Genomic DNA, 72089 nt, shown 5'->3' on the forward strand with positions numbered 1-72089 from the left:
TCTTATGTGAGCCTTGCCTTGGGACCCATGAGCTCCCTCTGAACTTGGACATATAAGGGTTGGCCCTTCAACACTGCACGCATCTCTATCTGGTTAAGCAAACTTGGGTGTGAGCACTACCCGGGGTCCCCTTGAGACCCTTAGGGAACTTTGACTCACTCAAGTCTGAAAAAGGCTTTAAAACAATGGAATTTGAGGTGGTTTATTCCATAACTCAGAGAGGAAGTCAAGAATCAGGCTTCCTCTGGTTGTAACTTCTACTTCTACACTTTTTTTTTGATGTAATTCATTATTTGGTCTATAATAATTTGTAATAAACACTGGGGCCGCCTAGTGAAAAGGGCTGGGTAATTATGCATGCTTAAGGGTAGAAATCATGTCTATAAGATTGTTGCTTTAAATTCTGCATGTTTAACTCTTCATTTAGAAATCATGCCTATAAGATCTGTTGTTTTAAATTATGCATGTTTAACTCTGCATTTAGATATCATGTCTATAAGATCTGTTGTTTTAAATTATGCATGTTTAACTCTGCATTTAGATACCATGTCTATAAGATTTGTTTTCACTAAAATTTTGTATATTCTACATCTATAAAATATGCCTATAGGATTTAAATTCTGCATATTTAAATCTGCATCTAGAGAACCTATCTATAGTACTTTTTCTTAAATTCTGCATTACCACATTTGGACACCATGTTCTTAGGATCTAACTAGTTATAATCTGGCTTCATGACCAGTAGTTTAAAATTAGTATATTTTTTAGAAATCATGCCTATATTGTGAGTATATTCTGCCTGCTTCATTACACGTTCAACTAGGTATCATGTCTATAGGAATTAAATCATCAATAATAGATATCATGCCTATAGGATCTGAATTAATTTTAGCCTAACATCAGTCCAATTCATACTCATCTTAACTAGTTATTAAACAACTCTCTCGTTTCCTGCTAATACAGTTTAGAGAGCATGCCTGTAGGATCTCAAATTATTTGTTTTAAAATTGAACTGCTTTGCCATATTCTGAACCAACTAGATATCATGTCTATAGGACCTCACCCAAATACTTAGGCAAGCCTTAGGTGATAATAACAATAAAAATGGAAGTCGCCTTTGTTAAGTAGTAATTGTTACAACCAACAGGCAGGCCTGATTCGGACTTCTTCTCTGAGTTATGTAATAAACTGGTATGCCTCAATGATTAAAATTCTCCTTGCCTTAGTATTTTAAATTCAGAACTTAATTGTGTTTAAGTCATGCTATTTATGTGCTTTGTTTGCGAAGGTATACATGAGCCTTTAAGTTGTTAACATGTTTCCCCTAATATGCATTCCTATGTGTTTTTTTTGTATGTCGCCTTAGCTTTTTCACCTTTTGAAACCCAAATGTTAGCCTAATATACCTACCCTTTAGGAATAATAGCCATATGTTCCTCCGGGATTGATAGGAATGGGACGGGTAATAGCATGCAATAGTGGTCGAGACCAATCCACGCTTCAATACCTTAATAGGGTGGGGAGGTTAGATATGGAAATGATGACCGGTGCACTAATATCATGTATATCTCCTCTCTAAGGAGTGTCATACCGGGTACCGCATTGATGTGATCCATATTAAATATAAACCTAGGACTCCCTTGCCCTTTATTTGCAAACTTCTTTTCAAAACTCCTCTTTTAATTGTTCTCTTATGTGTTTAAATTTAAATCCCCTACTAATTGAGCCTATACTTATCTATTTGCTAAATTGCACAAATTCACAAAACTGTCTAACCAGGAACCACACCAGTGGATCCTGAGGGGTGCCTAACACCTTCCTCTTACGATAATTTCAAGCTCTTACGCTATCTCTGGTTATCAAATGAACTTAGAAGTGAACCATTATAGGTGTTCTAATGCACCTTAAATCATTAGGTGGCGACTCTTCAAATGCAAAACCCAATTCCCAAAAGGAATGAGTTGTCCTACACCCGAAATGTCATAAACCCGATCTCCCGATTGCATAAGAGAGAAAAAGGGGGGTGTGACATATAAGCATAATTAGTAGCTACGCACGGACTCTCGTCACCTCGTGCTATGTAGCCCCAAATATTAGTATCAAATAGTAATTTAAATGACCTATGGGGCAAATTCCCTCTTACAAAGTTAGGCAAGAGACTTACCTCGTCTCAAAGCTCACTTTTCAGCCCAATAATTCGTTCTAAAGTCTCAACTCAGTGCCGAAAAATCCAAAATTAGTCAAATTTTATTTAAATTAATCAATACATGTTCAAAAGTTCATAATTTAACTATTAGAGTAATTACCCAACTCAAATTGGAAGATTCCTAAAATTCACCCCCGGGCCCACTGTCACGACCCCGGTTCCCCCTCCGTGAACCATCGTGATGACACCTAGTCTCTATGACTAGGTAAGCCTAAAATGTAGAAGAATAAACATATTTATGGAAGAAAACAATTAAAAACATAAATAAAGTAATAAAACAACGTTTAAAAGTGTCGCTCGACATACACAATATTTAACTCTCAAAATCTAATACATATGACCAAAACCCGGAAACCCATGAATCACAAGGTATGGATACTACACGGTGCTCTAACTCCAGAATAGTCTAAAACAAAGTAAATACAGAAGTGCTGTAACTACAAGAGAGAATGGAGAGAGACTCCTCGGTCTGCGGATGCGGCAGATATACCTCGAAGTGTCCGAAGGGTCACCCCGCCTCAAGGATGGTAAGTCTGAGTCGAAGTACCTGGATTTGCACATGAAAAACATGCACAGAAACGGTATGAGTACACCACAGCGGGACTTAGTAAGTGCCAAACTAAGCCTCGGTAAGGTAGTAACGAGAAAGGTCAGGGCCCAACTAAGGTTAAATAAAATATAAAGCTCGATAGTGTAGAACAGAGCAGTATAAATAAGTACGACAATAAAAGTAACACAGGATGTAAAGGACAACAACCACTATATAGAGGCAAAGTAAGTACAGAAGGAAATACAGCTCAGCACCAAATCATAACAATCGGGGATCTCCCAGGATACCATCCTGTAGTCCCAATTATATATATCCAATAGGATCTCCAGGGATACTGTCCCGTAGTCCAACACATAGTGCGCAGGATCTACCAGAATCCCATTCTGTAGTCCCAAATGTAAATACCTAGTACTGGGGAATCTACCTGGTACAGTCCCATAGTTCCATATAATTGGGCAAGGGGATCTACCGGAATCCCACATCTGTAGTCCCAAATGTAAACAGACAAGGGGGAGCTACCGGAATCCCACATCCGTAGTCTCAATGTAAATACACAGTAGCAACAAGAAAATACTCAGAAATATCAAATTCCATATTAAGGCCAACAAGTAAGTCTAGCCTAGCATGCTGCACTGAATTTAGGTAAAGCAGTTTGAGCAAATAAGGCAATTAAATCACTTAGACATGCTTTCTTAAACTATCAACATGCTTAATAGTGCAAGTAATAAAAATAGGAAAGAAGACATACTAGTAATTACTAAATGAAAAATTGGATTTTCAATAATTAGCACAAGTACACACTCGTCACCTCACATACAAGGCATTTTAATAAACAATAATACCAAATCCTAAGGGGAGGATCCCCTACACAAGGTTAGGCATGTCACTTACCACGAACCAACTCAAATCAAATCTGAAACCACGCTCTTGCCACGAGTACTCGACTCCAAATGGCCCAAATCTATTCAATTCAATTTCATAATATAAATAACACTTCAAGTAACTGATTCTACAATTAAATTCTAAGCTAATACGCGAAATTAGGTAAAATGACCAAAATGCCCCTCGGGTCCACGTCTCAGAATTCGGTAAAGTTTACATTTCCAGAATCCTCAACTTCTCACGAGTTCATTCATACCAAAAGTACCAAAATCGGACCTCAATTGGTCCATCAAATAATCACTCCAAGGACTCTACTTAGTCAAGCCCTAACCCACAAATTACCACTGATTTTCTTTAATTTTTCATGCTTAAATTAATAAAGATCATTCCAATAACGAGTTTTGGGACCAAATACCTTACCCCAATGAACTCCTCTAAAAATCCCTCTTGAAAAGTGCTTCCCAAGCTCCTTCCCGTTTGAAATATGGTAAAAAATAGCTAAATTTCGCGAAGGCAAGTATTTATATGTTTCTGCCCAATGATTTCCGCATCTGCGGTCCTGCTTTTGCGGACCAATGGTCGCATCTGTGACAATCACTAACTCAGCCTGATTTCCGCATCTGCGACTCCCCATCCGTAGATGCGGTATCGCTCCTGCAGAAATTCCACCGCTTCTGCGACTCCTGTTGAACCTCCCCATTTCCATTTCTACGTTGCCAAATGTCGCTTCTGCGGCTCTACACCTGCGGTCCCACACTCGCAGGTGCGGTTATGACAGAAAACCAGCTGAAGCTGCAACTCCAAACTCCAAAATACTCCGTCAACCATCCGAAATCATCCCGAGGCCTCCGGGACCTCAACCAAAGGCACCAACAAGTCTAATACCATTGTCCAAACTTATACCAATCCTTAAAACACCTTAAACAACATCGAAACGATGAATCAACCACGGATACAAGCCTAAAAATCCCAAAACTCTAAAAATACACTTTCGATCAAAAAGTCTATCAAACCTCATCTGAATGACCTGAAATTTTGCACACACGTCACATTCAACTGGAATTCCATTCCGACCCTCGGATCAAAATCTCACTATCGAACCGGAAACTTCAAAATTCAACCTCTCGGCATTTCAAGCCTAAATTAGCTACGGACCTCCAAAACACAATACGAACATGCCCCTAAGCCCAAAATCACCCAACGGAGCTAACGGAACCATCTCATTTCCATTTCGAGGCCGTCTTCACACTGTTTTGACTACGGTTAACTTTCCAGCACTTAATCTCTCATTTAGGGATTAAGTGTCCCAAAACTCTCTGAAACTCAAAACCGAACATCTCGACATATCAAAATAGCAGGAATAAACAAGGGGAAAGCAGTTAATAGGGGATCGGGGCGTAAATTCTTAAGACGACCGGCCAGGTCGTCACATCCTCATACACTTAAACATTAGTTCATCCTCCAACGAGCATAAAGACATGCCTGAAGTAGTGAAAAGATGGGGCAATGGCTGCGCATATCCTGCTCGGTCTCCCGGGTCACCTTCTCGATCGGTTGACCCGCCACTGAACCTTTACTGATGCAATGTTCTTTGACCTCAGCTTTTTAACCTGCATGTCCAATATTGCCACTGGCTCCTCAACAAAGGATAGATCCTTGTCCAACTGGACTTAACTGAAACCTAACACGTGCGATGGATCGTTGTGATACCTTCGGAGCATCGAAACATAATAACGGATGAACTTTTGCCAAGCTGGGAGGTAAGGCAAGCTCATAAGCAACCTCCCCAACACACCGCAATATCACTAAAGGACCAATAAACCTCAGACTCAACTTCCCTTTCTTCCTAAATCTCATAACGCCCTTCATAGGAGATACCCGAAGCAGAACCTCTCTCAACCATATAGGAAACATCACGAACCTTCCGGTCCGCATAGCTCTTCTGTCTAGACTGGGATGTACGGAGTCTATCCTGAATCACCTTGACATTCTCCAAAGCATCCTGAACCAAATCTGTGCCCTATAATCTAGCCTCACCCGGCCTAAACCAACCCACCAAGGATCTACACTTCCTATTAAAAACATGCTTCATACGGAGTGGTCTATAGGCAAAAATCGCTCATACACGCTCACTTTATCTTTGCACGAAAACCCTTCGTGTTTCCGAACAAAGAGGGGCAGCTGTGAGCACGTGATTTTTGTTTCGCACGACAATCGCTCCAAAAAGAAATAAAAAATAATAATTGGCCCTGCTGTACAATTTTTGGATTTCTGTGCGGCACTTTGTTGATTTATTTGTGACTTTGGCCCATTTTATTTATTTACTTTATTAAAACAAAATTCAAAAAATGTGTACGTATCATGCATAATCTGAACCGTAACATGGTTTAAATAGAAAAGCATAAACATGCATCTTTGCCCGTGATTTTGTTTTGTTTAATTTTACTTGTCTTGAATTATTTTAACGTGTGTGTGAATAATTGTATTGGGTGTTTATTTTAATTTGATTTTATTTAGTTTTGTATTTTTTTTTAATAATAAAAGAAAAAGAAAAAAAAGAAAAAGAAGAAAAAGGGCCCTGCCTTTCCGGACTTGGGCCAATTTATTAAAATTGGCCCAAACAAAACAATGCCCAAAACCCAGGCCTGCCCAGTCTAGTCCAGTTTGATACCGAGGGTGTCTAAACGACACCGTTTTAACCCAGTGTGGTCTGGGCCGTTGATCTCAGATTGATCAACGGCCAAGATCACATTTCCATAACCCACCAATGGCCCCGACCCGTTTTCACCCGGACCAACCCAAACCCTCAACCCTCAAAACGACACCGTTCCATTTAAGCCTTCAGATCCAGACCGTAGATCTAGATTGATCTAACGGTCGAGGTTCACCCACCCACTAACTATATAAACCATTCACCATACCCTGCCCCCCCTAGCCAACACCCCCGCCTTCGTCTTCACCAAACCCATCCCCTTCAAACCCTAGCCGCCCCTGCACACCTTCACCAGAAACCCGGCGGCCTGAACGCCGGTGACCTCCACTTGAACACCATAGAACCCCCTCACCACCCTGAACATAGACCTGTTAACAGTTTGGTTCGAATCACCCCCCAGGTCCTCGAATCTTCATTTGAAGATTCGAGTCAAAACTCGATCTAACCCAACCAACCCCAGTTTCATACCAGACACTCCCCGGACCCTCCTCGTGACCAAACCATACTTGGTTTGGTCCGAATCTAACCAGGGAAACACGAATCCCAGATCTAAGTTTTTGAACTCTAGTTTTCCCTGTTCACTGGTTCATACCGGTTCAACCGAAGAGATTAAGGTCTAATGGACTTCAATCAAAGTGTTTCTCATCTGAGAAACACTTCGATTAAAGTCCATTCAGCCTTAAGAAAAGTTTGTCCAAATCCGAGTTCAAACTGTTAAACTTTTCAAGTTTTAAGGTAAGTCTGCTTTCTTTCCTTTATTGTTTTAGTCCGTGTGATTGTTTAAAAAGTCTGTTCATATTTGTTTTGATTTTATCAATTTTGTTTGTCCACTATGCTTAAACCTCTGTGTTTGTCTGAATCCCTCCCCTCCTATTCTGATAAGACGTGGGTATTGGTTGTATTCCAAATCTGTACTGACTAACTGATTCCTCAAAGTATATTCCTGCTTAATCAGTATAAGTCGAGTCATGTGTCCCATGCTTTGAATGTCTGATTTGGCTACGTTTGTGTATGTTAATACTAATATAGTCGAGTCGACATGTGTCGTCAATTAATTTCAACTGACTGAGCATAGTAAATCGATTTGCTTCTGTTGAACATTTGTTGAATCAATTCAAAACCAATTTTGTTTACTTATAGCTGTTGATTTGGATCAATAATGTAAAAGGGATGTTTGTTTTAAATGCTGAATTGGAGGGCATGTGCACTCTTGCACAGCATTTGCACTGGTGCACCTCATGTGCATTGGTGCACCTCATGTGCTTTGTGCACAGCCTGTGGCCTGCATAAAGGTCCTTGTTTAATTTTAAAATGGCCTGACAGCATATGCTGTCAACATATTCTACTGCCCCATACTTTGCTTTAGTTTAAGAAATGTTAAACCTCTTAAATTTTAAGCATGCCGAGGGAATGATGGGGTTAATACTTAATTAGCTAAAGTGAAACTGAAAATGGAAGGCACATGGGAGGGGTATGGTGATAGTTTAAAACAGGCTGTTAAAAGGGGTAAGCAGGATATATAAAAGGGGGACATCTGACTAAGAGAAGAGAGAAATATACAGAATTAGGAGCATAGAGATATACAGAATTAGAGGGGAGAAAGAAAATACAGAGACTGTGAGGAATTTCTGAAAGAGAGAGCTGAAATACAAATAGATACACAGAGGGGGATAGAGACTGAACCTTAAGAGTTGAAAAAAAAAAGAAAAACACAAACACAGATAGAGAGAGGTTAAGGGATAGAAGCTGTACAATCAACAATCAGAAACTATTTCCTCCTGTTATTGTTTGATTTTCAGCTGTTCAATTTGTTCAAAATCAATTCTGATTCTTTGAAATTCCAGTTGTGTCTGCTAGTCGAGTGTTTTTGGTTTACTACTGGTTTGGTCTATCTGGAGTCCTGAGTCTACTCCACTGGGTGTGGCTGTCATTTGGCTGCTACTTTCTATTGGCCATAGTAGCATTTCTGCACTCGAGCCTGTTCTTACTGTATTGCTTTGTCTGCTGCTATCCTACCCTGCTGCTGCTGCTATTTTGTTTCTTGCTGCTGCTGATTCCCCCATCCTTTTCTTCTTCTCCTTTGCATTTTCAGTGTTTCCAGGTACACATTTCAAATCCAACTTTGGTGTTAACTGTAACAATTCAAAAGCATGAAATGAAAGGAGTTTCTTGAAGAAGATTTAGATATCTGTTTTGTAATGCTTGTGATATACTGACTTCAGATTGTATAAATTGATTAGTGTGATTCAGTAATGAAAGATTAGTTAGATAATACTCAATCAAGTTTAGCCTCTAGCATCTTAGTTTATAGTTGTTTGCTAGTACAAAATGTAACGATACAATACATAGAGGGTATGGAGAATTAGTATAGATTTTGACTGGATTCCCTTTTAACTGAACGACATGCATAGAATAGAATATTTCCACCTTACACAAATGTGCCTTGTTCATTTTAGTTTTATTTTATCATAACTCATTAGGCAGTACATAATATTATATTCAAATCCCATTAGTGACAATGCCTAGTAGCTAATTCCTTTAATTCCGCCCCAATAAGTCTAGTTAAATTCAATTCAAGGAACGTTAAGACGCAAGTATAACATTGGGTCAATCTCGAACGTAATTTCTTTTGTCCAATTGAAGTATGTTTCACAAGTTATGACATCCCTCCACTTTGTAAATAATTAATCAGTAATTGATAAGAATCCGGATTAGGCAAAAGCATATAGTTTATATTAGCACGTCCCTTTTCTTTTAATTTTAGAGATGAACTTAATAGAAAACATAGTCACTTTAGGTTTATCCTTTAAAAATAATGAGACGAGCCTCGCCAAATAAAAATGCCAACTGCGGGGCCCTCAACAACTAATCATAATATTTAGAATTCAGGCTAGGCCGTTTAGTGAATCTCATGGCCTTCTCAAAAAATAATAACGCGTTAGATTCTTTAGGCGCGGTTTAATTAAATCACATTCTTAAATTCGGGTGCGCATTTATGTGACCCAAATTCAAATCTCAACGGAGTCGAAATGTGTTAACAACTACGGGTGCATTGATTGTGACGTGGTTCGAGATGCATTTTCACGACGTTGCAATTCTATAAAAATAAATGATAATAATAAAAGCGGTTTAAACTTAATAAAAGCACATAAGTCACAACATGTATTTAAATCAGATATTTAGCCATTATAACAATTTAAGCGACCGTGCTAGAACCACGGGATTCGAGGGTGCCTAACACCTTCCCTCGGGTCAACAAAATTCCTTACTTAGAATTTCTGGTTCGCAGACTTCATTTGGAAAAGTCTAAAATTTCCTCGATTCGGGATTCAAAATAAACCGGTGACTTGGGACACCAAAAGCCAAACCTTTCCCAAGTGGCGACTCTGAATTAAATAAATAATCCCATTTCGGATATTGTCACTTAAATTGGAAAAACTCCACCCGCGCATTTTAACCCTTCGGGGCGGGGCGCGCAAAAAGGAGGTGTGACAACGCACAGAGCATATAGTCAAGAATCTAAATAGTGCGATCAGACTATCCGTCCGTTTGAGGGTGAAATGCTATACTCAACTCTACCCTAGTACCCAACTCGTGCTGAATGGCTCTCCAAAACTGTGATGTGAACTAAGTACCTCTATCTGAAATGATGGAAACTGGTATACCATGCAGATGAAAAATCTCCCGGATATAGATCTCTGCCAACCGCTCCGAAAAATAAGTAGTACACACAGGAACAAAGCGAGCGGACTTGGTTAGCCGATTCACAATCACCCAAATAGCACCGAACTTTCTTAGAGTCCGTAGGAGCCCAACTACAAAGTCCATGTTGATCCGCTCCCACTTCCACTCCGGAATCTCTATTTGCTGAAGCAACCCACCCGGTCTCTAGTGCTCATACTTTACCTACTGACAGTTGAGGCACCAATCTACAAATCCAACTATATATTTCTTCATCCATCTCCACCAGTAGTGATGCCTCAAATCTTGATACATCTTCGCGGCACCCGGATGAATGGACCGCGAGCTATGGCCCTCCTTCAGAATTAACTCCCAAAACCTATCAACATTGGGTACATAAATCAGACCCTGCATCCTCAATACACCGTCATCGCCAATAGTCACATCTCTGGCATCACCATGCTGGACCTTGTCCTTGAAGACAAGAAAATGAGGGTCATCATATTGACGCTCCCTGATACGATCAAATAAGGAAGACCGAGAAACCACGCAAGCTAGAACCCAACTGGGCTCCGAAAGATGCAATCTCACAAACTGGCTGGCTAAGGCCTGAATATCCATCGCCATAGGCCTCTTCGATGCTGGTAAATAAGACAAACACCCTAAACTCTCTACCCGAAAACTCAAAGCATCGGCCACCACATTGTCCTTGCCCGAGTGATATAAAATAGTGATATCATAGTCCTTCAGAAACTCTAACCACCTCCTCTGTCGTAAATTTAGATCCTTTTGCTTGAACAAGTGTTGCAAGCTCTGATGGTCAGTATAAATCTCACAAGGCACACCGTATAAATAATGGTGCTAGATCTTCAAGGTGTGAACAATGGAAGCTAATTCAAGGTTGTGGACCGGACAATTCTTCTCATGTACTTTCAACTGTCTGATGCGTAGGCAATCACCCTACCATCCTACATCAACACCGCTCCGAGGCCAATCCTTGAGGCATCACAATAAACCGTATAAAACCCCGAACCTGTTGGCAGTATCAAAATTGGGGCTATAGTCAAAGCTGTCTTGAGCTTTTAAAAGCTCGCCTCACACTCCCCCATTCACTGGAACGGAGCACCCTTCTAAGTCAACCTGGTCATAGGGGCTGCAATCGATGAAAATCCCTCCACAAAATGACGGTAGTAACCCGCCAAGCCAAGGAAACTGTGGATCTCTATAGCTGAGGATGGTTTGGGCCCACTCTGCACGACCTCTATTTTATTCGGATCCACCTGAATACCCTCACTCGATACCACGTGGCCTAGGAATGCCACAGAATCCAACCAAAACTCACATTCGAGAATTTAGCATATAATTTCTTCTCTCTCAAAGTCTGAAGCACAGTCCTCAGGTGATGCTCATGATCTTCCCGACTCTGGGAATACACTAGAATATCATCAATAAAGACGATGATGAACGAGTCAAGATACGGTCGGAACACACTATGCATCAAATGCATAAAGGCTATTGGGGCATTGGTCATCCCAAATGACATAACAAGGAACTCGTAATGACCTTACCGAGTCCTGAAAGCAGTCTTCGAGATATCTGGCTTACAAATCTTCAAGTGATGGTAACCCGAGTGCAAGTCAATCTTAGAGAACACCCGTGCGCCATGGAGCTGGTCGAACAGATCATTGATACGAGGCAAAGGATAGCAGTTCTTCATTGTAACCTTGTTCAACTGGCAATAATCAATACACATATGCATAAAATCATCCTTTTTTTTCAGAAACAAGACAGGAGCACCCCAAGGTGATACATTAGGCCGAATAAAACCCTTATCAAGCAATTCTTGTAACTGATCCTTCAACTCCTTCAACTTAGGAGGAGCCATACGATACGGAGGAATAGAAATGGGCTGAGTGACCGGCAACAGATCAATGCCAAAATCAATATCTCTATCAGGAGGCATGCTTGGAAGATCAGCTGGAAACACATCGGGAAAATCCCGTACTAATGGAACTGAATCAACTGAAGGGGTATCAATACTGATATCTCTTACATACGGGTAAATATGCATCACACCCCTTTTCAACCATACGCTGAGCTTTAAGAAAAGAAATAACTCTACTGGGAGTGTGATCTAAAGTACCCCTCAACTCAACACGCGGCACACCTGGCATAACCAGCATCAGGGTTTTGGTGTGACAATTAAGAATAGCATAATGAGGCGACAACCAGTCCATGCCCAAGATAATATCAAAGTCTACCATGCTGAGCAACAATAAATCGGCTCTGGTCTCAAAACCACTAAGAGTAACCGAGCACGATCGATAAATGCGGTCCACAACAAGAGAAATTTCCACAGGAGTAGAAACATAAATAGGGAAACTCAAAGAATCCCAAGGTACACCCAAATGCAGAGCAAAAGAAGAAGACACATAAGAGTAAGTGGAGCCTGGATCGAATAGAACTGATGCATCTCTATAACAAACCAGTATAATACCAATGATGATAGAATCATAGGCAACAACATCAGTACGGGCAGGAAAGGCATAGTATCTGGCCTGGCCTACCCCTCTAGGGCGACCTCTACCTCCCTAACCTCCACCTCTAGCTGGTTGAGCAGATGGGGTAGCAACTGGAGCTGTAACCATAGCCTGAGAACTCTGCGGGGTACGCTGTGACTGAGAAGTCTGTGGAGGTGCACCCCTCCCAAGTCTGGGGCAATCCCTCACCACATGGCATGTGTCACCACACTCAAAACAATCTTTGGGAGGATGTGGTTGTTGTGACTGGCTCGGGCCAGGTCTGCTGGACTGACCTCTGAAAGCACCCCGCACAGGAGGCGTGCTAGAAACTAGAGGTGCATAATAAGTCTCCTAAGGCCTAGGAGGAGCTGGAATACCACTAGCTGCTAGAAGAGCTGAATGAGTAGGGCGACTCATTCAACCCCTACCATGACGTCCTATAACTGGGTCACGGGCATCGGAATAATGGCCCGCCTCTCGAGACCTCTTGGTCCCCCTCTCCTCTCTCTCCCTAGCATGCATACCCTCAATCCTCCTAGCAATGCTCACCACCTGCTGATAAGAAATATCCATCTCCAACTCACGAGCCATTCTAGACCTGATGTTGGGAATAAGGCCCTCAATAAACTGGCAAACCCTCTCGCGAATAGTAGAAACCAAAGCTGGTGCATGCCTAGCCAAACTAGTGTAACAGACTGCATACTCTGAGACAATTATAGTACCCTGGCGCAAATGCTCAAACTTTGTGCGCCACGCGTCCCTTAGGCTCTGAGGAACATACTCCGTTAGGAACAAATACTGAATCCAAGTCAATGAATCAGCCTCTTCCGGACTGTCTAACTCATAGGTACGCCACCACTCATAAGCGGTCCCTCAAAGCTGGAAAGTAGTGAAGGAAACCCCGCTCGATCCTGATATACCCATGGTACAGAAAATGCGGTAACACTCATCTAGAAATCCCAGAGCATCATTCGATGCTAGACCGCTGAATACATGAGGCTTGTATTTCTTGAACCTCTCAAGCCTCAGCTGCTCATCCTCGGAAGTCGCTGCCCTGTCCTCGGGCTGATCTCGGACTGCAGGCTGTATGGGAATAATCTCAGGGACCTGCTCAATATGCACTCGCTGCTTAGGAGTGCAGGCAGTGGGAGTCTATGATCCTCCCTCGACCTGAGACGTAGCTACAGCAAGGGGAAACAACCCTATATGAGCCAAAGTGATGTACATGATCATGAAATATGCCATAGTCTCCTAAAGAGCCGGAGTTATAGTAGTAGTAGGCGTATCAGGTGCCTGGACCCCGGCTGGAACTACTGGTGGTACCTCGGTAGTAGCTCGCATTGGTGCTCTAGCTGCACCACGTGCGCATCCTCGACCTCTATCCTGGACCTGGCCTCTAACGGCTGCAGTAGGGGCCGCGGCTGCCTGATCATCTCGGGTAGCGCGTGCCCTTACCATCTGTGAGAGAATAGAGACAGAAGTTAAAAATTGAGATGTCCAAACTCGCACGACAAGGAAATCAAATGAAGTGAAATTTTCCTAACAATTATATAGCCTGTCGTAGATAAATACAGACGTCTCCATACCGATCAGCGAGACTCTAATAAACCGGCTTGTGATCCATGACTCCTATGAACCTAGAGCTCTGATACCAACTTGTCATGACCCCGGTTCATCCTCCGTGAACCATCGTGACGACACCTAGTCTCTACGACTAGGTAAGCCTAAAATACGGAAGAATAAACAAATTCGCAGAAGAAAACAATTTAAAACAGAAATATAGTAATAAAACAACGTTTAAAAGTACCACTCGGCATACACAATATTTAACTCTCAAAAGCTAATAAATATGCCCAAAACTCGGAAACCCATAAATCACAAGCTAAGGATACTACATAGTGCTCTAACTCCAGAATAGTCTAAAACAAAGTAAATACAAAAGGGCTGTAACTACAAGAGAGAATGAAGTAAGACTCCTTGGTCTGCGGACGCGGCAAATATACATCGAAGTCTCCGAAGGGTCGCCTCGCCTCATGGATGGTAAGTCTGAGTCGAAGTACCTGGATCTATACATGAAAAACATGCGCAGAAAGGGCATGGGTACACCACAACAGTACTCAGTAAGTGCCAAGCCTAACCTCGGCCGGGTAGTGACGAGGAAGGCCAGGGCCCTACTGAGGTTAAATAAAATATAAAGTTTGATAGTGTAGAACAGAGCAGTATAAATAAGTACAACAGTAAAAGTAACACAGGATGTTTAGGACAACAACAACTATACAAAGGCAAAGTAAGCACAGAAGGAAATAGAGCTCAACACCAAATCATAACAATCTATGAACTCCTAGGGTACCATCCTGTAGTCCCAAATATACATATCAAATAGGATCTCCCGGGATACCGTCCCATAGTCAACCTCATAGTGCGCGGAGATCAACAGGAATCCCGTTCTATAGTCCCAAATGTAAATACCCAGTACCGGGGGTATCTACCGGGTGTAGTCCTGTAGTTCCATATAACTGTGTAGGGGGATCTACCGGAATCCCACATCCATAGTCCTAAATGTAAACATACAAGGGGGAGCTACCGGAATCCCACATCCGTAGTCTGAATGTAAATACACAGCAGCAACAGGAAAATACTTAGAAATATCAAATTCTATATTAAGGCCAACAAGTAAGTCTAGCCTAGCATGCTACACAGAATTCAGGTAAAGCAGTTTGAGCAAATAAGGCAATTAAATCACTTAGACATGCTTTCCTAAGCTATCAACAGGCTTAATAGTGCAAGTAATCAAAACAGGAAAGAAGACATACTAGTAATTACTAAATAAAAAACTAAATTTTCAACAATTAGCACAAGTACGCACTCGTCACCTCATGTACAAGGCATTTCAATTAACAATAATACCAAATCCTAAGGGGAGGGTCCCCTACACAAGGTTAAGCAAGTCACTTCTCTCGAACCAGCTCAAATCAAATTTGAAACCACGCTCTTGCCACGAGTACTCGACTCCAAATGACCCAAATTTATTCAATTCAATTTCATAATGTAAATAACACTTCAAGTAACTGATTCTACAACTAAATTCTAAGCTAATACACGAAATTAGGTAGAATGACCAAAACGCCCCTCAGGCCCACGTCTCGGAATCAGGTAAAATTTATTTTTCCAGAATCCTCACCCTCTCACGAGCTCAGTCATACCAAAAGTACCAAAATTGGACCTCAATTAGTCCCTCAAACCATCACTCAAAGGTCTCTACTTAGTCAAGCACTAACCCACAAATTACAACTGATTTTCCTTAATTTTTCATGCTTAAATTAATAAAAATCATTCCAATAACGAGTTTAGCGACCAAAGACCTTACCCCAATGAACTCCTCTTTAAATCCCTCTTCAAAAGTGCTTCCCAAGCTTATTCCCATTTGAAATATGGTGAAAAATAGCTAAATTTCGCGAAGGCAAGTATTTATATGTTTCTGCCCAGCGATTTCCGCATCTACGGCCCTGGGACCGCAGCTGCGGTCCTGCATTTGCGGACCAATGGTCACATCTATGACAATCACTAACTCAGCCTAATTTTTGCATCTGCGACTCTCCATCCGCAGATGTGGTACCGTTCATGCGGAAATTCCACCGCTTCTGTGGCTCCTACTGAACCTCCCCATTTTCCGCTTCTGCGATGCCAAATGCCGCTTTTGCGGCTCCGCACCTGCGGTCCCACACTCGTAGGTGCGGTTATGACAGAAAACCAGCTGAAGCTACAACTCCAAACTCCAAAATCCTTTTATCAACCATCCGAAATCATCCCGATGCCTCCGGAACCTCAACCAAAGGCACCAATAAGTCTAATATCATTGTCCAAACTTATATCAATCCTTAAAACACCTAAAACAACATCAAAACGACGAATTAACCATGGATTCAAGCCTAAAAATCCAAAAACTCTAAAAATACGCTTTCGATCAAAGAGTTTATCAAACCTCATCCGAATAACCTGAAATTTTGCACACACATCACATTCAACACTAAGCAGCTACTCCAACTTCCGGATTTCCATTCTGACCCTCGGATCAAAATCTAACTTTCGAACCGGAAACTTCAAAATTTGACCTCTCGGCATTTCAAGCCTAAAATAGCTACGGACCTCCAGAACACAATCCGAACACGCCCCTAAGACCGAAATAACCCAACGGAGCTAACAGAACCATCGAATTTCCATTCTGAGGCCGTCTTCACACTGTTCCGACTACGGTCAACTTTCCAACACTTAAGATTTTAGGGACTAAGTGTCCCAAACTCTCCAAAACTCAAAACCGAACATCCCGACAAATCAAAATAGCAGAAATAAACACAGGAAAACAAGTAATAGGGGATCGAGGCATAAATTCTTAAGATGACCGGCCGGGTCATCACACCCGCGTGCCCGGATTTCGGAAAGTTTTGAAGATAAATCTTACCCATAACCTTAAGAACTCAAATATATAATTTTCACCCAATTCCATAATTATTTTCGTGGTTAAATCCCATTTTTATCAAAACCTAGGTTTTTCAACTAAACCCATAATTTTCACAATTGTTCATTTTAAAATCTATGCATAATCTATGTATTTAACCTACATTATGTAGAAATTACTTGCCTTCAATAGTTAGGTCAAACCATTTCTCTAAGAAGCTCCAAAAATTGCCAAATAAGTGAATGAAATGAGCCAAAATAGCCTAAGTCCTGATATAAATGCACCCCTTCTGCCCAGCGGTCTCTGCACTTCGGAAGAATCTCCGCTTCTGCGGGACTGCTCCTGTGGTCGACAATCTGCATACGTGGAACACGCATGAGCCACGCCCAATCGCACCTGTGGCCAAATCACGCTTCTGCGGAAGTCCTTCGCTTCTGCGTACCTCGCTAACTCCCTCCCTTTCCACTTCTGTGAACGAGACACCGCACCTGCGATGCCTCTCCTGCGGCCATTCCCACCGCAGGTGCGAGCACACAAAATGCCAGCCATCTTCAGCTCTTTTCCATAGAGCAATCAAGTTCTATCGATCCGTCTGAATCCTATACGAGGGCCCCGAGCCCTCGACCAAACATACCAACAAGTTCATAAACATAAAACTGACTCACTAGCACCCCTGTAACGCAGAAAATAACATTAAAACTAAGGATCTCAACCCAAAACCATATAGAATCGACTTATGAATTTCAAGTTTTTCCAACTTACTTCGAACGCGCCGAATCGGAGTTAGACTACTCGGAATGACACCAAATTTTACGTGCAAGTCTTAAATCACCATACGGAATTATTCCCGGACTCTGGATAACAGAAAAACCTACTCCAAACCAAATTTAAAGAACTTTAAAACCTTCTATGTACCAACTTTTACCTTTATGCACTAAAACGCTCCCGGGTCATCCAAAACTCGATCCGAACATACGCCCAAGTCCAAAATCATCATACAAACCTATTGGCACCTCAAATCCCGATTTCGATGTTGTATACTAGAAATATTGACCCAAGTCAAACTTTATCTTTTAAAGCCAATATTAAGGAACTAAGTGTTTCTATTTCAACCCAAACACGAACTAACCTTCCCCGCGAGTCATACAACATAAAAGCACATACAGGGAGTCTTATTTAGGGAAGCGGAGTTCTAAGAGTAAAACGATCGGTCGGGTCATTACATAAGAAGAAAAAAACTGCCAATTCAAATTGAGGAGTAGTTTCTTCCTAATATGGTTGTCTATATCTGTAAAATACTACAAATATATTTTTTGATATAGAAAATAATATGATTTCAAATTTAAATATAAAAAATTATTTCAAATTTATAGATAGAAATATTTGAGTTGAGGTAGAATAAAATTACATTTGATTATGGCAAATAATGCAAAAATAACAATTATTACAAATATCGATATATTTATGAAAAAATAGTAAAATTACTTATCTATTATATTTTTAAAATATTCAAAATTATAATTTAAATATGATAGTATTTAGATTATATGTAAAATTCAACGTAAAAAAAATGTAATATTACAGTAGGAAAAATTTACAAAAACGCAAATACAGATAATATTAGGATATTTTAACTTTGAATTAATTTATAAAAATAAAATAAACTAAATAAATAATACACAAAGATATTATTGATAAATTTAGAAAATTTAATTATTGTGCACAATAAAATAAAATATAGCTCTTAAATTATTATAAAATAAAAAACAAAAATAAAAAACTAAAAAATATATATATCAATTCTAATTGAGGAGTAGTTTCTTTCAAATAAAAAATCAATACTGGATACTTAAAGTTTCATACTTAATAAAATATTACTAAAGTTTAAATTAGAAAAATTTATAGTTTTGTTATTTTTGAATGCAAGGTAAAAATTTGTTAAGATTAAACTAGATTTCAACTCTATTCAAATTAAAATTTGAATGTTTATCACTTATTTTATTTTTATTTATTTTTCTCTAATCAAGATTAATTGACAATAATAACAAATAATAATAATAATAATAATAATAATAATTCTAAAAGCTTAGAATTTGATCTAAAATTTATCTCACTACATATCATGAAAATAATAAACTTTATATAATTTAATTATTAAATTTTAAATATACTTAACTATTTTTTACGAAAAATAATAATTTTTATATATTGAATATGGCATAAAATATAAAATGATAATATGTATTAGAATTTCAAATTAGAATGCATTTTTGAGTTATAATGATAAAAAGCATACATATATAATACAAAAATATCAATTATTTAAAAAATTGGTAGATTTATAACTAATAAAGAAGAAACTAACTTATATTTTTGATGAATTCAAATGAAAATGTATAGTGCAAAAAACGTTTCAAGAAAAAATTTAAGAGTAAGAAAAAAAAGAATATATATATATATAATTAAAATTTAATTTAAGATATAATATGGTCAAACAAATCAAACCATGCAATATGATTTAAATTCTTCGCGCATCACTCGGGTGCTGTACTAGTTTCTATAATACAGAGAGCCAGTATGCTGAAAACATTCATAGTAGTAATTTTTAGCCAATACGGGATATAATGAATTACACATTGATTATTTTGATATTATATGGTTTGATTCACCTAATGTTTTCTTATTTCCCTATGGAAGCTTACATGATTTTTGTAACGACTCGACCGGTCGTTTTGAGCAGTTGCACTTCGTTCGGTAGTATACGGGCATGAGTATCTCTGTATGATGTATTATGACTTACCTAAATCGTCAGTTTTAGTTTTCAGGTTATTTGGAATTGATTTGGAAGAAAGAATTTCATTATTGAAGCTTTAATTGGAAAGGGTCACCCAAGTTTAACATTTTGTGAATTTGACCTTGAAATGAAGTTTTGATGTTGTAGTTTGGTCCGGATGGTGATTTTGGACTAAGGCGTATGTCCGGATTTGCATTTGGATATTTTTAGAAGGTTTCGACATAAATTGGCGAATTTTAAAAATTTGAAGGTTTGGAAAGTTCCAAGTTTGACCGAGAGTTGACTTTTTGATATCAGGGTTAGATTCTGATTCCGAAAGTTAGAACATGTCCGTAATGCCAAATGTCACTTGTGTGCAAAATTTACGGTCAATCGGACGTGATTTGATAGGTTTCGGCATACATTGTGGAAGTTTGAAGTTTCAAATTTCATTGATTTTGAATTGAGGTGTTATTCGTCATTTAGATGTCGTGATGTGCGATTTGAGGCCTTGAGTATTTCTGTGTTATGTTATGGGACTTGTTGGTATGTTTGGACGGGGCCCCAAGGGGCTCGGGCGTGTTTCCGATTGAGTTCAAATCATTTTTCCTTCATGTTTGATTGCTGGTGCAATCTCATTTTCTGATGCCTCGTTTGGTCTTCGCGATCGCGAAGTAGGTGATGTGATCGCATAGAGGGAGAATTGGAACTTGGAAGTTTCTTCATCGCGGTCGCGATTAGAGGGACGCATTCGCGTAGTGTTATGGGCTGAGTTGGTCAGGAGGCAGGTTTCCTCTTCGCATTTGTGATGTTGTTCCTGCGATCGCGTAGTTCTGTTAACTTATGTATCACGATCACGAGTCTACAACTGAGATCGCATAGGGTAATTCAGGGGCAGTGTATATTTCTTATTCGTGATCGCGAGGTTATTTCCACGATCGTGATTTGTTGATTTGCCCAGTGATTATAAAGTATTCAATTTCGAGGGTTTCAGCCATTTTATCATTTTTGGAGATATAAAGCCCGGATTGAGGCGATTCTTGAAGTAATTTTCCCCATATAAATTTGGGTAAGTGTTCTCTACTCGGTTTTAGTTATATTTCAAGAATCTATCTTCGATTTTAGCTTTGATTGATGAATTTTTAAAGAGGAAATTGGGAGTTTTGGCCTAAACTTTCATAATACGAATTTTTGAGAATTGAATACCGAATTGGAGCCGAATTTGAGTGAAACTAGTATGGTTGGACTCATAATTGAATGGGTTGATGGATTTTGTGAGTTTTTTCGGGTTTTGAGGTGTGTGCCAGAGTTGGGATTTTTGGCCGATTTTGGGCTTTTGATTAAAGATTTGACCTTTTTTGATTGGGATTGGTTCCTTTTAGCATTGTTTGATGTATTTGAGTTGTTTTTGGTTAGTTTCAAGCTGTTAGTAGGTCGGAACGCACGTGATGGTATTTTTTGAGCATCGCTTGGCTTGCTCGGTATTGGAATTGGGTTGTTCGATGTATGTAGCTCTTCTAAACTTAGTTCTGAGGGTATGAAACCCCGAATTATATGTTGTGTGATTGATATTGAGGTGACACATATGCTAGATTAGGGGCGTGTGGGAGGCACCTTGTGAATTGTGACTCCGTTGTTTCCCTGGCACTGTATAATGGTCCTATTTGGTTGATATCTGTGTTTTAACCATGTGATAAAGTAATTGAGCTGTTAATCATGCTAGATATCATGTTTAGGCTTTATGCCGATATTGTTGAGACCATAGTGGTCGTTTCTTACTGTCATCTCACCGATTTCATTGATATTTTGTACTTAGTCATATTCATGCATTCATATCATATCTTAGTCTTTGTTATTATTTAATGATACATCATATCATCATTTATGGGCTAGATTTATGATATTGTGAGATCGAGAGAGGTGGAGAGATTGATGACTGAGGGAGACCGAGGGCCTGGTTGTGAGGATATTGCTACTGAAACACTTGTTGTCCGTCCGGATTTTGATATTGATACTATAACACGTGAGTTGCCCATGCGAATTATGATATTGATATTATGGCACGTGAGTTGTCCGTGCAGATTTTAGCGCTTGGGCTTTAGAAGTCCCTCTGGAGTCTATACACACCCCTAGTGAGTGCAGTTGATTATATTGAGGGATGGATCTTCCCTGGACATATTTTGCTCGAAGCATTTATATACCTTGAGATGGATCTTCTCCATAGGGCCGGATCGGCCTTGCTCGGTACTGAGGGACTGATGGTCAGTTGAAGTATGTATTCCGGGATGGATCTTCCTTGAGCCGTATGGGCCATATATAGTACCGAGTGGTTAAGCATGATGAGTGGAAAGTGTGAGACAGGGAGATCGAGTACTCCAAGAGTGTGAGTACATGATTCATCTCTGAGATACATGGCATTGGCATGCACACATGACGTACAGACATAGAGATGCATTTTTCTCATGCTGTATGGTACCACGTCATTAGGATTATTTTTACACACATTGATATGTAGCATAGAGTGGTATTTCATACCTGCTATATGGAAAGAAAAAGAAACATCTATTTATTATGGAAAGGATTTTTGGAGAAATTATAGTTTTCAAACTATCTCATAATTTTCGACGATGGTAAAAGATTTGGGTTTTCACTGATATTCTTGAAAAGCGGAACTATTTTCGAAAACCTGTGAAAAATTGAGCATTTTATCTATAAGTTACTTCTTTATTTATATGCTCTACATTGTTATGAATTATTGTTGGCTACTGGTGTTGGACACGACCATGTTCCAACTCGCCACTACTTTCAACCTAAGGATAGGTTTGTTACTTATTGAGTACATGGGGTCGGTTGTACTCATACTGTACTTCTACACCTTGCGTGCAAATGTTGGCTGTTGTTGTTGCTGTGCTCGATGGGAGCTAGATTGAAGATGTACCTGTGTCCATGTTCTAGCTGCCTTTTGTTCATGGTAGCCTTTGATTATAAAAACTCTGTTTATGTACATTTCAAACAGAAGATGTATTTACTTCATATCAACTTTGTAAATTCTATTCTTAGAAGCTCATGATTTGTACTACCAGTCCTTGAAAAATGTATAAGATTCAGTTAAGTTCTCTATTTATTTTGTTTTATTAATAATATTATAGAATTGGATAGTTGTTAGTTGGCTTACCTAGCGGGTTGGGTTAGGCGTCATCATGACTAGTGGATTTTTGGTTGTGACAGATCGGTATCAGAGCTCTATGTTCAAGGTTATACAAGTCATGAGCAAGTGTCTAGTAGAGTCTTGCAGATCAGTATGATGACGTCCATACCTATCTTCGAGAGGCTACATGACATCTAGGATATACTTCCCATCTTTCTTTCCTAATCGTGCGGCATTGATTCAGCTTAAAGCATAGCTTTTTGAATTCCTTCTATGCATTTGTATGCGCGTGTGAGCGCTCGGTATAGGTCGTGTATCGACGACTTATGATTCCATGGATGAGGTGCGAGATGTGATTTCTGTGTGATGACGAAGGGCTAGTTTGGAGGACTAGAGTCTGGGTTTCGACTGTATCTTAAGCACGAAGATTTTGATTGTGTGAACACGTGCTTTTGGACTTATATGTTCGGTAATGTCCCTATTAGTGGAATTTGTGATTGGATGACTATGTGATGAGTATGATGCGAATACGAGACGTGTTGAGATTATTTGAATGTGACGAGAAAAGATTGGTTGAGATGTAAAAAAGACTATTGGGTGCTTGATTTATGTGTTGCAATTTGAGTTGGGACCACTTATGGAAGTTGTCTTGACTGTTACAAGGGTGAATGCAGGATTTGCAGATGATTTGAAATACTAGATGAGTTGTGTTACATGAACTAGTGAAGGATTTAGTTGAATATCACTATGGTATTATGGCTGTAATAGAGTATGGGCATTGTGTATTTTGATTTATGGCTTTGAGCCAAGTGGTGGAGTCTGCTATTGATAATTTTGTTGCATGGTTATGTGTTATATTGGTTTCGGTTTAAGGTATACTTGTGAATCAGTTATGACTTGCAGAGGTTGAGTTTGAGAACGACTCGAGTAAGGATATTTCTGGGTACGGGTTGTATTACGCTCAATGGGTATATGGTAATCATGGAATGAATCGAGTTTGTTATTAATGACAAATGTAGTGTACTAGGAGTAAGGGTCTACTCGGTTGCTAAGAGGTGTGAATTACTTGTTAGGGTGTTGGTGTGAAAATGGGGCACAGGTCGTTCGATCCATTTGGTCGGTTTAATTGAGATTTGAGTAGAGTGAATGAGTCTTGAGAATGGTTCTAATGAATTCAAGATTTATATGCGGCAATTGAGAATTTTCAGGATTGGTATATGGCTAGAAACTAAGATTTTCATTTGATGGTGTCGAGACTTGTGGCATTCTTATATCCTTATGGATTCTATATTTCAATATTAGGAAGGTAAAATAAACAGCTTTAAATTCACAGAAGGTCTCTTCGGAGTGGATATATCGACTGTGGTACTTTTGGGGTGCTTAAGAGAGCATTGAGCGGCTTATGGGCTTTGATGCATGTGGTTTTATGTTAGGACCTCCTATGGTGAGTTTTGGTTGAGGATCATATTATTCTAGCAAGGAGGAGTATCAATTAAAGGCAATTCGGGAAGAACTCGAAGAAGTAGGACAACTTGATAGCAGGTTGGACCAGCACGGTAATGAATATGATCAGTTCTCTAGGAGCTTATGCTGTGGTGGGTTCGTACAGGTGCTTCGTGGCAATGCTCTTAGGTTTTGCAAGCCTGCTGGCTTGGTTGAGTTAGAGAGATTTATTCCTGATGGCTTAATTATGTGCTAATGGTTTTCGAAGAGTTTTCAATGGTTGCTACCATGATTCGATGTGTATATTTCCTTTTGGTATGTGGAACATGTTGAGAATAGGGATTTTCTCCTGGATGAGATCAAATGGAAGGGTTCTAACTAGTTGAGTATGTAGTTTACTATGACTCAAAGTGGATTATGAGGTTTTCGTACTTTTCATATGATGGCATAGTATATGCAGCGGGTTGTGTGGAATTCAGATTCGTATGAGCAAGGTCACGGTGTATCCTTAGGCAGCATGGACGGTTTCAGAAGACTAAGTGAATGATATTACTATTTGGTATTGCTGATGAGGGTGTCATTTTAGAAGGTGCATTGTGTTTTGATATATGGATACTTCATTGGTATTGTGGTACTCGTCTAGTTGATCGACTTTCGATATTCAGATTTTGTGTGATATGGCACGGAAGAATTATAGAAGTATTCCTCATGGGGATGATCGTGTATGAGAGATGTGTTAAACATTCGGGCGGTGGAGTCGGGATCAGATATGGTGATTCGTGTGTTCTATGAATTTGAAGACCGGGAGTTCTCAGAAATAGATTGTTTCGTGGTTGTGGACTGTGAAAATGTTTCCAAAGCTAGCCAGATGATAGTTTATGTTATGGTTAGGTCATTGTGAACCTTCGGAGGGTTATTTATCTATTTTTGGATGATTAAAGTTTATTTGGGGCCCATTGGTAGGCCCATTTAGGATGTGTATTCTATACCGAGTCGGATTGGCTGGCTCCATACTGCTATTGTTGAGGGATGTGCCATTTAGTTTTTATTGAGCTTATTCATGTTCTGAAATGATTGGTGAGTTACTCTTCTATGCTTCGAGGGGTTGCGATTCGTTGGGTCTATGCACATACGGTGCAGTTCTATTTGGGCTTCATAACGGAATTTGAGCGAGATGAGTATTTGGGTATTGCATGATTGATGGCGTATTGGTTATGTTTCTTGAGTTTTGTATGGCATTGTGTCATTTGCTTCACCATGGTTATGGTAATGCACTTTGGGTACTTGATATAAAATTTTGCGAGGTTATTGATTTTGACTAGGGTGGCTCGAGGTATAATATGGACCATCATTTGTAAGGAGTTACGATTGTAGCGGAGTTGTATTGAGGTATGATCATTTGTGTTAGATTCGTGTGTGTTTTGGTTCAGCGGCGTGTGATAGGTTCTTAGCATTGTGTTTTGGTGATACCCGTCGAGCTTGCGGGACGGTTCTCTTGTTTGAGTCATTTTCCATGTTTGAGTACATTTGGAATATTGCTTATTAGTGCACGGATTGCACGGGTTGTGGCTTTAGATTGTATTAACGTGTCATATCATTGGAGTGGTCATGTTGGATGAGGTGAGGTCATTGGGCCTAGAATAAATATTGTCGGATTTGATTGTGGTATACTTGGAAGGATAATATCGGAAGTCGGCATAGATATTGGCTATTTTTCTTGTCGAAAGAGAGGGAGCTCCATCACTTGTTAATCTGATGAATGATTATGAGTTTTGTATGTTTTTACATCATTGGCAGTGTATGAAAGTTTTAGAATGGAGTTTTGTTTGATAGGAGGTTTATTATCGGTATTGGGTTATTTTGAGCAGCTACTACGATTAGAAAATATTGCTATGAGTATTTGAGTTATGCGGTATATCATGTGATTACATCTTGGGTTATGTATATGGCTTGATACAACATGTTCAGACTTATACAGTGTATAGATGCGAGATTCTGATATTATAGAAAATTCTGGATGTGGGAATTGGATTCTAAGGCTTATGGGCTAAGTTGAATTAAGAAAATTTCAGTTATGTTGTGTTATCAGACCTATATGGGATAGGGTGCCGTGGGATCACCCCCGGGTATATGCATGGTAAGGTTACACCATGGTTTATGGCTTTGAGAACAACCTTGGGCACGTTCGAGGATGAACATATGTTTAAATGGGGGAGGATGTAACGACCCGACCGATCGTTTTGAGCATTTGCATTTCGCTTGGTAATATACGGGCATAAGTTTCTCTGTACGATATATTATTACTTATCTAAATCGTTGGTTTTTATTTTCAGGTTATTCGGAATACATTTGAAAGAAAGAATTTCATTGTTTAAGCTTTTATTGGAAAATGTCAACAAAGTTTGACTTTTGTGAATTTTACCCCAGAACGGAGTTTTGATGGTTCCACTAGCTCCGGATGGTGATTTTAGACTCGGGCGTATGCCCGAATTTGCATTTGGATGTTTCTAGAAGGTTTCAGCATGAATTGCAAAAATTGAAAATTTGAAGGTTTGGAAAGTTTACAAGTTTGACCGAGAGTTGACTTTTTGATATCGGGGTCGGATTCCAATTCCGAAAGTTGTAAAAGTTTGAATTGCAACATGATTTGATAGGTTTCGGTGTCGGTTGTGAAAGTTTGAATTCAAAGTTCATTGATTATTGAATTGAGGTGTGATTCATCATTTTGATGTCATGAGATGCGATTTGAGGCCTCGCGTAGGTCCGTTTTATGTTATGGAACTTGTAGGTAAGTTTGGACGGGGTCCAGAGTGGCTCGGTCATCTTTCGAATTGAGTTTGAATCATTGTTCCTTCATGTTTGATTTCTGGTGCAATCTGGTTTTCTGATGCCTCGTTTGGTCTTTGTGATCGCGAAGTAGGTGATGCGATCACGTAGAGGGAAAACTGGAACTTGGAAGTTTCTTCATCCAAGTCGCGATTAGAGGGACGCATTCGCGTAGTGTTACGGGTTGAGCTGGTCAGGAGGCAGGTTTCCTTTTCGCGTTCGCGTACCGCGATCGCGTAGTTCTGTTAGCTTGTGTATCGCGTTCGCGAGTCTACCACTGTGATCGCATAGGGTAATTTAGGGGAATTTCATTTTTCTTCTTCGCTATCGCGAGTTTATTTTCACGATCGTGATTCATTGATTTGCCCAGTGATTACAAAGTGCTGAATTTCGAGGTTTTCAGCCAATTTATCATTTTTGGAGCTATGGAGCTCGGATTGAGGCGATTCTTGAAGCAATTTTCACCATATAAATTGGGATAAGTGTTCTCTACTTGGTTTTGGTTATATTTCATGAAACTATTTTGATTTTAGCTTTGATTGGTGAATTTTTAAAGAGGAAATTGGGAGTTTTGGCCTAAAGTTTTATAATATGAATTTTTGAGTTTTGAACACCGATTTAGAGTCGGATTTGAGTGAAACTAGTATTGTTGGACTCGTAACCGAATGAGTTGACGAATTTTGTGAGTTTTTTTGGGTTCCGAGGTGTGGGCTCGGATTGGGTTTTTTGGCCAATTTTGGGTTTTTGATTAAAGATTCGACCTTTTTCGATTGGGATTGGTTCCTTTAGCATTGTTTGATATATTTGAGTCATTTTTGGTTAGTTTCTAGCCGTTCGGAGGTCGGAATGTGCGTGATGGCATTTTTTTAACATAGATTGGCTTGGTCGGTATTGGAGTTGGCTTTTTCGAGGTAAGTAACTCTTCTAATCTTAGGGCTGAGGGCATGAAACCCCGAATTACATGTTGTGTGATTGGTATTGTGGTGACGTACATGCTAGGTGACGGGCGTGTAGACGGGCACCCTGTTAATTATGAGGATATTGATACTATAGCACATGAGTTGTCCATGCAGATTCTGATATTGATACTATAGAACGTGAGTTGTCCGTGTAGATTATAACGATTGGGCTGTAGGATCCCTTATGGAGTCTGTACACACCCTAGTGAGCGTGGTTGATTATATTGAGGGATGGATCTTCCCTGGACATGGATCATGTCCGAAGCATTTATATACCTGGAGATGGATCTTTTTCATGGGGCCGGATCGGCCTTCCTCGGTACTGAGAGACTGATGGTCAGTTGATGTATACATTCCGGGATGGATCTTCCCTGAGCCGTATGGGCTATATACAGTTCTGAGTGATTGCGCATTATAAGTAAAAAGTGTGAGGCAGGGAGTTCGAGTACTATGAGAGTGTGAGTATATGATTCATCACTGAGATACATGGCACTGGCATGCACACATGACATACAGGCATAGAGATGCATTTTCTCATGGTGTACGGTATCGCGTCATTTATGATTTTTTTACACACATTGATATGTGGCATAGAGTGGTATTTCATACTTGATATCTGTAAAGAAAAAGAAACATCTACTTATTGTGGAAATTTTTTTTGGAAAAATTATAGTTTTAAAACTATCTCATAATTTTCGACGATTTTGATAAAGGGTTTGGGTTTTCACTGATATTCTTGAAAAGCGAAACTATTTTCGGAAAACTATAAAAAAGTTGAGCGTTTTATCTCTAAGCCACTTATTTATTTATATACTCTATGTTGTTGTGAATTATTGTTGGCTACTGGTGTTGGATCCGACCATGTTCCAGCTCGTCACTACTTTCAACCTAAGGTCAGATTTGTTACTTATTTGAGTACATGAGTCCGGTTATACTCATACTACACTTCTACACCTTGCGTGCAGATTTTGGCTGATGTTGTTGCTGTGCTTAAGGGGAACTGGATTGAAGATGTAGTTGCGTCCCTGTTGTAGCTGCCTTTTGTTCATGGTAGCCTTAGATTATAAGAACTCTGTTTATGTACTTTTCAAATATAAGATGTATTTACTTCATATCAACTTTGTAAATTCTATCTTAGAAGCTCATGATTTGTACTACCAGTCCTTGGGAAATGTATAAGATTCAGTTAACTTCTCTATTTAATTATTTTATTAATAAAATTATTAGAATTGGTTAGTTGTTAGTTGGCTTACCTAGCGGGTTGGGTTAGGTGCCATCACGAATAGTAGATTTTGTATTGTGACAATTTTCCAATCATATTAGGAAAGATTAACTTCAGAAGATCGAAAAGTAACGAAAAATGAGCTAATCTGAGGGCGGGCTTATTGTTGCGCTTTTACCTATATATTCGCCATCTTACCTCCCGCTCAACCACGGTTGCACTTGGTGCCTAATAGGATAACAAAAGTAATTGTCATTACCAAATATATAGTCATTCTCAATTGTGTCTATCAATATCTATTTTTGATCCGAGAATGATAACCAATCAAGAGCAAATTTTAAAAAGGTTATAGTTAGACAATTTGTTAGTCGTGTAAAAATGATCACCTAAGCTTAACAGAAAATAGAGAAGAATCATCTGATCTATGTGTTAACTGATAATATATTGTACTATCTAAAATAGTTGAGTCTTAGATGTTAGAAATTTACCGTCTCTTCTAGAGACTTTTAGTGTAGTCCACATATAAGGTAATAAATTATTTACCTTATCTTCCAAAGGATATTATATATCAGATAATATTCTGTAGTTATACATATATGGTAGTTTCTTTGATGAAAGGAAATAAGTTGTTATTAGGAGTTCCTAAGGCAATTATAATTTTTGAAGAAGTCCCTAGGGCTAAAATAATTGCCTAAAAGTCACTTGCCCACCTATAATTACACATGTGACTCCATCAGTCTGGCATCTGTCACGACCCAAGTTTTCCCTCTGTGAACTATCATGACGGCACATGGTCTCCACGACTAGGTAAGCCTAACATTTGCGAAAAATGAAATAAAAACATAAAAGCAACAGATAAATTTTTAATAAGAACTTAAGATGTTGCTCGGCATATACGATAACCACTCTCGAAGGGTACATAGACTCTCCCAAACCCATAACACCATAAGTCACAAGCTACAGGAAGAAACAATACTTCTATACTCTAGAGTCTAACAAAAAAAAGAAAATACAAGGTGTTTGACATGGGGAGTAGTAGATAGGGACTCTGAGGTCTGCGGATGTGGCAGATATACCATGAAGTCTCTACAGTTGTCTCGCCTCACTGGTAATGCAGCTGATAAGCGGTACCTAGATTTGCACACAAAAACCTTGTGCAGGGAAGGGTATGAGTACACCACAATGGTAATCAATAAGCGCCAAGCCTAACCTCGGTCGAGTAGTGACGAAATCAGGTCAGGGCCCTACTAGTATAAATATAATGAAATAAGACAGAATGAAATATCGTAGTCAAAATAAATACGGAAATCTAACAGGAATAGAATTATAGAAAGACAACAATTCAGAGCACAGAGATAACAACAGGGGATCTCCCGAGATACCGTCTCGTAGTCCCAAACGAAAATGTGCAGGGGGATCTCCCGGAATCCCATTCTGTAGTTCCAAAGTAAATATGCAGAATAGGGAGATTTTTCGGAATACTGTTCCGTAGTCCCAAAGTAAATATGCAGTACAGGGGGATCTCCCGAAATATCGTTCCATAGTCCCAAAGTAAATATGCATCTCAACCAATAGAAATAACAGTTACAACAAGAAAACGTACAGCTTAGACTAGGTTCACGTCAAGGAAAGTAGGAAAATTTCACTAAACATGGTGCACATAGTTCAGATAGATAGTTAAAACACGTAGGCATGTTATTCTAAACTAAACAGGATAATTTCATTTGCTACTGTAGTTCAATAAGGAGAAACAATTTATGACTTAGTGAAAAACTAAGTTTTACAACAAATAGCTCGGGTACGTACTCGTCACCTCACGTACATTTCGCTCACATTTCAAAACAGTTCCAAATCCTAAAGGGAGTTCCCTCACACAAGGTTAGGCAAGCCACTTCACTTGAACCAAGCTCAAATTAATCCGTCACAATGCTCTTTCCATGAATATCTGGCTCAGAGTGGCCCAAATCTAGCCAAAATCATTTACATAACATAAATATAACTACAACAAACTAATCTAGCTAATGAAATCAAAGCTAATGTAAGAAATTGGAAAATCGTCGAAAACGTTCCCCGGACCCACGTCTCAGAACCGGGTAAAAGTCACTAATTTTGAACACTCATTCACTCATAAGTTCACTCGTACCAAAATTATCCAAATCCGATTTCTAAATCCCAATCAAAACTCAAAAATTCGGTTAAAGAACTTCTCCCCCATTTTCTCCACTTCTCACCCAAATTTCTTAATTTAATGAAGAAAATAACTATGGATAACATAACCAAAAATGAGTTAGGAATCGTCACCTCAAAGCTCTCGCTAAAAATCTCTTGAAAAATCGCTAATTTCCGAGCTCCTAAGTACAAAAATGAAGAATGAATTCAAACCCTCGAAATTTCCCCTTTTTCTACCAGAGATTTCGCTTCTGCGAGCCTTCAAACACATCTGCGGTCCCGCACCTGTGAAAAATCCATCTCAGGTGCGAAGGCAACTTAAATGGGCTGGGACCGCATCTGCGAGCGCTGGGCCGCATCTGCGAGCGCTGGGCCGCACCTGCGAGCCTCGCTCTTGCGGTCCTCCACCACTTCTGCGCATATGCTTCTGCGATCTATCACCGCACCTGCGGCCTCAACTGGACAGGGCCAAAACCGCATCTGCAGCTCCGTGGCTGCTTTTGCGGTCCAAAGTGTGCAGGTGTGATTACACCAGGTGCAGCAGCTTCAGCAATTGCATAAGTCCAATTCTCCATACGTTAAGCACCCGAAACTCACCCCAGGCCCCCGGGACTTCAACCAAACATACCAACCAATCCTAAAACACCATACAAACTTAGTCGAGCCCTCAAATCACATCAAACAATGCTAAAATCACAAAATCACCCTCCAATCCAAATTTAGTGAACTTGAAACTTCTAAATTCGACAACCGATGCCGAAACCAACCAAACCACGTTCGATCGACCCCAAATTTTGCACACAAGTCCTAATCAATTCTACGGACCTACTCAAACTTCCAGAATCGGAATCCGACCGTGATATCAAAAATTCCACTACCGGTCCAAATCTCCAAAAATTCAACCTTCCCGATTTCAAGCCTAAATGAGCTATGAACCTCCAAAATACAATCCGGACACGCTCCTAAGTCCAAAATCACCCAAAGGAGCTAACAATAATGTCGAAACTCCATTTCAGAGTCATCATCATACAGTTCTGACTACGGTCTAAATCCTAAGACTTAAGCCTCCGTTTAGGGACTAAGTGTCCCAGAACACTTCAAAAACCGAAACGAAACCTGCCGGCCAGTCACCATAGCAGAAATAGATATGGGGGAAGCAGTTAACATGGGATCAGGGCTATGACTCTCAAAATGACGGCCGAGTCGTTACATCATCCTACAATAGGCACATGCTAGAAGTCTCTCTAGTTTTTCTGCTAAAGGTTTCAAAGGCAATTTTCCACATCACTTGAAAAACCATGACTGAAGGTACATTTCTATTTATATTCTACTGTGTAGACTCTGTGTGTATGCTTAAAATCTACATCGTGGTATCAGAGCCGGCCTTTTAGCTGTATTATTCAATATTTTGAAAAGATTTTGATATTGTCTACGTAATATGCATCATACTTATCGCTAATATGTGTACTTCCTATACATATGGTGCCTATGTGTTTTGCCTCATCTTGCCTTATTTTAAGCGTTGAAACAGTTTTGGATGTTAGGAGTTTTGGTTGTCTTAGGTTTATGCTAACTAGATAGAATTCTAGTGGCGTAAATAGTTTCATGTTGATAATGGGGCTTTACTATCTGAGTGCTTGAATCGATACAGAAGATATATTGGCAAGTAATTAATTTGTCTTATTAGCTTTCATTATTTAAAATTGTAAATTAGGAGATCTGCGGTAAGAATATTTCCTTCAAGGTTTGCATAATATTGGTACATTTGTTTGAGATAATAAAAAAATTGAAGAGAAAGAGGTTGGTAAACCCACGTGATCTGACAAGGAAACAATTGTTGTTGTCTCTTTAGTTATCATAAAAGCTTTTGATTCTTGTGTGTTTGCATATTTGGTTATATGGAAATAATTTGACTTTTAAATTATGGAAGCATTATGTTTTTCCTTGTCATAAGTTCTTATTTGCATCTGCTTGTCATGTGTTTGGTGTTTAGCGAGATCGTGCACTCCATATTCTATTAGTGGTAAAGTTTAACGAGTTATAAATTAAAATAGTACATGTTTTTGCTTAAATATGTTTTTAAAGTTGCGCTGCTATTTTTTACTTGATTCTTATAAATTTTGAATTAATTATAAGAATCATATTCTAGCGATGGGATTCTGATAAGCAGTATGCTTATGTAATGTGTATACCTATAATCATTCTAATCAACATTCGATTTAGTTGACTATTTAGACAAATCATTGTGAGATGTCAATTTTGAGTTCTCTTTTATGTGATGTACTTAGGACTAGCCACATCTTGAGTACCTGATATAAAAGAAACTAAGTTATTTTATCACATAAAGCTTGGTGCTTAAAATTAAAATTATAATAACATCTATTTACTACAGTTATCTCATTAGAATGGTAACCCGACCCTATATGGAGGTAATCATTTTGGTATAATGACCCGATCGGTCGTTTTGAACTCTAGCGCGTCGTTCAGCAGTTTGAGGCCATGAGCAACTTCACTTCATGTATTATGACTTGCACGCATGGTTGGAATTGAATTTCGGGAAGTTCGGAGTTTATTTCGAAAGAGAATTCTCATTTCGGAAGCTTTAAGTTGAAAGAATTAACTAAGATTGAAATTTTGAGTAAACGACCTCTAAATCGTGATTCGAAGGTTCCAGTAGGTTCGTACGATATTTTTGTACTTGGGCATATGTTCGGATCGGGTTTTGGAAGACCCGGGAACGTTTCGTCACCTATTGTGGAAGTTAGCATTTTTGGAAGGATTTCATAAGTTTGGGTTAAAGTGCCTTTCAGTGTTATCAATGTCCATTTGGGATTCCGAGTCTGGGGATAGCTCCGTATGGAGATTCTGGTATTGGGAGCGCGATCGGAAGTGAATTCGGGGGTCCGCAGGTCATTTTGGAGTAATTTGGCTAAAGATAGAAATTTGAAGGTTTTTGAGAAGTTTGACCGAAAGTGGACATTTTAATATCGAGGTCGGATTCCGATTCCGAAAGTTGGAGTAGGTCTGCAACGTCAAATATGCCTTGTGTGCAAAATTTGAGGTCAATCGGATGTGATTGATAGGTTTCGGCATCGAATTTTGAAGTTTGAAATTCTAAAGTTCATTAAGCTTGGATTGGAGGTCGATTCATGATTTTAGCGTTGTTTGATGTGATTTGAGTCCTCGAGCAAGTTCGTAATGTATTTTGGGACTGGTTGGTATAATTGGTTTGGGTCCCGGGGGCCTCGGGTGGATTCCGGATGGTTAACAGATCAACTTTGGAATTTGAGAAAGGATTGAGGCAGTTGATATCTGGTGTAACCGCACCTGCGAGCTTTTTTGGCCGCAGGTGCGGAGCCGCAGAAGCGGCCAGGAGAGCCGCAGATGTGATTTTTGGGCCGGAAGTGTAAGGACCGCAGATGTGGTCATCTCGCCGTAGAAGTTGGACCACACCTGCGGGAGTTGAGGTGTAGAAGCGAAAATGGGAGCCTGGAGAGAAACCGCAAGAGCGGTAGAGGGGTCGTACTTGCGGAACCGCAGAAGCGGTCGTGTGACCGCATGTGCGGAAGTGTTGGAGGCAGTATGTTTTTTTAAAATCGGGGGTTGGTCATTTTTCCCCTATTTTTTTTTTGGTGTGGACGTTTTTGGAGAGCTTCAAGTGGGGTTTTTCTTCAGCAACGATAAGGTAAGCTAACCCAACCTATCTTGGGTTAAATACATAGATTATGTGCAGATTTTAGCATGAAATTTTGGTAAAAACTTGGGGTTTGAGGGGAAACCTAGAAAATTGATATTCTTGGATTTTGACCACGATTTTAGGTATAAAATTGAGAGAAAATCATATATATATTTTTTTGGCAATCGGATAGGCAAGCGCCTAGGGCTAGTTTTTATATATAAAAATCAGAAGAAAAAGAAAAATATTACAACTAATAAAAGTTTCTGGTGGTCTTAAGCGATGAAAGAAATAAAAGTTTAGTGGCACATAAATCCTATTACCGGTGTTGAGGTAAATACTCAACATTGGTAGTACAATTTCCATACTAAAAAAGCATGTAATGTGAGGATGTATATGCATTTGCATTATACATTTTTGGCTTAGTCCATACTTTAGTTTGTAGCGCAAATGACCATATTCCTTTTGTAGCACTTTGAAGATCTTCCATGTTGTTACGTTGCCTTGTATGAAGTCTGTGCAATAGTGGTTTCTTAACACATTGGCCTCTCTCCTATCATCGCAGTAGTACTTCAATGTTTTTGAAAATAACCTCCAGTACTATATCAAAGAAAGCATTTGTGGATAGCATTGTGGAGAGGAGTAGTTATCGACAAATGCGATACACCAGCTAGTGTCGTTACTATGGCCCATAAAACCGATCACAAAGCTGTGCAATAATTTGTTGCATATGTCCAATTTTATTCTGGATTTGCGCGAATTGCCACACCCATGTTTGGGTTCAAATGAAATATTGAAAAATTCCATAACCGAAAATCTTTGTATATGCAATCCTTCCTTTCAGTCTATTCTTTTTTCTATCTTTAACTTCCTCCCCTTGGAATGAGTGCATTGCACTAATACCACCAAAATGAAATCCATTAAATAATAGAGCCTAGATATAGAAACTGCACCTGCAAATGAAATAAATAGGTTAATGAAGATAAGGCATCCCATGTGCGCATGATTGGTTCTGCGTGCTTTGCTGCAGAAGTGTGGAAAGATCGAACAAGAATCGAAGCCCAGAATTGGTTGATGTCCCGGAGTAGTAACAGTGCATATCTCCAGCTATAAAAATTTTATTAACTGCATACCATTTTGCATCATCGAGTAAACAATATATTTAACAAGTGGCGTCGAGAATTGTCGACCAAGTCTGCCCCTAACAAAACATGTACATTCAGTGAATGAATGTCCATATTGTTGTGCCAATAGATTGAGAAAATTAATGTAACTTGGATTGGGTATTTGCTGTGATTCTCTGCAAGAAACCAATTTCAATGGAATTCTGAAGTAGCTGTGCACTTCCAGTGTGCTAGCGTAATGAGAACCTTGACCTTCCTGCTCGTAATCCTTCATGCTTAGGGTAGATTCTCCAATTAAATGAACAGTATATGGTAAAACCACCCTTTGAAGTCTGATCAACAAGTAAGGCATGTCAAAAGGAGTTGTTCCTGCAAAACAGAAAGGTGAGTTATTAGAAAAATGTAACCTTTCAGTTTTAGCCATCTCCTTCCTCGCTTGCATCCTTATTGTCTTACAACTTTCACCCTTAGATAAGGATATTGTAATTTGTCATTATTGACAATTCTCCTGGCTTTTGTATCCAGCTCTTGAAAACACTGTGCTTCGATGTTGCCCATGTCAAGTGCTTGATTCGCTAGATGGTCTGCAATTCCCTTCTCTCATGATATGTGATAGTTTCACATGAATTCTTGACATTGCCTTTGCGATTTCATCTACATATTCTGCAATGACCCACGAAACAGCCCAAATTCCTTCTATAGCATTGTTCAAGAGGAGCGAGTCAGTTTGCAAAATAACTTGCGCGAATCCTTTCGCTTCACAGTATTTTAGTTCTTCAACAATTGCCAAAGCCTCTGCCTCGTTGTTTGTTGTTTCATGTATCAACATTCCACAAGCATAATTTATGTTGCCTTCATCATCTCTAAGTGTGTAACCAATTGAGCTCCTGCCTGGATTTCCTCTCGATGCCCCATCGCAATTGACTTTGATCCATCCTTGTGGTGGCATTTCCCATAAAACTTTAGTAACCTTCAATGGAGGCGTGAATTGTTCCATCATGCACAGAATTTGTGGCAAGTTTTGAGGAACGTTAGCCAAGCCAAGTTTCCTTAGTTTAACAAGAGATTGAATGGTTGTGGACACCTGATATATCACCCTTCTAATCGTTACTGCTTCCCCGTGCTTGTAGCTGTTTCTTCTCTTCCACAACTCCCATAAAATGATAGCCGGAAGTGCTTGAAAAATTGGCTTCAATCTTGCTAACACTTTGAGCGTCCATCACGATTGCCTCGTGCATCGACATACTCTCCAGATTAATTCCAGCATTCATTAGGAAATATGACCAAACTTTGTTGGCAGCAAACGAGGTAAAGAACAGATGCACTAAGGTTTCTTCCCCTAGTTGCGCACAACACCAGCAGCACGAAGGCATGGAGTATCCCATTCTCTTCAAATGGTCGTCTAGAGGTAGTTTCACTCTCCACACTTTCCACGTAAAGAACGAGATCTTGAATGGTAAACCCTTTACCCACATCTTTTTGTATGCTTCCCCTGTATCATTTCTCTGCCTCAAATACTCCCACGCTGATTTAACTGCAAAATTACCTCCTGTCTCAAGACACCAGTATGGTTTGTCAAGTAATTGTTGCTCCCCTGGTGGTTTGATATTGTCGAGAATGTGCACAGTATATTCCTCAGGCAGAATGTTCGCTAACTTATTTGCATCCCAAGCTCCTCTATCCACAACATCAGAAACATTATTAACTGATTCATCAATGTAGAATTCAGGAGGAGTTATAAAGTATAAAGCTCCCAGTCTCGTCCAGTTGTCAAACCAGAAAAGTGATGAACTCATTTTTGTACGCCACCCAATTTGATGTTCAACAATGTCCCGACATTCCAGCATTTTTCTCCAAGCATGTGATCCATATCTCCAAGGTACAACAATTGGATTTAATTTTTTGCAATATTTTTGTGACATGAAAGAGCTCCATAATGTTGATTTTGTAATGAAATTCCACCAGAGTTTAGAGAATAGAGCTTTTGCAACATCGTGTAGTGATCGAAAACCTGCTCCTCCTTCTTCATAAGGTCGACATAAAGTATCCCATGATGCCCAGTACCTACTTTTGCCACCAATAGAACTACTCCAAAGGAATTGTGCGAAAATCTTGTGTAACTTGTTGATGACAAATGGAGGGGGGGTTCATTGCCGATAGTAGATGGATCGACATGCTTTGTAACACATGTTTGATTAAAATCGCCCTACCACCAATGGACAATAATTTTCCTTTCCATGCTTGCAATTTGTCCGTGACTTTGTTGATCAAACCTTCAGAAAATTCCATTTTCCTTCTAGTGTAAAAAATTGTGCATCCAAGGTAAATGAAAGGGAATTCTTGCTTGGAAATACCCGTAATTCTTTGGATCTTATTCACCACATCTTGAGGAGAAGCATCATGCATGTATACAGCTGATTTGGACTTGTTAATCTGCTGTCCAGATGCTCTTTCATATGCTGCCAAAATTTCCATTACCAACTGCAAAGATTTAGCATCTGATGAAGAAAAAATTATAGTGTCGTCGGTGTATGATAGATTGTTTATTTTTGGACTCCACTTTGGCATTCCAAAACCACAAAAGTAGAGGTTGAGGTGCAAATCATTTAAAGCCCGTGATAATGCCTTAGCTGCAAGAATGAAGAGAGTTGGTGAAAGCAGATCTCCTTGCTTGACGCCCCTAGTAGACTTGAAGAAACCATGTGGTTGACCATTGATGAGAACGGTGTACCAATTATTAGACACAATTCCATACACCAAGCCAATAAATGTTTCCCAAAAACCCATCTGCCTCAGGACTTTAGTGAGGAATAACCAAGAAAAATGATCATAGGCTTTCGTCATATCTAGTTTAATCACTACATTTGGCCCGACCATCGTTCTTAGTCTAATATCAGTGATTATCTCTTGAGTGAGGATCACATTTTCAACAATGTTTCTTCCTTTTACAAACCCAGCTTGTTCATCAGAAATGAGCGTAGGTAGTAGACTAACTAGCCTCTCGTGAATCACCCTTGATATAACTTTGTTGATGAAATTACTTAAGCTAATTGGACGCAAATCTGAAAATGTTTGCACTTCTTTCTTCTTTGGTAATAGAATTAGATTTGTATGAGTTACAAATTTTGGTAGCGCATGACCATTGAAGAAACTCTTAACCATGTTAAGGACGTCGTCACCAATGATATCCCAACATGAATGAAAGAAAGCGCCTGTGAAACCATCCGGGCCTGCTGCACTTTCTCCATTTAGACCCATCGTAGCCTGTTGTACCTCCTCTTTTGTGGCCTGCCTCATCAAGTGGATGTTCTGCTCCGTTCCTACCAATTTTGGAACATGATCTATAATTTCAAAATCACATGGACTTCTGTCTTCTTGGAACTGCTCAGTAAAGTAGTGAACTGCTTCATCTGCCATTTGATTGGTGTCTTCAATCCAGATTCCATCTCTGTTTTGAATCCCTCATAGCTGCAATCTCTTCCTTCGCCCGTTGACTTGAGCATGGAAGAATTTTGTGTTTCTATCTCCATCATTAAACCATGCCATCCCTGCCTTTTGTTTCCAAAATTGTTCCTCAAGAGCAAGAAATTTGATAAGTTCTACTTGAACTTTGCAAAGCCTTTCCCTATTTGCCCGAGTTGGATTTATTTCAAATTGCGCCTCGTGAACCTTGACGACCTCTTCCAAACTGGAAATCTTCTTAAAAATTTCTCCATATGTTGATTTTCTCCAGATTGACAATTCTTTCTTCACTCTTTTCATCTTATGGTTGAATAAAGTGAAAGGATTTGCTTCAAAATAGGCTTGCCAATTTGCCTTGACCACGTCTTTGAACGTCGAATGTTTTGTCCAAAAGTTAAGAAACTTAAAGGATTTCTTTATCGCAATAGTTTCAAGATCACATTTTAACAACATGGGACAATGGTCGGACCAAATTTTTGGCAGATGGGTAACTTCTATTCCAGGGAACATTTGTTGAAATTCAATGTTAGTCATACATCTGTCAAGTCTCTTGAAAATGCAATCTTCTTCTGCTCTTCCATTCCACCAGGTGTATATACTTCCTTTGAAGCCCAAATCAAAAAGATTACAAGTGTTCATCCAATGTCGGAAATCATTGACTTCATTCAAAGTCACTGGAAGTCCCCCAAACTTTTCCTCTTCGTCCCATATGACGTTGAAGTCACCACCAGCAAGCCAAGGAATATCCATATCTGCTTACATTGCGTACAATGAGTCCCAAAGTTCAATTCTTTCGATTGCATCACACTTGGCGTAAACGAAAGTAATAATCTGCACAATGTGTGTTTCTGTATGAATCATTTTTAACGTCAGTTGCTGCTCCATGTCGTATAGCACTGTGACTTCATACAGATCGTCAACGAAAGCCTACACCTTATTTGAAATGTTTGAAAAAGCTTGAGATAATCCTATTTTTCTTCTGTACAATTCAAGATTTTTATTATCCTGCATTGGTTCCATGAGACCAACAAAATCGAAATGATGTTGTCTATGCATTGTTACTAGCCTCTCAAAGGATTGCTGCGTATTGACAGATCTAATATTCCAAATAATTGCATCCATTACAAATTATTTGATTTAGTTAGAGCTCTTCAAGTTTGGATCCCAGCAGTAGGCATGCCAGCTTTGTTTCTGTTGAGTTTTCCTTTTTTTGCCTTTGTCGGAGATTTTACTTTTGCAATATGAGTCGGAGAGAGATCTCATTTTCTTGCCACATTGAGGAAATTTTGAGCAGTTGATTCCTCATCTAAATCCCTTCCATTTCCAACATGTTTTCTTATTATTTTTCTTGATTATGTAGTGGCGTTGCCAAATCAAGTGAAGGTGGATGAAGCATTATGGCCTTGTCTGCAATATCCTTAAGTTACTTGACCCCACTGTTCTTGCCAGCAGTCTTTTGGTTATTAGCAGTTTTGCTTATTCCTTGTTCCCCCTCATCAATGCGGTTTACAATATGGAGTGATGTGATTTTGATGTTTTCTCTGTTTGAAGGCAGAGTATTTACTCTATCTGGAGACAGGGTATTTACTCTGTTAAGAGCCAGAGTGTTTTCAGGTACAACAGTTGTGGCATATATTTCAGGTACAGTAGTTGTTTTCAGGAAAATCATATATTTGAGTTCGTGAGTTCATGGGTAAATTTTACCTTCGAAAAATTTCGGAATCCGGGCACATGGGCTTGGGGGCAATTTTATTAACTTTTCGATCAGGGTTAGGAATTGTTATAAATTGGATTGTAATGAGTAATTTATCATATATTAATGGATTTGCATAATTATTGGTTAGTTTTGGAGAAATGTGCATCGATTCGAGTCTTCAGAAGAGTGTGGAATGCTGATTATGGATCTTCGGAGCGAGGTGAGTCTCCTTTATAACCTTGTAAGAGGGAATTGTCCCCATAGGTGAAATAATTGGTTATGTGCTCCTATTTGTGGGGGCTACGTGCACACGAGGTGACGAGAGTCCGTGCGTAGCTACTATTATGTGTAAGTCTGGGTAGTCTAGGACCCAAAAGCATGTTATACTTGGAATATTTATAACCTTATTGGAAAATGAATTACTTAAATCCAATCGAATTGGTAAATGAATTTCTAAAAGGTTTGAACTTCATTTTTATAAAATTTTTAAAAGAGAATTGGCTTTTTCTTGGATAATTGTTCCATATTGACTTCTTGATTGACTGTCTGTATGTGTTTAATTTCGGAATGGGCCGAACGTCTTGGTAGATTAAATATATGCATCTATGGTTCGCGTCATTCGACCCTCTGGCAGTGCACGGTTTAAATATTGTTGGGTAGGGCCGTACGACCTCGGCATGATTTGTGCATGCTTGTATTGCTTGCCTTGAGATTTATTGATACTGATATTTGCTCTCCCAGACTTGAGATAATTGAAAATTAATAGATTATAAATCCGGAGATTTTTAATACAAAAAGGAAGTTTTACCTGTTCGTGACTTATTTGAAATTACTGCCGTTCTTAATAAATCCATGATTACTCGAATTAATAATATATTATTATTGGACCACTAGTAAGTGTCAAAGTCGACCTCTCATCTCTACTTCTTCGAGATTAGATGGGATACTTACTGGGTACACGTTGTTTTCGTACTCATATTACACTTGCTGTGCATTTTTTTTGCATAGGTTCATGTGTGGCTAGTGCCTTAGTGGCATAGCGGCATGGTTGATATGGAGGCTTAGATGAGCTACATTTATCGAGATAACCCGTAGCCAGCAGAGTCTCTTTCAGAGTATTGTACTATATTTCCATTTTTGTCCACTTTGTATTCCGGACAGTTACTGCATTTTATTTTATTTCCTAGTAAATGCTCATGCACTTGTGACACCGAGTTCTGGGATGATTATGGGGTATCTTGTATTAACTTCTTAACGTTTATATTTAATTTGAAATGATTACCTTTTACTAGTAAAATTGAAAGAAAATCATAGTTTTCAAAGATTATTAAAATGAGAATTTAATTGAGTATTTTGGTTGTCTTGTCTGACTGCGGTGTCCGGCGCCATCGCGACCCTTAGTGGATTTTGGGTCATGACAATATGGTATCAGAGCCCTAGGTTCTCTTAGGTCTTATGAGTCATGAGCAAGTCTAGTAGAGTCTTGCGGATCGGTACGGAGACGTCTGTACTTATCTTCGAGAGGCTACAGGGCTGTTAGGAGCACTTCCCTTCTTGATTCCTCATCGTGCGGTTTGATTCCTTTTGGATTTATGCCCTTGTTTCCTTCGTAGTCAATCTTACGCGACGCGAACCGCTTGTTATAAATCGAGAATTGAAGAATTGTAATAGTACTACAGATGTGGTGCGGGGGTTTTCTCCTGGTATAGTTGATTGGGCTATTGTCGTCGCCTTGCGGAAGGCTATCTTGCCATTTCTACTCAGTAATAGTATTACTGAGAGCATTGAGTCTATGCGCAGATTTCTATGATTGCTCATGATCGGTAGTCGCACAGTATGGACGTGTTAGCAAGGTTCTTGTCTACTCAGTGCACGATTCATAGATTCAATATTTCATATCCGGCAGAGGGAAAAACAATTGGCCTATGAAAGTCTAGATTTGGGGTGATGGAGTAACGAGACTTGGTATTTTCGAGTGTGGTGGAATTTTCATCTGCGATTATATGTGTTCAGTTCACCGGTGTTATGGTCTTCTGCAATTCGCCTTTGGGGTAAGATATTGTAAAATAATATTGGAGAAAAGGTTGTCATAGATTGCGGAGTGCGGTAGTCCAGGATTGAATCGGTTTTTCTAATGATGACGGCTCGAGAAAGATGATCTCTGGAAAGGTTTAAAGTTAGTAGCGATTTTTGGGTTCGAGTGCTATGAAGATAGATTTTATTTAAGGCAACAATTGAGCAGCAAAGGATGAGGAAGGACACGTGGGGAGTGTCAGGCAGTGGTTAAAAAATTTCTAGAAGGCTAGGTATAAGAAGCAAAGGTCGAGTGGTCGATTAAAGGGGTGAGTTCCACCAAAGTGGGAGAGTGGCGAAGTTGCACATGAGCTTTGTGGTAGGATGACTATGCTCTTTAAGGAGAGTTTGGAATGATTTGGGAATTTTAGTGAATGGTGATTGGGGTCTACGGATTTAAGCTGAAGTATGGGCTATTACGCGGCAGAAGATTTGGTACAATGGAAAGTAGCTTCTTGAAATGCAGAAGGATACAACATAACTTTGAATTAGAAAGATGTTGCCGCACATTTAATTGATGTCCATGAGGGGTGAATGGACTTGTGCAACTAGAGAGTGAGCTCGGACTCAGGATAGGTTATTGATGTAGTAGTGATTGTACCCCGTGCAGCAGCGTTGGAAGATGTTGGCACGTAGATTCCCCAGGTGGGTTATCTCCAGTGAGCAGACCGGCGGTCGCATGGTTGGCGAAGCTTCTGCAAAGAATTCTATGGGTTATACAGTAAAGAGATCGGTCATGCGAATGTGGTTGAAGATTCAGAGTATAAAAAGGGGTTTTATAGAAAGATTCCGAGAATTTTTGATGGTGGATTGCGCAAGGTTATGTCAATAAGAGATAAAGAACCCTGGCAAATTCTAGAGTTGTGTAATAGTAGATATGTCACGACCCAAACCGATGGGCCGCGACGTGTGCCTGAGTCCTACCTGTCAAACACCCCTAAACATGCGTCCAAGATATGAACCTGTATAACGTCTACAGCATTACGAAAATAACATACGTGAAGGAAACCTACCATCAAGGCACATGTACGTATACGTGCAGAATATAGTGGGCGAGCCGTCAAGGCTGCTATAGACAATTATACATCCAAAACTGAAAGCCGACAAGGCCACATACAACCCAACTAGACATACTATCTGCAGACCTCTAATAGAAACATAACTGTACAAAGACGGGACTGAGCCACATCATATATATATATGAATGTATCATACCAAAACAAAAAGCAGCCCGGATCAAGTGGAACACGCCAATTCTTGCTGATCAAGAATCCTAAGAAGGGGGATCGTCAGCTTGCCTACCTGCACCTGCGGGCATGAAATGCAGGCCCCGTGAAATAGGGCGTCAGTACGAAAAATGTACTGAGTATGAAGGTATGAAAATAAGTACGTAAAAGACATAGATGAAATATGGAATACAGGAATACCTTTAAATCTGAATAACTCTATAAATTTTGAAATGCTTATAATATTATGCACATGAGTATAAATGTCGTGCCATGCATAGGTATGGGTGTACATAATATCATCAAGACACTGAGGGCATCCCATCATATCGTCTCGGCCACTATGGGCAACATCATCAACATATACCAGCATATCAGGTGGTGGTGCATATATAACGTCATAACCTATTCCCATATCCCATATACATACATATATATATATATATATATATATATATATATATATATATATATATATGCGTATATAATGCCGTTTGAATCATATTTCAGCCATTATGGGCAACATCATCATCATATACCAACTAATCAGGTGGTGGTGTGTATATAACGACGTAACATTTTCCCATATCCCATATACATATATTTACATATATACGCGTATATAACGCCATATGGTCATGGGTCAATGCACATATATAAATGAGTAAAATTCATGAAAAATACAGAATAATCTCAATATTTCCTTCCGGATAAACTTTTCCAAGTGCGTATTATTCTGAGATCCATGAACAGAAGATAATAATAATTCTCATGGGGAATCAACAATATAGACACCCCTACTATTTCTATGAATAGAGTAATTTATCGAAACTCTGTATTTGCTCGTTTCTTTAGTATAATTTGGACCATGCCAAAAGAAAGAAGGGAGGGCCTTAACATACCTGTTCCTAGAATTATTTGAACGGAATGAAGCTTCTGCTTCCGTGAAATATGAACGAAATTCTGACTGATCCTCTTGAAATTTTAAACGAAATTGTGGTGGATCCTTTTTTGAAATTTCTATCGAAATTTTCTTGTCTAAGGGGTTGAGTTGTTTGGATAGAATTGCTTCAAATGAAGCTTGGGTTGTTGAATAGAAAATGTTTCTGCTTTTTTTTAACGTCCTTGGCTTTCTAAATGCCAAAGGCAGATTGAGATTCTTTGAAGTATTTACAAGGCTTCCTATTAATTGTTATAGATAAGATTTATAAATCTTATCAAGTATTAAGTATTACTCGATTACTATATATTAGCCATTTGGAAAAGTGACTACTTAGTCACTTCTAAGCTTTGTGGCTTCTTGCCACGTTGGGGGGGGGGGGGGTTAGTTTAATAAAAAAAAAATATCCACTTATAGTTAACTGGGTAATATCTTGTCACCCGATAATTAATCAATTGCCCGCATAATTTAAAAATTATCATAAATTACTTGAAATTCTATTTATTTTTTAAAATACTTCATATATAATTATCGGGTATTAACGCTCGACCCGTATTTTATTCCAAATTTACCACTTTCAACGAAACTCATTTTCTTTAATTCGTGTATCCCTTTATCTTTTATAACACTTATTTATCGCTTGTTATAAATAGCATAGGTATGTTAACGTCAAGATGATCTCATTCCCGAGTCTACATCGGTTAACTGAAAACGAAATTTTAACGTGCGAAAACGCAAGATGTAACATCCTTCCCCCCTTAGAAACATTCGTCCTCGAATGTTAAACTCCCCGTAATCTGCATAACTTTGGCAGGGTCGCCTTTGTAACAACACCACTACCTATTCTCCTCGTAGAAGCTTGATAACCCAATGCCACACAGGACCACAATTATGAATAACGGCCATGGCCTCACACGACCAACGACAATAACCAACATAAGAATTTATAAACGTACCTTATGATTATGACGTCTTAGTCGGACCCTTCTATGGAGGAGAAAATAGGTAGGGATATCTAGACTTCATGTTTTCCTTGGCCTCCCAAGTCATTTCTTCCACATTGTTATTTCTCCAAAGTACTTTTACGGAGGCTACCTCCTTATTCCGCAGCTTGCGGATTTGTCGATCTAGAATGGCAATCGGAATTTCCTCGTATGACAAGTCCTCTGTAATCTGTACATCATTCGTAGGCACCACTCGGGTAGGATCGCCAATGCACTTTCATAACATAGATACGTGAAAAACTGGATGGACAGACTCCAATTCTGAGGGCAAATCTAACTCATAAGCTACTCGGCCCACTCTCCGAATGATCTTATAAGGCCCAATATAAAGTGGGCTAGGTTTGCCTTTCTTGCCAAATCTCATCACACCCTTCATAGGCGACACCTTTAAGAATACCCAGTAATTAACACCGAACTCTAAATCTCGACATCGCACGTCAAAATATCACTTCTGACGACTCTGAGTAGTGAATAGTGGATCCCGGATAAGATTTACTTTTTCTATGGCTTGCTGAACCAGGTCTGGCCCGTGTAATCCAGATTCTCCAACATCGAACCACCCTATAGGCAACCTACACTTTCATCCGTAAAGAGCTTAGTATGGAGCCGTCTGAATGCTGGAATGGTATCTATTATTATATGCAAACTCAATAAGCGGCAGATGATCATCCCAGATAACTTTGATGTCTATTACACAAGGTCGTAACATATCCTCCAGTGTTTTGAATAGTACGCTCAGCCTGTCCGTCTGCCTGGATATGAAATGATGTACTAAGACTTACTTGAGTCCCCAATCCTTTTTAGAAGGACCTCCAGAAGTTAGCTGTAAATTGAGCTTCTCTATCCGAGATAATAGATACAGGAACACCATGCAGTCATACTATCTCCTTGATATAAGGCCTCACATAATCTTTTGAGGAATATGTAGTTCTAATGGGCAGAAAATGGGATGACTTTGTGAGCCTATCAATAATCACCCATATCGAATCGAACTTACGCTGGGTACGAGGTAAGCCTACGATGAAGTCCACATTGATTATTTCCCATTTCCAAGTCGGAGTCTCCATAGCCTGCAATAATCCACCGGGTTTTTGATGCTCAATCTTAACCTGCTGATAGTTAGGGCACTGAGCAACAAATTCTTCTATATCCTTTTTCATTCCATCCCACCAATATATTTCCCTAATGTCATGATACATCTTTGTCGCTCCTAGATGGATAGAATAACGGGAATAGTGAGTTTCTCCCATAACCTGCCGATGCAGCCCTGCAATATTAGGCACACATAATCGCCATTGATATATGAGGACTCCATCTTCTATAATTTCAAACGGTGTCTTCTCTTTCTGAAGGGTGGTATCCCTATAATGAACTAACGCAGGATCCTCATACTAGCGTTCCTTTACTTCAGTTACTAATGAGGATGTTTCCGTATTCTGAAGAGCAATTCCAGTGTCACCTAAGTCCAGTATACGAACTCCAAGACTAGCTAGCTAGTGAACCTCATGGGCTATTCTTCCTCTTTTCTGGTTGTAAATACGATAGGCTACCCATAGATCTGTGGCAAAGGGAGTCGGCTACTACGTTTGCTTTCCCCGAATGGCATGAAATATCAACATCATAATCTTTAAGTAGCTCCAACCATCTCCTTTGACGAAGATTCAATTCCTTTTGCTTGAAGATATATTGGAGGCTCTTATTATCCGTATAGATATCAACATGAATGCCATACAAGTAGTGCCTCCACATCTTTAGTGCATAAATCATTGCGGATAACTCTACATCGTTGGTCGGGTAGTTCTTCACGTGCTTTCTTAGTTGTCTAGAAGCATAAGCCACAACCTTACCATACGACCCAATCCAATGTCTGAAGCATCACAATAAATAAAGTAACCATCGGTCCCTTCTAGAAATGTTAGAACCGGTGCTGAAGTTAATCTATCCTTTAAGGCCTGGAAAACTCCGTTCGCAAGTGTTGGTCCATTAAAACCTATTTCCCTTCGGAGTTAACTTACATGGTTATCTTAATCTTGTACAATTCAGGAAATTTCCCTCTTCGGAGGCCCAAACTTCATCTTTTATCCTTCACAATTGCGACCTTTTCCCACTATTAGAGCAGCATTTCATCTATTCTAAACATTACTAGTCTTAGACTCCTTTGAGTTCATTCAAGCTATACTGAGCCTTCTATAACTTAGAGAAAACATCAGCTCTCCTATGAACTTATTCCCAAGGACTTATCCATTCTTGTCACCTCTTTACTTATCTTCTCTTACCCTTCCTCCTGTCTTCTTAGAACCTTGTCGCTCTACTATACTTTATCCTGCGACTTACACATATCTATTTATACTTATTTGCAACCTTTATTCAACTTGCTTGCACCATAGATTTCCTTATGTTATTCTGGAACATCAAGCAAGACACCACATACCACTTTGGCCAAAGGTTCTTAGAAGAAAAGGAAATTTCGTTACATGTTTCTTGTAATAACCTGCCAAAAGAAGCTACGAACCTTTATCGGTGTTATGGGTCTAGGTAAAGTCTCACTGCCTTAGTCTCTTGTGTATCCACTCGGATGTCTTGTCCTGAAATAATATGCCCAAGGAAAGCTACAGAGTTCAACCAGAGTTCATACTTAGAAAATTTTGCGTGCAACTTCCCTTCTTGTAGAACTCTGAGCACAGTACGCAGATGATCTACATGCTCAGCCTCTGAACGAGAATATACCAATATATCGTTAATAAATACAATTACGAATAGATCAAAAAAAAGGCCTGAACACACGGTTCATTAAATCCATGAATACTGTTGGGGCATTGGTCAGACCGAATGACATAACCCGAAACTCAAAGTGTCCATATCTAGTCTTGAATGCAGTCTTCGGAATATCTTCATCCTTAGCCCTTACCTGATGGTATCCAGACCTCAAGTCTATCTTTGAGAAATACTTGTCACCTTGTAACTGATCAAATAGATCATCAATTCTCAGGAGCGGGTACTTATTCTTGATCGTTACCTTATTCAGCTACCTATAATCAATACACATTCGTAAGGAACCATCGTTCTTTCTTACAACCAAAACAGGTGCTCCCCACGGTGATGTAATAGGTTTGATAAAATCTTTTTTGAAGCAAGTCCCTTAGCTATTCCTTTAATTCTTACAACCCTGCAGGGGCCATTCTAGAGGGGGAAATATATATATTAGATGAGTATTTGGTAGTAGGTCAATGGAAAACTCAATTTCTCGCTCTGGCGGAAGACTCGGAATTTCATCACAAAAGAAAATCGGAAAACTCACTAACCACTGGGATGGACTGAATGGCTGGTGATTCTACTTCCGTATCCTGAACCCGAACTAAGTGACAAATACAACCCTTACTGATCATCTTCCTTGCTTTGAGATAAGAAATAAATCTGTGTTTCGGCGACGCCGCATTACCTTCCCACTCCAAAACAGGATCCCCTGGAAATTGAAATCGGAATATCTATGATCTACACTTGATTTTAACATAACAAAAGGCCAACCAATCCATACCCATTGTAGTATCAAGTTCTACCGAACTGAACACCACGTACCTTATCCTTGTTTATTATCAAATCTATCACGGGCCATTTCGGGCAAGATCCATATATATAAGTAACAATATTAAGACTTAACTCACATAAATAATTTAGAAAAAAATGTTTATATACATAGGGGTCGACTAAGCCTAGGCATATTTTACCCAAAACTATATATAAGATACTATCCGCAAAACCTCTAAGTAGGCATAACCATAATATATACAAGTCAGGACAGGGCTCCCTACATCCTCATAAAACAACCAACCACATTTAAAACCCTAACTTGGTACTATTCCAAGAAGAGGTGGAACTCACCAACCAAAAACTGACACTTGGAGGAAGTCTATAGTAGAGGGTCCTTGCCTTGTCCTATATAAGAACCTCGATCAGACACACTTCGAAGCGAAATCTTCATGTCCTTATTAGTTACCTTCCTCCTCTTGGCCCGACTACTATCTTCTTCCTCTGCGTATTCCAAAACATACACCGACGAACCTTGATTGATGGACTCCCAAAACTGTTGACTATCCGGAACCTCAGAAGAGCTGGTGTCCTCAAATACCTTGACATAGTTTTGAGCCTGAGGGAATCCCGGTTGTGCCAATCCATGCATTACTCCTCTCATACCCTTATCAACGGGCTATGAAACTCAGGACCTTGGTGAGGTCGGAACTCCTCTCACCCTCATCTACTGTCGGAGTGGTCGAAACAACTCTAACGGATGACTCATGTGGATCCTCGGATGGATCCTCCTCAATAGAACCCATGATCTCCGATGGGTCTGAATCCATAGTATAACTTATCTCTCTTTCTAACACCTCGTAACCTTCTGACCCATGATAGCAGCTATAGTCTTTGGAGGAATCGCTAAAAACGTAACACATTGTTAGGAACACGAACGCTTATATTGCACGATCTATGTTAAGAAGAGAGGATAACATCCTATATGTCCTGTAGCCTTTTGTCTATACGTGTCGTGCATGGCACACCCATAAACAAGACTCTACTAGACATGGTTTGTAGACAACCCTATGTCGCACCTCCTTTTTGCCGCGCCCGCGGGGCGCGTGGGGAGTTTTCTCCAATTAAAGGACAATCGAAACGGGATTTATTTAATTATTTTCAGAGTCGCCACCTGGGAATTTTAAGGCGTCCCAAGTCACCAATTTCAATCCCTGAATCGAGGAGAATATGACTCTGTTTATTATTCTGCGAACCAGAAATCCTGAGTAAGGAATTCTGTTAATCCGGAAGAAGGTGTTAGGCATTTCCGAATTCCGTGGTTCTAGCACGGTCGCTTAACTGTTTTTATTATTGGCTTAATTATCTTGATTTTATTAAATATATTGATGTTACATGATTTTTGCTACCGCTTATACTTACTGTGATTGAGGACCCTTCTTTGAATCGAATTACGCGTACGTATATTCGTGTTAAAAAAATTGCGGACTTGTGTCACGCGTACGTGTACACAATAACTTTTGATAATATACTTATTAAGCAATCATTTTTCGAAATTGTGTCGAATCAAGAATATTTGTTTTTCTTGAATAGTGAACCGTACATCTCGGGTTTTTATGAAATTGATTTAACGCCTTTGGAAAAATCCTTTTATTAAATATTCGTTCGAAATTGCGCGTACGCATAATCCGAATTTTTACTTTTAAAAATATAATCAGGGTACGCGAACGTATCCCTAATTGCGCAAAATATTTGTAATGGTTTAGGGATTTTCCACAAATTGTTTATTATATTCATGTATTTCTTTTATGTGAAAATCATGAGAAACTCCTATTTAGAGGCCTATAAATTCTTTGAAAAGAATTCGCAATCTATTAAAGGTTGTTCGTCGATTATGATTTCCGAATATAAGTTATATTCATTCCAACTATTCAAATTCAAAGAACAGAATAAAAATATGATTAATACTATTTTTAAACAAATATGACATATATATATATATATATATATGCCAAAGAATAAATTGCATATGAAACTGAAAATAAATGATTCATAAAGGAAGGAAATATTTTCCGAGAATTTTCATTATTTACTTAATGCAAATTCTATTTCTAATTATCATTGATGTAAAGTGTGGCAATTTATGTTTGTACATCTCTTTTCATTCTCATATACTCGCTTTTAATCTAATAGGCCTAATTATTTGGTCACTTTGTTTTATGAAGGTAGATAAGCATCGAATTTATAGAAAGGGAATTATTATACAAGTTAATTCAACAAAGTTACCTTACATGCAACCTAACTATTTGGTGTAAACATTCATAACGTTTTAACATCATGATGAGCTATACCAACTTACTTTACTCATATGATTATACCTGTCATCATACCATATAATAACTTATACCAATCTTAAACAAAATCATATTTGTTACAAGATATTCTACTAATGTAACTTCTTAATCTTTACATTTAGCTAATGGTATTATGGGATGTAATCAATAGCCCATTTTTATGCCTTACTCCCTGTTTTGACAATTCACATATACCTATACCAATGAGATTTCGGAATGGCTAACATTATTACAAAAACTTTATATGAATTTCAAAATAAGACAATTTAACTCATAGCTATCAAATTGAATTCACTACTAGTTAACTAACATAAAAATAAAATTAAAACTAATGAACTTGGACAATTAGAAAATAGCATTTCAATTCAAGCTTCATTGATGAGTCATGTTGAAATCTCTTTCCAACTTAAAATTTAAAAGACATGTACCTGAAAATGAAGGTAGGAGGAGTAAATTTCAGCAGTAGTAGCAGTAACAAAATCAGTAGAATATACCGATAATACATCAAATATGAACAAGAATAGGATTCGAAGAGCCCAGATGCACAGTAAAAGTACTTTTAAGAAATTTCAGATTTTTAACTGAAGAATGAAATCGAACAAATCCGGACAGATTCAATACCAAGAGTAATATTTCTGATTTTTGATGTTTGGAACAAAGCATACTGAAAAAAAAACTTTCAATTTCAAGAACACAGAATCAGCTTCAATACTAATTTCCGATGTAGAATTCTGTTTTAGTGTCTCTGTTTTCCTTTCTTTCTATCTTCCTTTTCAAATTTCTGTTTCTGCTTGATTTTCCTCTTTCAATCTCCTAAAATCTGCCTTAAGCTCTATCTCTCAAACTCTCTTTTTCTGAAAACTGCCCCTATTCTCTGAAAAACTCTCCCTTTTTCCCTCTTCAAACTCCCCCTCCTCTTAAGGTCTGTCCAGCTCCTGTATTTATACAGGGATGGTTCTATACCAATTAGTGTTGGAGGGACCCTTTATCCCTTTAAAAATTAGAAAGTTTTTCCATTAGAACTACTTTTGAATATTTTAAAACTAAGTGCTATTTATCCTGTTTTTCAGCAGCCCCATTATCCCTTGTTCCCCTTTATTACTTAAATTATAGCCATTACATTCCACTTTCAGCCCACTACTATTATCACATTACCCTACTGTTTCTAACCCAGAAATACCTACTGTGATCACTATTATTACTGCCTTAAATGTAAAAATCATAACAGAATTTACAAAACAGATTTAAAAATCTGTTCAAACTTAATTATCAACCTGATTTAACACAGCTATAACCAATTCTCTTAGGTTCTGGACTGAATCCTAAGAATGTAAACATTCTATCACAATTACATCTAATCATCATTTGTAAACTTGAACTCAAACTTGACAATATTACACTGGGTTCAGCACAATAATGCAAACTGAACTTATAATTGAACTAAGATCAAACATACACAGGAGCATTGTCAATATACTGACAATGCCCTGTTCAGAAAACAACATATACAACATACATTTGAATTCACTGATTCACAAACAAACATGATTTAATTGACGAGTATTAATCAGTTGACTATTTACAACATTTGTCAATAATTAGTCTAAAACAATAGAAGCAGACTGTTTTAGTCAGCATTTTCAGAAATGAAAATTCGTAATATAACTAATCGACGAACTTAATCGAGTTGATTACACACATTGTAAACAATCACAACCAATAGAAACAATTCACATTCGGATTAAGTAGATAGGTAGGAGACAGAAATGACAGAATTGATCAAAATAAATATGAAAAATTAAAAAGCTATTGACACAGACTAAAACAAACACAAAAATACACGTATAATACACAAATATAAATAGAAAAAATACCTTTGAATCTTCAATTTTATTCCGACTCGAACTCAACTTGGATTTGGACTTTGTTTGAAATCAAACAGACCTTAGTCGAAGTATTTTCTACTGAAAATACTTTGACTAAGGTCAATTAAACCTCAATCTTTGTCTGAAGTGAAAAAGATTCCACTCTTGGAAAATTTAGGGTTTCTGAAGGTTCGATTTGGGATTTAACCATTTCTGGTCAGATTCGAGGGAAACCAAAGATGTTCTAGGCACGAGGGAGGCCAGGGGGGTAACTGGTGTGAGTTTGAAGTAAGTTTGGATAATGTCAGGTTGTACTCGAATCTTCAAATGAAGATTCGAGTAGTTCCAGTATGATTCGAACCATGCAACTAACAGATCCGTGATGAGGGTATCTAGGGGAAGTTGTGGTGTTATTTTGGAAGCCATCGGAGAAGATCAGGTTTTCAGGCCAACCTTCGATTTAAGATTCGAAGAGTTGGGGCCTGATTCGAAGGAAACTAAGGTCGGATTCGTGTAGGGGATGTTCAGGAGGTCCTAGGGTGTTAAGTTGGTGACCGGCGGCGTTGATGCCGCCGGGTTTCAGGCGAAGGGGAATAGGGGCGGCTAGGGTTAGGGGTCTGTTTGGAACGATGATGAACAGGAGCGGAGAGGGGGGGGTGTTTAGTTAGGGGGCCGGGTAAAGGATTATGGGTTTATATAGGGGAATGGTGGGTGGATATGGACCGTTGGATTAGGCAGGATGGATGGCTGAGATCTATTCACTTAACCAAACGGTGTCGTTTGGTTTAAGTTAGGGGGACGGGTTGAACCGGGTATTGGATCGGGTAAGGGTCTTGGGTTAGGGTGATGAGATCTCAGCCGTTGGATGGATTGAATCAAACGGCCCTTGATGAAGGGTGATGAAACGTCGTCGTTTCGATTTGTTTGAATTTGACCGGACATGGAGTTGTTAGGATTGGGCTGTGAAGAGGATTTAATTGATTTGGGCCTGGATTTTAATCCAGGTCCAAATCTTACAACTTGTATACAATTTTTTATTTATGATTTTATTAATTAATAAAATCCTAATTAAAAATAAAAAATAAAATTATCATTACAATAATATTAATTATAAAACAATTTTAACTTCACAAAAATATATTAATTACTCTATAACAACTATTTAACACATAGTCAAAACATTAATCACACAGTAACACATTTAAAAATAGAACGAATGCATATTTTTTGTGATTTTATTTAAATTATCTCTTAAATGCATAATTAAATCCTATATGCATGCAATATGTATTTTATTTTATTTTTATTTTATTATGACAAAATAAACATTTACGAACATAACACAAATATTTAACACCACGCAAATTCAAAAATTACACAGTAAAAGAAATTTATTTTATTTTTTGATTTATTTTTGGAGTAGTTTTCGTTAAGGCAAAAATCACGTGCTCACAGCTGCCCCTCTTTGTGCGGAAACTCGAAGAGTTTTTGTGCAAAGATAAAGTGAGCGGATACGAGCGATTTTTGCCCGTTCGAATACTCTGTGGGAAGCATTTTTGAAAGATTTGACCGAACCTCTGCTTCAAAGGTTTCCTACATATCCTTGGCTATAAAGGAATCAGGTCAATGTAGTTTGGGAAGTTTTGGGTAGCTGGGACTACCGTGTGACTGTGATTTTACTGCTGCTTCGTGCTATTTTTACTGCTTGTTGACCTCCTTATTACACCTTACTTCCAAGGTAATACAAAAATTAAACTAGATTATGGTACAGGAATTATAAAAATCTTATCTAGATCATGCCCTTGCGTTTCTTGTTGTCTTGATATCTTGGTGAATCTTGGGCATTTGGCTTATTCCGTATTCCTTTTGGAACTCTTGTTGTTTCTTGCTGGGGATTCTGTTGGACTTCTCTGCTTTATTGATTCTAAGTGTGCTCCTTTTCCATATGAGCGGGCTTTTGATTTCAACATTTCAATTTCATTCCCTCGTTCTTCAGGTGGGTGCCTTGACTGTTTCTTTTCTTTCTTCATCCTCATTCTCCAGGTGGACGCCTGACTTCTTCAATTCTCATCCTCATTTTCCAGGTGGACGCCTGACTTCTTTTTAATTCTTCATCCTCATTCTCCAGGTGGACTCCTGACTTCTTTAATTTCTTTATCCTCATTCTCCAGGTGGACGCCTGACTTCTTTAATTCTTTGTCCTCATTCTCCAGGTGGACGCCTGACTTCTTTAATTCTCATCCTCATTCTCCAGGTGGACGCCTGACTTCTTTAATTCTCATCCTTATTCTCCAGGTGGACGCCTGACTTCTTTAATTCTTTATCCTCATTCTCCAGGTGGACGCCTGACTTCTTTAATTTCTTTATCCTCATTCTCCAGGTGGACGCCTGACTTCTTTAATTCTTTGTCCTCATTCTCCAGGTGGACGCCTGACTTCTTTAATTCTCATCCTCATTCTCCAGGTGGACGCCTGACTTCTTTAATTCTCATCCTCATTCTCCAGGTGGACGCCTGACTTCTTCTTTTCTCATCCTCATTCTCCAGGTGGACGCCTGATTTCTTTAATTTTTCATCCTCATTCTCCAGGTGGACGCCTGACTTCTTTAATTTCTTTGTCCTCATTCTCCAGGTGGACGCCTGACTTCTTTAATTTCTTTATCCTCATTCTCCAGGTGGACGCCTGACTTCTTTAATTCTTTGTCCTCATTCTCCAGGTGGACGCCTGACTTCTTTAATTCTCATCCTCATTCTCCAGGTGGACGCCTGACTTCTTTAATTTCTTTATCCTCATTCTCCAGGTGGACGCCTGACTTCTTTAATTCTCATCCTCATTCTCCAGGTGGACGCCTGACTTCTTTAATTCTCATCCTCATTCTCCAGGTGGACGCCTGACTTCTTTAATTCTCATCCTCATTCTCCAGGTGGACGCCTGACTTCTTCTTTTCTCATCCTCATTCTCCAGGTGGACGCCTGATTTCTTTAATTTTTCATCCTCATTCTCCAGGTGGACGCCTGACTTCTTTAATTTCTTTGTCCTCATTCTCCAGGTGGACGCCTGACTTCTTTAATTTCTTTATCCTCATTCTCCAGGTGGACGCCTGACTTCTTTAATTCTTTGTCCTCATTCTCCAGGTGGACGCCTGACTTCTTTAATTCTCATCCTCATTCTCCAGGTGGACGCCTGACTTCTTTAATTCTTTATCCTCATTATCCAGGTGGACGCCTGACTTCTTTAATTTCTTTATCCTCATTCTCCAGGTGGACGCCTGACTTCTTTAATTCTTTGTCCTCATTCTCCAGGTGGACGCCTGACTTCTTTAATTCTCATCCTCATTCTCCAGGTGGACGCCTGACTTCTTTAATTCTCATCCTCATTCTCCAGGTGGACGCCTGACTTCTTCTTTTCTCATCCTCATTCTCCAGGTGGACGCCTGATTTCTTTAATTTTTCATCCTCATTCTCCAGGTGGACGCCTGACTTCTTTAATTTCTTTGTCCTCATTCTCCAGGTGGACGCCTGACTTCTTTAATTTCTTTATCCTCATTCTCCAGGTGGACGCCTGACTTCTTTAATTCTTTGTCCTCATTCTCCAGGTGGACGCCTGACTTCTTTAATTCTCATCCTCATTCTCCAGGTGGACGCCTGACTTCTTTAATTTCTTTATCCTCATTCTCCAGGTGGACGCCTGATTTCTTTAATTTTTCATCCTCATTCTCCAGGTGGACGCCTGACTTCTTTAATTTCTTTGTCCTCATTCTCCAGGTGGACGCCTGACTTCTTTAATTTCTTTATCCTCATTCTCCAGGTGGACGCCTGACTTCTTTAATTTCTTTATCCTCATTCTCCAGGTGGACGCCTGACTTCTTTAATTCTTTGTCCTCATTCTCCAGGTGGACGCCTGACTTCTTTAATTCTCATCCTCATTCTCCAGGTGGACGCCTGACTTCTTTAATTCTCATCCTCATTCTCCAGGTGGACGCCTGACTTCTTCTTTTCTCATCCTCATTCTCCAGGTGGACGCCTGATTTCTTTAATTTTTCATCCTCATTCTCCAGGTGGACGCCTGACTTCTTTAATTTCTTTGTCCTCATTCTCCAGGTGGACGCCTGACTTCTTTAATTTCTTTATCCTCATTCTCCAGGTGGACGCCTGACTTCTTTAATTCTTTGTCCTCATTCTCCAGGTGGACGCCTGACTTCTTTAATTCTCATCCTCATTCTCCAGGTGGACGCCTGACTTCTTTAATTTCTTTATCCTCATTCTCCAGGTGGACGCCTGACTTCTTTAATTCTTTGTCCTCGTTCTCCAGGTGGACGCCTGACTTCTTTAATTCTCATCCTCATTCTCCAGGTGGACGCCTGACTTCTTTAATTCCCATCCTCATTCTCCAGGTGGACGCCTGACTTCTTCTTTTCTCATCCTCATTCTCCAGGTGGACGCCTGATTTCTTTAATTTTTCATCCTCATTCTCCAGGTGGACGCCTGACTTCTTTAATTTCTTTGTCCTCATTCTCCAGGTGGACGCCTGACTTCTTTAATTTCTTTATCCTCATTCTCCAGGTGGACGCCTGACTTCTTTAATTCTTTGTCCTCATTCTCCAGGTGGACGCCTGACTTCTTTAATTCTCATCCTCATTCTCCAGGTGGACGCCTGACTTCTTTAATTCTTTATCCTCATTATCCAGGTGGACGCCTGACTTCTTTAATTTCTTTATCCTCATTCTCCAGGTGGACGCCTGACTTCTTTAATTTCTTTATCCTCATTCTCCAGGTGGACGCCTGACTTCTTTAATTTCTTTATCCTCGTTCTCCAGGTGGACGCCTGACTTCTTCAATTCTTTGTCCTCATTCTCCAGGTGGACGCCTGACTTCTTTAATTCTCATCCTCATTCTCCAGGTGGACGCCTGACTTCTTTAATTCTCATCCTCATTCTCCAGGTGGACGCCTGACTTCTTTAATTCTTTATCCTCATTCTCCAGGTGGACGCCTGACTTCTTTAATTTCTTTATCCTCATTCTCCAGGTGGACGCCTGACTTCTTTAATTCTTTGTCCTCATTCTCCAGGTGGACGCCTGACTTCTTTAATTCTCATCCTCATTCTCCAGGTGGACGCCTGACTTCTTTAATTCTCATCCTCATTCTCCAGGTGGACGCCTGACTTCTTCTTTTCTCATCCTCATTCTCCAGGTGGACGCCTGACTTCTTTAATTCTCATCCTCATTCTCCAGGTGGACGCCTGACTTCTTCTTTTCTCATCCTCATTCTCCAGGTGGACGCCTGACTTCTTTAATTCTCATCCTCATTCTCCAGGTGGACGCCTGACTTCTTCTTTTCTCATCCTCATTCTCCAGGTGGACGCCTGACTTCTTTAATTCTCATCCTCATTCTCCAGGTGGACGCCTGACTTCTTCTTTTCTCATCCTCATTCTCCAGGTGGACGCCTGACTTCTTTAATTCTCCTTGACTATAGGATTCTCCTCTGTATGTTTTCCTTCAAAACCTTTTAACTGTAATCACATGTCCCTTCTGACTTTGCTGATCCACTTTCGATTTCGCCTTTCTTACACCCATATCTTTTATCTACCACCTTTCGTGGCCGTATTTTGTAACCTTGAATCTTGGCAGTATACCTTGACATTCCTTCTTATTTGTTTGGAATAAAACTTATTTCAAAGCTTTTAGAAAAGTAAGATTATTAGTGACGAAACACGTTGATTTCGACAATTATAGAATGAAAAGAAAAATCCAAGTTTGGATGACTGTTGGAAAAGGAATAAAGGACTTATCTGATTGGAATTACTGGCACCAATGATCAGGGTATGCATTTTGGATTAATCAACCCAGTCTTTTGATCAATCTCCTTTCAATTGTCTCATTTTTGTTTTTGCCAAAATTTCCATAACCCAACTTCATTTTTCATTTCACAGACCTGTTGGACTTGCAACGTCTCAAAGAGTTTTTGCCGATAAACTTTCCTCATTTGTTCATTTCTCACTTCCTTTTCGCCTTATGGTGCCCACGAAGGTTTTCACCAATAAGACTCTCTCATTTTATCTTTCTCTCAACTTCCGTCGCCTTATGGTGCCCGTGTGGGTTTTCACCTATAAGACTCTCTCGTTTTTACTTTCTTTTCTTGTTTGTACCAGAATGTTATGAACCATCTTCATTTGCTTGACTCAGCATTTTTCTAAGATTGGTCGAAAGGTCTTTCTGGTATGGGGTTAGAAATGGAAAAGGTATTAAAAGCTAAACAGTTTTGGTATGTGTTTAAAATTACAACTCTTGGAATCTTTTTCTTATTTCTAATACAATTCTTGCCCCAGTTTCTTGATTGGGGTCGCTTGATGTTTCTTTTTGTGCACATTTTATGTATATTGTGCACCCTATGACCGAGCCGTGAAGCGCCTACGTATCCTTCTTTGAGGAATCAGGTCAAACGTAGTTCACCAGATGATAGTGATTTTTTTTATTTTATATTATTATTTTTTATTATTGATTCCAAGAGAGGGTTGGAAAGAAACAAGTATGGCTCAAAGGGGAAACAAATGGTATAGTGTTTGGATAGCAGAATAAATTGCCTTTGTCATTCCAATCTTCGAAATAATGCTAAATACAACCACTCAAAAAGTTATGCATAATATCTCTTTACCGCGTCAGAATTGATCGCCATATCTATGCATTTGCCTTCAATGTCTGTTAAGCATAGTGCACCATTCGATAATACTCTGGTCACAATGAATGGTCCTTGCCAATTCGGGGCAAATTTGCCCTTTGCTTCAACCTGATGTGGAAGAATACGTTTCAGCACATGCTGACCTACTTCAAACTTCCGAGGACGCACCTTTTTGTTGTATGCTCTTTCTATTCTTCTTTGATATAATTGACCATGGCATACTGCGGTCAATCGTTTTTCATCAATCAAGTTTAACTGTTCCAGACGGGTTTTGACCCATTCATCATCATCAATCTTTGCTTCGGCGATGATCCGAAGGGAAGGAATTTCAACTTCTGCAGGAATTACTGCTTCAGTGCCATATACCAACAAATAAGGAGTGGCTCCTACTGAAGTGCGAACAGTAGTGCGGTATCCCAATAACGCAAATGGTAATTTTTCATGCCATTGTTTTGAACCTTCTACCATTTTCCGAAGTATCTTCTTTATGTTTTTGTTGGCTGCTTCTACTGCTCCATTCGCCTTGGGCCGATATGGGGTAGAATTACGATGTGTAATCTTAAACTGTTGACATACTTCCTTCATTAGGTTGCTGTTAAGATTAGCACCGTTATCTGTGATGATCACCTTTGGGATTCCGAATCGACATATGATATTTGAGTGGACAAAATCGACCACAGCTTTCTTGGTCACTGATTTGAATGTCTTGGCCTCAACCCATTTGGTAAAATAATCAATAGCTACCAGAATGAACCTGTGCCCATTGGATGCTGCCGGCTCAATTGGTCCAATCACATCCATGCCCCAGGCAACGAAGGGCCATGGTGCCGACATTGTGTGCAACTCGGATGGTGGAGAATGAATCAAATCTCCGTGTATTTGGCATTGATGACACTTGCGCACAAAACTGATACAATCTCGCTCCATGGTAAGCCAATAGTAACCAGCTCGGAGGATTTTCTTTGCCAACACATATCCACTCATGTGGGGTCCGCAAACTCCTGAATGTACTTCAGACATGACAGCTGTAGCTTGTCTGGCATCTATGCATCTTAATAATCCAAGATCTGGTGTTCTTTTATACAAAACTCCTCCGCTTAAGAAGAATCCATTTGCTAATCGCCTAATGGTCCTCTTTTGATCTCCTGTGGCTTGTGCGGGATATATCCCCATTCTGATATACTCCTTGATGTCGTGGAACCATGGTTCACCATCAAATTCTTCTTCAACCATATTGCAATAAGCGTGTTGATCGTGGACTTGAATATGTATCGGATCTACATAAGCTTTGTCCGGATGGTGCAACATTGATGCTAGGGTAGCCAATGCATCGGCAACCTCATTATGGATTCTTGGAATATGTTGGAATTCCACTGATTGAAACCGCTGACAAAGATCATGTAGACATTGCCGGTATGGGATGAGCTTTAAGTCTCGGGTCTCCCATTCTCCTTGAATTTGATGTACCAAAAGATCCGAATCTCCCATGACTAAGATTTCTCGGATACCCATGTCTGCAGCTAGCCTTAACCCCAAAATGCAAGCTTCATATTCAGCCATATTATTGGTGCAATAAAATCGTAATTGAGCCGTAACAGGATAGTGATGCCCTGTTTCAGAAATGATTACAGCTCCTATCCCAACTCCTTTCATGTTAGCGGCTCCATCAAAGAAAAGTTTCCAGCCATACTTTTCAATTTGCTCCACCTCGTCGATATGCATTGTTTCTTCATCAGGAAAATAAGTCTTCAACGGCTCATATTCCTCATCGACCGGGTTTTCAGCTAAATGATCGGCCAGTTCTTGAGCCTTCATTGCAGTTCGAGTCACATAGATGATGTCGAATTCTGTGATCAATATCTGCCACTTTGCAAGTCTTCCCGTTGGCATAGGCTTTTGAAAAATGTATTTCAATGGATCCAACCGAGAAATAAGGTAAGTAGTATAGGATGACAAATAGTGTTTCAATTTTTGAGCTACCCATGTTAGGGCGCAACATGTCTTTTCCAGATGAGTATACTTAACCTCATAAGCTGTGAACTTCTTGCTAAGGTAGTAGATGGCTTGTTCTTTTCTGCCAGTGAGGTCATGTTGCCCCAATACACAACCAAATGAATTTTCCAAAACCGTTAAGTAAAGAATCAAAGGTCTTCCTGGCTCTGGCGGGACCAACACGGGTGGGTTTGACAAGTACCTTTTTATTTCATCGAACGCTTCTTGACACTCATCGGTCTATTTGACTGCAGCATCCTTTTTTAACAATTTGAAAATTGGCTCATAGGTTGTTGTGAGCTGAGCAATAAACCTGCTGATATAATTTAACCTCCCCAACAAACTCATTACTTCAGTTTTGTTTTTTGGAGGTGGCAGTTCTTGGATGGCTTTAATCTTTGACGGATCTAGCTCGATGCCTCGTCGACTGACTATGAATCCCAGCAACTTTCCGGATGGAACTCCAAATGCGCATTTGGCAGGGTTAAGCTTGAGGTTGTACCTGCGAAGTCTTAAGAAGAATTTCCTCAAATCCCCAACGTGGTTGGCCTGATGTTTTGATTTTATGATCACATCATCCACGTACACCTCAATTTCCTTGTGTATCATATCATGAAACACTGTGGTCATTGCTCTCATATAGGTTGCTCCGGCGTTCTTTAGACCGAATGGCATTACCCGGTAGCAATAAGTTCCCCATGGTGTGATGAATGCCGTCTTTTCTGCATCTTCTTCATCCATTAGAATTTGATGATACCCGGCATAACAATCCACAAAAGACCCTATATCATGCTTGGCACAATTGTCGATCAAAATATGGATATTGGGTAATGGGAAATTATCCTTTGGACTTGCTTTGTTGAGATTGCGATAGTCGACGCATACTCTAATTTTGCCATCTTTCTTTGGTACAGGAACGACATTAGCCAACCAAACAGGATATCGAGTGACTCGAATGACCTTTGCTTCCAATTGTTTGGTGATTTCTTCCTTAATTCTCATACTCATATCAGGCTTGAATTTTCTCAGCCTCTGCTTGACAGGAGGCACCGTTGGATCGGTGGGCAATTTGTGGACCACTAAATCAGTGCTCAAGCCCGGCATGTCGTCATACGACCATGCAAAAACATCTTTGAATTCTATGAGTGCTTTAATTAACTCTTCTCGGATCTTTGGTTCGAGATGGACACTTATTTTAGTTTCCCGGACATTACTCGTGTCCCCTATATTGACGTCCTCGGTATCACTCAAGTTAGGTTTGATTTTTTCCTCAAAGTGAATTAACTCTTTACTAATCTCTTCAAAAACCTCATCTTCATCATATTCTGATTCATAATCACAATATATTTCTTGAATTAATATTTCGGAACCAGATTGATTTTTAAGACTGGGCTGAAGATTCCTCATGCATGCCATATCACTAGAGCCAGCGTAAAAGGAACTGTACAGAAAAGAAGAAAAAGAAAAGAAAGCTATTAGGAATGATAATAAAAAGGAAACTGCTTTTTATTGGATGATGAAAGATAACAAGGTTTTGCACACTTCAAACCAACTGTAAGATAAACTTTGGGATTACAACCTTGAAATAACCCAAACAAACTGAAAGAAAATCAAAATAAACTACCAAGACTCCTTTCGAATTGGGAGAGGAGTGGCTTTCCAATTATTGAGCTTTGTTTTCGGTCCAACGAATTGAACTTCTGCGTTGCTACACCCTTCTCCGCTTTCCAACATATTCACATCACTAAACAATTTCTCGAACCTTTCAATTAATTCCTTCTCAGGATTGACCCGGGATTTAGGAATTGTTGTTATCGGGCGATTTTTAGCGCCGGTCTTGACAAAAGACTTTGACAGATGTGGGACTGGTTTTGGAAGAACCCATGTTTGGTGTTTCAACTTCCTAGCCCTTGTCACGTCATTGGCAGTGGGTATGAACCCTAAACCAAATGTTCCCCAGTTCTCGGGGAGAGATACTGGTTGTACAATTCCTTGCAGAGATAAGCCCAAACCTTTGCCGGGTATAAAGCCATTCTTTAACATTTCATAAGCTACCATGACTGATGCAGAGGATATCCTTGGATTCGGAAGGTATTTCCCTTCTAGAATTTTCTCTACTGACACCGTGTCGGACACTTGGTATACCCATGGTCCTTGGTCAATTTCTGTTCTCTCGACCGGTACAATGGTGCTGTTGTGAGCATTTAAACTTTCTTCTCCATACACGACTACTTCTTGATGATCCCATTCAAACTTGACAGCCTGATGTAGTGTTGACGGGACTGCTTTAGCAGCATGGATCCATGGTCGACCCAATAACAAGTTGTAAGAAACAGATATGTCCAACACTTGGAATTCCATTGTGAATTCAACTGGCCCTATAGTTAGTTCCAACACTATGTCGCCAAATGAATCTCTGCTTCCACCGTCAAATCCTCGTACGCAGATACTATTCTTCTGGATCCTCTCCTCTTTAATTTTTAATTTGTTTAAAGTGGAGAGAGGGCATATGTTTGCACTGGACCCATTGTCAACCAATACCCGGGTTACTATGGAGTTTTCACATTTCACGGTGAGGTAAAGAGCTCTGTTGTGCTCGGTACCTTCCACAGGTAATTCATCATCAGCAAATGTAATTCTGTTTGTCTCAAAGATTCTGTTGGCTATTTTTCCCAAATGATTTACAGAGATCTTTTCAGGAACATGAGCTTCATTCAGGATTTTCATCAACGCCAGACGGTGTTCCTCTGAATGGATCAGTAATGACAACAATGAAATTTGAGCGGGGGTCTTCTTTAATTGATCCACAACAGAATAATCATGGAGTTTCATTTTTCTTAAAAACTCCTCCGCCTCTTCTTCCGTCACAGCTCTCTTTGTTGGCATTGGATTGTTTTTAGTTTTTCTCAACTCTTCGGGAGTAAAACATCTTCCCGAACGTGTCAAGCCTTGCACCTCACACACTTCTTCCTTGATTTCTTTGCCCTTGTACATTACAGTCACCCGTTCATAGTTCCATGGGATGGCTTTGTTGTTGATGACCGGCAGCTGGATTACAGGTGCAATAATAACCCGATCTGTACGTGCTCCTTCCACGAATACAATGGGTTTGTTAGCAACCCCTGGTACTATCACTTTCGGCCTTTCTTGTTTTGCGGCAACTTTGCTCGATGATGCCTCATAGACTATCATAGACGGTTCATCACCATTTTTGCTCTGCTTAGACACCGGCTTCTCCTCCATTAACTGCTTATCTGGCTTGGTTTCATGAGACTTGATCATCATGACAGTTTGTGATGGCTTCTTTGTCTTCCCATCAGCTTGTATGATTTCTATCATATTAGCCTCTTGATGGGCTGGCATTGGATTTCTATTGATATTTGGAGCTTCGGGGGTTTGAACCTTGATTTTATTAGTATCAATCAGCTCTTGTATTGCATTTTCCAAATGCCAACATTTCTCTGTATCATGGCCTGGTGCACCGGAGCAATATTCACAGCTAATGGTGTAATCCAGATTCTTTGGTGGAGGATTGGGTAGTTTGGATTGTATTGGTCTCAGCATGTCTAATTGTCTCAGTCTGTGGAACAGACTAGTGTAAGACTCTCCCAGTGGAGTGTAAGTTTTCTTTTTCTGTTCCCTTTCTCCCACGAATGTTGGCCTAGGCCTGAAACTTGGTCCGGGATAGGCTCGTGGGTAAGTATTTGATGTGACAAGAGCACGCCAATTGGTGTGAACTGGTGGCTGATTGTATGATTGAGCATGGTTAATGGAAAAATGAGGCTCTGAAGGGTGATAGTAGTGTTGGGATGAATCATGGTGGTAAGCTGATGGGCGAGGTCGTTGTTGATTATAGTAAAGCGGTGAACCTCTGGGTCCCAACCAAATTCCTGAATCAACTACGGCTGCTTCCTCCCTCTTCTTTCTTCCGATTCCTCCTACCCCGCCTTGGATAGCTTGAGTAGTTGCCTTAATTGCTGAATAGCTCATGATTTTATTTGTCTTGAGGTCTTCTTCCACCATACCTCCCATCTTTAGTACTTCGTTGAATGATTTTCCAACCGCTGAAACCAAGTGGGCATAGTAAGTTGGTTCCAAGGCTTGGAGGAAGTAATCTACCATTTCGCTCTCCTTCATAGGAGGATCTACTCTTGCTGCCTGTTCTCTCCACCGAAAACCATACTCTCTGAAACTTTCATTGTGTTTCTTCTCAAATTTGGTCAAAGATAATCGATCTGGGATGATTTCCAGATTGTATTGGAAATGGTATGCGAATGCCTGTGCCAGGTCATCCCAGGTGTACCATCTTCCATGGTCCTGGCGTGTATACCACTCCAAAGCTGATCCGCTTAGACTTTGACTGAAGTAAGCCATCAATAATTCATCCTTTCCTCCAGCTCCTCGCATCTTGCTACAGAAACCCCTTAAGTGGGCTACTGGGTCGCCGTGCCCGCTGTATAGGTCAAATTTGGGCATCTTGAAGCCAACTGGCAATTGCACATTAGGGAATAAGCATAAATCTTTGTATGCTACACTGACTTGCCCACCTAATCCCCGCATGTCTCGGAACGATTGTTCTAGACTTTTGACCTTCCTGAACATCTCTTCTTGTTCAACATTTTTGGCTGGCTTGTCAATTTCGGTTGGGAGATCAAACCGAGGAGCAGTTGAATTGATTTCGGAGGCTTTGAAGGTAGGCTCCGGGGGGTAATATTGGTTGTCCTGGGCCTGGAATGTAGGCTCACTAGGAGATTTGTGAAATGTAGCAGGGGGAGGTGCTTCGAAAATAGGAGTCATAAGTGGAGGAAAGTACGGAACTGGTTTTGGAGGTGGAGACTGTGGTGTCTGAGAAGTGGTGCCTCGGTAGTGCTGATAAATGGGGAAACTTGGGGATAATTTGGTGGTGATATTATCCTGAGTTTGGGTCATTGATGGAGCAGGGTTATTTGGGTAAGATGGGGGTAACTGTCCTGTAGACCAAGCTTGGTACATCTCAGCCATTTGCTGCTTGAGCTTAAACATCTCTTCTTTCATTTTCCCGACATCCATCTCTTCTATCTCCATACCTGTGTCAACATCTGGGATAGACATACTTTCGGGTATCGGTCCTTTTGATCTTGTGTGATAGTGATAATATGCCAGTATACTCTTTAGAGAAACTAACTGCTTGAATTCTGGAAATGGACAAACTTGTTAGTTTTGAGAGTTTAACACATATATAATCACACGTTGAGATGCAATGCTCCTAGACAAATAATCCCTTTCTATTATGCATTTGCTCGGCTGCTTGTGTCGTCCCAGCCTTCTTGAAATTTTTATTGTTATTCATTTTTATTTATTATATATATCTTTTATCGTGGTGGTCGAATCTGAGAGATTGCCTACGTATCATGCTCTTACATGAATCAGACCTTGCGTAGTTCGGACCAAAGGCAATCATTTTTATTCATTACACAAAGATGGAATTACATTTGAAAACTTTAAGAAAATGGCTTGAAAACACACACACTTAAATAAAAGATACAATTCATAACATCTCACAACATGCCCCACTTTCCATTTTTGTTGTCAAATATTGGATTATCTGCTCAATGTGGTGCTTGACCCGGATGGCCTCCCAGCGTACGATACATCCTTTCCAACTCCATTGCTAGATGACGAGCAAAAGTGGGCGCATGCTCAGTAAATCTTTCATAATCCATTCCTTGGCAGTTTACATAACTTTGAGATGTGAAGACTGCCAGGTCGTGGATTTGTGCCCTGAAACCTTGGAGACGTTGGTCTTGGTCTTGCAATTGCTGCTGACGAGTGGTGGCTATATCTCTGACACAGTTCTCACGATCTAGAGCTGATTCTAACAAAGCTCGGAGTCTAGCCTGCTCTAATCTTGCTTGCGCTCTTTCCCTGTCGAGGTCTGCTTGTTGGTGTTCTCTGTTGCATCTTCTTGACTCTTCTAGTTGTGCACGAAGCTGGTCTTCTGATCGCATCCAATAGTCTTTTTCCTTCTTGAATTGTGCCTTGTCTTTTTCGGATTGCCTATCTTGGCGTTCCTTGTTAGATCTGGCTTCTTCGTTTAATTGTTGGATCCTTTCTTTTGCTTTGCTCAATGCCCTTTCGTTTTCCGCAAGAATGGAATCATAATCTTGCATTCTTTCAAAGAGATTGGCGATGGTTTTTTGATCCTTCCAGCTCCTCTTTGGCGTTTCAGAAACTCTTTTCATTTTTTGGAATCGAGCATGAAGATTTTCATTCTCACAAGCTAGACTCTTTTTCTCGCCTTCGGCTTCTTGTTCTTGCAAATCTTTCTCCAAACTGAGGCTTCTTAGATTTTCTTTTAGGGCATGGATAGTTGCTTTGTACCCTTTTTCTTTTTCTCCCCAGATCAACCGCTCTTGGATTTTATCATTGAAGTTTTGAACATGGGGTCTTTTTGTTGGCCTTTTCAGCTCAGGTTCTGGTACATCATCCACGCGAGACCGTTTTTCGAACCACCTTGCATATCCAGGATTCATCTCACCCTTTGTAGTGTCTGGGACTTGAGTATCACTTTTCAAGTATCGACATCCATTCCACATCTGCTGAAGTAGAGCTTCGGGAATAGTGGCTTCTGGGTGTAATTCGATTACTTGCATACTCAAATCTTCATCATCAGGAACTATTTGATATCTCCCTAGTTGCCTTAAGACTCTTAGTGGTGCATACGGCTGAATGCTTCTTAATCCCAATAGTAGTAGATAACTATTTGAGGTTGACATATGTATTACTTCCCTCATCGGGAGCCATCCCAGAGTCCATTCAATTTGATTTGCCGTTAAAGCCTTTAGATGAGATACCCATGCTTCTATCCCTTCTGGAGCTTGATAATTTTTTGTTCTTTCCTCATAGCTCTCGATGCAATTATCATTTTTTGACCCATATTGTATGATCTTGGGCTGTTGTTGGAGATGCTCCATCACCCACATTTGCAACAAAATTTTGCATCCTTCGAAGACCGTTGCTCCTGATTTACATAAAGTCAGAGCCCGATAAATATCTGATAGAATGATGGGGACAAGGGTGTGATTTTCTTTGGTGGTAAGGATTTGCACAACTTTTGCGGTGCGAATATCAATTGTTCGCTCTTTATTTGGGAAGACCATGACTCCTAGAAAAGCCACCATGAAAGCAAATCGACGGTGAATCTGCCAAGTGTCTTTGTTTTGCTTATTAGTAAGGCCTTTTTCATGAATTTCAAACCCATCTGACTTTCCGAACCTTGAATACAAAAAGTTGAAGGAACAACATCCATTGATGACATTGCTTTTCCTGATTTGACTGCTGATGTTCAAAAGACCGAAGAATCGATGTACTGAAGGAGCCTTTGTGAATATCAAGCTTTGATTTCTTAAACTTCCTTCAAAACCAGTATATCCAGCTATCTCCTCTAATGTAGGAGTAAGCTCGAAGTCAGAGAAACGAAAAACATTGTGAACAGGATCCCAGAAAGTTACTAACGCCGCAATCAGATCATCACGGGGTTTAACTTTCATAATGTCCGTGAGATTTCCCAAATGCTTGACGACCCATTTTTGACCGTCTTCGCCTAAATCATACCACCACATTTGAAGCTGACATAGAAATTCTTTCGTACTTGTGGATGAGGGGCTTTGTGTGATGCTCATTTTGTATCTGAAATTTAATTTTGATAAAGTCAAAAATTCATTTTTGAAAAATTTATACTAAAAAAAGGAATTTTTAATTTTTTTTTTATTTATTAAATACCTTTATTTCAAGATTTAAAACCTTTTCTCTTTTTTTTTCGAAATTTAAAACAACCCATTTTATTCCTTTCTTCTTACCATGATTTTATTTAAACTGGTCAACAAGCATGTTCGAGGCAAATGAATGCACAAGTAACAAGTAGGATGCATCATGATGGTCTTTTTATTTTGGGTTCACCTGTCCTAGACAGACCCAACCCCTGTGTTGAGTCTCCAAGGCCAAATGCATATGATGCAAATATTCGTTCCTACTAGGGATCCGGTACATGGCTGAGTTATTCTAAGTGTAAAACCTTAGGTTGATTGTTCTAAACCTGGCTTACCCAAACGGACAGTTTGAGCCGAAGCGGGGGCAACGTACCGGGAGCACGAAAGTCTGCCCGGCCTAGTTACTTGTCCCAACTCCGTCTTATTTGGTACGACTCTAACAGAAAGGTGGGTCACGCGCACGTGTACACCATAAATTCAGAAGACTCAGAAAGAAGGGGGTTTCGTAGCAGTTGTATATATTCACAATTCAAATAATATTAAAGCGGTAAACAGCAACATTTAGCATATTAGCATATAAACAGTTGAAAATCTCATAGTAAATAAAGCCAATTAACACAGATATTTTAAGCTCGAATTCTTTAAACCCTGAACTAATGGTTCTGGGTTACAGTTCACTTTTGTCCCCAGCGGAGTCGCCAGAGCTGTCGCACCTCCTTTTTGCCGCGCCCGCGGGGCGCGTGGGGAGTTTTCTCCAATTAAAGGACAGTCGAAACGGGATTTATTTAATTATTTAAGAGTCGCCACCTGGGAATTTTAAGGCGTCCCAAGTCACCAATTTCAATCCCTGAATCGAGGAGAATATGACTCTGTTTATTATTCTGCGAACCAGAAATCCTGAGTAAGGAATTCTGTTAATCCGGAAGAAGGTGTTAGGCATTTCCGAATTCCGTGGTTCTAGCACGGTCGCTTAACTGTTTTTATTATTGGCTTAATTATCTTGATTTTATTAAATATATTGATGTTACATGATTTTTGCTACCGCTTATACTTACTGTGATTGAGGACCCTTCTTTGAATCGAATTACGTGTACGTATATTCCTGTTAAAAAAATTGCGGACTTGTGTCACGCGTACGTGTACACAATAACTTTTGATAATATACTTATTAAGCAATCA

At 39.5% G+C, this 72089-nt stretch overlaps 3 protein-coding genes across 3 annotated transcripts; all 3 read right to left on the reverse strand.

Annotated features, from left to right (window-relative positions):
* Window positions 1–36909: 36909 nt before the first annotated feature.
* On the reverse strand, window positions 36910–37347 carry LOC138868517 (uncharacterized). Its single transcript, XM_070146072.1, has one exon. It carries the CDS (start codon window positions 37345–37347, stop codon window positions 36910–36912), a length of 438 nt encoding a protein of 145 aa, XP_070002173.1.
* Window positions 37348–37450: 103 nt separating this feature from the next.
* LOC138868518 (uncharacterized) lies at window positions 37451–38146 on the reverse strand. Its single transcript, XM_070146073.1, has one exon. It carries the CDS (start codon window positions 38144–38146, stop codon window positions 37451–37453), a length of 696 nt encoding a protein of 231 aa, XP_070002174.1.
* Window positions 38147–39812: 1666 nt separating this feature from the next.
* On the reverse strand, window positions 39813–40562 carry LOC138868520 (uncharacterized). The gene has a single exon (XM_070146074.1). It carries the CDS (start codon window positions 40560–40562, stop codon window positions 39813–39815), a length of 750 nt encoding a protein of 249 aa, XP_070002175.1.
* Window positions 40563–72089: the final 31527 nt, after the last annotated feature.

This window comes from Nicotiana sylvestris, chromosome 5 (genome assembly GCF_000393655.2).
Source record: "Nicotiana sylvestris chromosome 5, ASM39365v2, whole genome shotgun sequence".
NCBI classification, from domain to species: Eukaryota; Viridiplantae; Streptophyta; class Magnoliopsida; order Solanales; family Solanaceae; genus Nicotiana; species Nicotiana sylvestris.

What these genes read in the sequence shown, in the direction of transcription:
- LOC138868517 (XM_070146072.1), bottom strand. Translation starts at nt 37,347, where the DNA reads ATGGAACAATTCACGCCTCCATTGAAGGTTACTAAAGTTTTATGGGAA.
- LOC138868518 (XM_070146073.1), bottom strand. Translation starts at nt 38,146, where the DNA reads ATGAGTTCATCACTTTTCTGGTTTGACAACTGGACGAGACTGGGAGCT.
- LOC138868520 (XM_070146074.1), bottom strand. Translation starts at nt 40,562, where the DNA reads ATGGATATTCCTTGGCTTGCTGGTGGTGACTTCAACGTCATATGGGAC.